At 39.3% G+C, this 72,089-nt stretch overlaps 17 non-coding genes across 17 annotated transcripts; all 17 read right to left on the reverse strand.

Annotated features, from left to right (window-relative positions):
- Positions 1–17,800: 17,800 nt before the first annotated feature.
- Positions 17,801–17,872, reverse strand: trnaq-cug. The gene has a single exon. It is a non-coding gene; the product is annotated as a tRNA-Gln (tRNA).
- Positions 17,873–18,003: 131 nt separating this feature from the next.
- On the reverse strand, positions 18,004–18,076 carry trnav-cac. The gene has a single exon. It is a non-coding gene; the product is annotated as a tRNA-Val (tRNA).
- Positions 18,077–18,302: 226 nt separating this feature from the next.
- trnaq-cug lies at positions 18,303–18,374 on the reverse strand. The gene has a single exon. It is a non-coding gene; the product is annotated as a tRNA-Gln (tRNA).
- A 503-nt stretch (positions 18,375–18,877) lies between these two features.
- Positions 18,878–18,949, reverse strand: trnaq-cug. The gene has a single exon. It is a non-coding gene; the product is annotated as a tRNA-Gln (tRNA).
- A 131-nt stretch (positions 18,950–19,080) lies between these two features.
- On the reverse strand, positions 19,081–19,153 carry trnav-cac. The gene has a single exon. It is a non-coding gene; the product is annotated as a tRNA-Val (tRNA).
- Positions 19,154–19,379: 226 nt separating this feature from the next.
- Positions 19,380–19,451, reverse strand: trnaq-cug. Its single transcript has one exon. It is a non-coding gene; the product is annotated as a tRNA-Gln (tRNA).
- Positions 19,452–19,582: 131 nt separating this feature from the next.
- On the reverse strand, positions 19,583–19,654 carry trnav-cac. Its single transcript has one exon. It is a non-coding gene; the product is annotated as a tRNA-Val (tRNA).
- A 307-nt stretch (positions 19,655–19,961) lies between these two features.
- Positions 19,962–20,033, reverse strand: trnaq-cug. The gene has a single exon. It is a non-coding gene; the product is annotated as a tRNA-Gln (tRNA).
- A 132-nt stretch (positions 20,034–20,165) lies between these two features.
- Positions 20,166–20,238, reverse strand: trnav-cac. The gene has a single exon. It is a non-coding gene; the product is annotated as a tRNA-Val (tRNA).
- A 310-nt stretch (positions 20,239–20,548) lies between these two features.
- Positions 20,549–20,620, reverse strand: trnaq-cug. The gene has a single exon. It is a non-coding gene; the product is annotated as a tRNA-Gln (tRNA).
- Positions 20,621–21,123: 503 nt separating this feature from the next.
- Positions 21,124–21,195, reverse strand: trnaq-cug. The gene has a single exon. It is a non-coding gene; the product is annotated as a tRNA-Gln (tRNA).
- Positions 21,196–21,326: 131 nt separating this feature from the next.
- trnav-cac lies at positions 21,327–21,399 on the reverse strand. The gene has a single exon. It is a non-coding gene; the product is annotated as a tRNA-Val (tRNA).
- Positions 21,400–21,625: 226 nt separating this feature from the next.
- On the reverse strand, positions 21,626–21,697 carry trnaq-cug. The gene has a single exon. It is a non-coding gene; the product is annotated as a tRNA-Gln (tRNA).
- Positions 21,698–22,191: 494 nt separating this feature from the next.
- trnaq-cug lies at positions 22,192–22,263 on the reverse strand. Its single transcript has one exon. It is a non-coding gene; the product is annotated as a tRNA-Gln (tRNA).
- Positions 22,264–22,394: 131 nt separating this feature from the next.
- trnav-cac lies at positions 22,395–22,467 on the reverse strand. The gene has a single exon. It is a non-coding gene; the product is annotated as a tRNA-Val (tRNA).
- Positions 22,468–22,693: 226 nt separating this feature from the next.
- trnaq-cug lies at positions 22,694–22,765 on the reverse strand. The gene has a single exon. It is a non-coding gene; the product is annotated as a tRNA-Gln (tRNA).
- Positions 22,766–22,896: 131 nt separating this feature from the next.
- Positions 22,897–22,969, reverse strand: trnav-cac. The gene has a single exon. It is a non-coding gene; the product is annotated as a tRNA-Val (tRNA).
- Positions 22,970–72,089: the final 49,120 nt, after the last annotated feature.

Raw genomic sequence — 72,089 nt, forward strand, 5'->3', positions numbered from 1 at the left:
ATGTGACACTAATTAGTCAACCAGTTACTGGTTTTTTAATTAAACATCTACTCAGCAGATTTAACAATAGCTTACATTGAAAACAGACAATTCTGTCTAAGTTAGCTTCATTTTAAATGCAGTTCTCCCTGTTTCTGTAAGATATCTGGTTAGGAGATTAAGCTGAATCCAGCTGACTGATACATTTTCTTCAATAAGCATTGACTGAAACAGACTAGTGACATTCTCTGCTGTAAAAAACTGTATTTTATTTGTTCTATTAAATGTGTTTTCTTTAACTGTCCAGCTGACCCACCAAGAGCCTATTGGCTAACGCAAAGTAACAGTTTGATGTATTCAGTCTACAGAATTGTCTGATTTTAATGTTTCATATTTTATATATTTCAGACTACCAGCATTGTTGACAAAGGTCCACCTGAGTGAAGTTGGTCTGTCCACCTTCTTCAAGTCTAATAAATGGTCAACTCTCCTGTTATGTTCATTTCTGAGGTACAGCAATAATGTTCCTGGGTCAATTTGACCTGGGAAGTGTTTAATCATGTAACATTGTCAGAAATCAAAATATTCCTCCAAAACAATTTTGTGTCTGATTATTCACTCCAATAATAATAATTTCAATCAACATTTGTCTAATGATGTTTTTATTATTTCTCATAAGTAAAGGATCAATGCTACTCATTTACACATTTGGACATAAAAAAATGTAATTTATATTTTTGATGTCCACTAAAAAAATCCTAGACACAAAAAAACAATAATTTTGTTGAAATTGATCTTTCGTAAATTTTTTTAGATTAAATTTTGATTTTTTTTTTTTTTTTTTTTTCAATTGCTGATCTTTATGATAGAACTTGTGACATGTATACTGTACTGCTGATTAAAATCAAGACAAATGAGTCATGCAAAGAGTTTTTATGTTTTACTCCACTTCTGCTGAGTGTCACTCAGTGTGGGTGGAGTTTATCCAGAAAAGATTCCCGTCTAAAGAGGTATGAACACCTGCTTTCTCGCAGTTTCCTAGTGAAGTAAAGTAGTGAGAAAGTGGGCTTGTGTGTGTCCGCGTGTACATGTATGTGTGTGATGAAATATGGTTCAAAGCTGCACGGAAACATATTGAATTTGAAATTTTTATAATATTTTATTAACCTTCAACCTGACTGCTGCGTCAAATTGACCCGAAAAGTATCTGTGTAAAAATTAGACACGGGATGTTGCAAATGTGTAAAATAAATAAATTTTCATTTTATATGTAGAGTGCACCCATTAAAACAAATTGAAAAAGTTTCATGCAAAAAAACCCCCAAAAAACTTCCAACTATTTAAATTTTTTTATAACTTTAAAACGGGTCAATTTGACCCACAACATAACAGGAGGGTTAAATGTTTATGCAAAAAATATTGTCGCATTAATATCTTAATGTTATTAAAAGTTTCCAGAGGCTATCAAGGATCAACCAGAGCTTCAAATAAAGAAAAAAGAAAAAAAATAACAAACACAATTGAATGTACTTTACCTCTCTCTATTTTGAAGTCATCAGATTTATGGGGACTCTATGTATCCTTTTTTTTTATAAAAACTGATTTTTACAGCAATTTTAAACTATTTACAGTAGAATAGCAAAAGAAAGAGACATGTACATCTGTCAAAACACTTCATCAGTTTTACGAGTCAAACCTCTGAAAGAATCAGCAAAATAAACGTGTTGCCTTGTTTTCCATTGACACAATGAAGCACAGTGATGCAGTAAGAACTCAGAACCACGTTGCTTACACCACTAAAAATGTAGCATTATGTTTCATATAGGACAGAGAATAACCATTAAAAAAGTGTGTGCATTGGCATTGCTATTGTTAGTTTCAACCTTAGCCACACCGAATGGCTCACATTGAAAGTGAGCGCTATTCTTTCTCTAAATTCATAGGTGCTACAAATAATGACAGTATAATCCTAGACGGTAACAAAATATGGTGTGGTTGCTAAAGCGAGGCACATTTAAGGCATGGTGTAAAGTAATAGTGAAAGACCACTATATACTGTAGCGTGATTCCCCTGACCAAGTGTGTGTGCGTACGCTCGCGCGTGTGTGTGTCAGGCTATGAATTTTATTATGGCTCCAAAATAGACTCTGCCCCCAAAGCCCAAGCCTTTACACATCTTCAATTTCAAAAAGGTGGATAGAAGAGAGCAATGGAGTGGGGGGAGGCAGCGGCGGAGGGTGAATAGGATTCCATGAAGAAAAGAAAAAAGCAGAAGGAGGAAGAAGGCAGAAAAGAATGGCAGCAAGGGGAGGAAAATGAAAGCAAGCTGATTCAATCTTCAAGCACCTTACAAGCGTTTGCGTCAGGTTTCTTGTTTAAAAGAAGAGGCCGGGGAGAGGATGGGGACAGGGAGGCAGGTGGAGACAGAAGCATGGCAAACCAAGGATTGCGTGGGAGAAAAGTCCAAATTTCCTCTTTGTTTTCTGTCTGTTTTTCATATTTATTCCCTCTTTCATGAACGAAACTGCGCTGGAAAAAATTCCATTGTGTCTGGATGTGCAGCAGAGCTGCAACATATGCATGAGCCAGGGTCACAGAGACACAATGTAATTTAGATCTATACTAGATAGACAGATAGACAGATAGATAGATAGATAGATAGATAGATAGATAGATAGATAGATAGATAGATAGATAGATAGATAGATAGATAGATAGATAGATAGATAGATAGATAGATAGATAGATAGATAGATAGATAGATAGATAGATAGATAGATAGATAGATAGATTGATTGATTGATTGATTGATTGATTGATTGATTGATTGATTGATTGATTGATTTTTTTTTTAGGAACTAGTCAAGGGATTAGCACATTTCCTGTGCAATATAAAACTGATAACAGTATATACTTTAATAGTTAATTACATTCCAGCTCCAGCCACTGGTCTGACAAAGGGCCGTCCAAGTGCAGCCTTAACTGAGTAGAAATATTTTGCCAGCATCTGTCTTTGTTGGGCTGTGGGAGCCGTGGGGGAAGGGAGAGATCTGACTTCTGTTTGTGCGCACGAGTTTGTGTGTGTGTGTGCACATGCATTCAGTGACATGTTTGTGCATGCGCGTGTGGCCTCTACACGTTACTACTATGCAGTGGAATTAAAAACCTTAATGAGAGATGAATAAAGTGTGAACGTGTGTGCGTTTTTTTTCTGCGAGTGGGAGGCTGGGATACGGCAAGGAGAAGAATTACTGTTATCTCCCGGGCAGAAGAGGGAAGAGGGGAGATAAGGAACCGCTGTAACTGACAGAGAGAAAGAGGAAGAAGAAGGAATCGGGGATGTGAGAAGTCATGTTTCGATGGGGGTCGGCGTTGTAAATTTGCAGAATATTTAGAGTAAGCCACCACTGTTTGTGTGACTGCATTCATCATTTTAATTTCTATTTTTACCAAAGGTCTGTTCTCCTGATAGCAGCACTGTACACGGCCCACTGTACAGACAGACCATCAGCGCTCAATGCCTATTGGGATATTATCGGACCTCGTAAGGTAACTGCCCGCTTAGAGACTGCACAGAGATAATGGGAGGCCAAAAGAATAGAGATAGAGAGGGGTGGACCTCTTCTCATTAACAGCTATCTGCTGCTCTGCAGACAGTGGGCTGTATTGAGTGTTTCCTCTGCTTGGCATAAATCAAAACTCGATCACACAGGGGAAGAAGATGTGATGTTTGTGACAGCACAGCCACAGGATTGGTTCCATCACCTTAAGATTCATCCCAGACCACCAGAAGTGAAAATTAAAATTTTGTCAAAGCCACTCAAAAATTTGACAGAACAGTATTTGGTTTAAGTAATGTTTTCTAAAATACTTGTTACCAATACATAAAGATAAAAATTGTTACAGTTGTTTGTTAAAGATGTTTGTAACCAAATACCAGACATCTTTACCTCATGGCTCTTTAAAATCAATTTTTCAAATTTAGTGACTATTTTTTTTTTAATCAAATTTTCTTGATAGATATTTTTTGAAAAATAACAAATGTTGGAGGACAAACACTCAACACTTACTGCTCCATGGAGAAAATACAAATGTTGGCTTGGCCGAGTCTTTTTCTGTGGTGCAGCTCAACTCTGGAGTTGATCCACCAGATCAGTTGTCTCCAGATCAGGTCCTAAAATGTCCTGCAACTTTTAGACGTCTCTCTGCAGAACTCTTCCGATCAGGGACTGCAGTTTGAGACCGCTACTAGATCTGTGCTGTGTAACTGAACATGGCCTTTTTAAATCAAAGCACAAGACTTTTGTTTATTCAGACTGTGGTGGTACTTTAGATTTATTATCTCATCAATCTGCACATGTGTTAGCTATTATATGTTGATGTTGTAAAACACCAATGAAACACCAATATTGTGTAGAGAGATGTGGAAATAAATAATTGATTGAATACTTTATAGGATTAATTTCATACGTTTTTAAATCTATTAACTGACCTGACAGTTTTCTAAAAAATATTTTCTAAACTAAAACAGTAGTACGCATGTTGTATGGAAGAAAAGAAATTGTCCAAGGATGGTACGGTTCCTGGGCAGCACGACTTTATGGAAACAGCAGGCTAACACTAGCTACCTGCGTCTCTGAGTTGTTCCTCTGCTTTTCCTTCTTCACATTTTAGAGCAAATTTGTTACTTGCTCCAGAAAAACTTGCCATGATTACTATTGAAATGTCTAACACATTTGTCTTGAAGTATATTTTTATTATGATTCATTTGAATGATTTTTCATGGGCCAGATTTTGGCATGAGTCGTCTTTCAGAGACGATGACCAGGGCTGACCGGGTCACCTTGCCTGTTGTGAAGTGGAGTGACATTTCATTCACCCTCCTCAGTGAATACAAGACTGAGATGGCAACACTCCGCCATCCACACATGCAGGCACAAAAACACACACACATCAGTCCACATGTATAAATATTCAAATGTAACTTTCAAAAGGTGAGTGTTACCTTATTTTATGTTGGTTTAGTTGGAACTAGATCTGATTTATTTTTATCAAATTAGACTTGTTTTCAAATGTTTTTGCTGTTTCAGTTAGAGATGCATTTTAGACAGAGACGAAGAAGAAAATTGAGATAATAGGCCTTAACATTGAGAGCTATAATGTGTCAATTTCCTGTGTGTGACCAGGTGAGTGTTGGATCCACGTGTTCCATTGTTTGGTGATTGTGATGGGTCTGGAAGAAAACTATGTTAAACTGATTGTTTGATAGTTGAGCCTGTGCTGGACCGAGTTGCTGTCCCTCCCCTCTCTGTAGATCTTGGGTCACTCTTCTTATCTCAGGTAGTGTGTCACCAATCTGGAGGTGAATTTTGATTCTGATTTTAAATTTGAAAAAACCACAGTCAAAATTTTAAAAACAGTCAAAGTTGACTGTTTTTATCGACAGTCAAAGTTTTAAAGTTTTTATCAGCAAATAGTGGTGGTGAAATCAATCTTAACAAAACCGGACATGGAGAAACTAAATCACGCTTTTATCACAGTTTGTCTTGGTCACTGTGATGGACTGTATCTAGGCATTAGCCAGACTTCTCTCACCCGTCTGCAGCCTCTGCAGACCTCTGTTGCTTGGCTGCTAACTGTGACCCGTAGCTGCCAGCACATCACTCCCATCCTTTCCATCACTGGCTCCCTGTGGACTACAGAATCCACTGAAAGCTTTCATTTGTTTTCAAATGTTTGAACAACCTTCCTCCACCACATCTATGTGAGCTGCTTCAGTCTTACTGCCCGTCCATTTCCCTAAGATCAGCTGATCGGTTGCTGCTCACAGATCCTAAAATGAGGCTGAAGCTAAGAGGTGACAGAGATTTTGGTGTTTGTTGCTCTCAAGTTATGGAACAAGTTACCCTGGAGTGTCAGACAGGCCTCCTCTCTTCCTCTCTTTAAGTCTCTTTTAAGGAGTTTCTTTTTCTTAAGTTTTTTGAAAGTTTTAAGAAAACAACGTTTATTCCTTGGCTCTTAAGGACGAACACCAAGGCTTTTTTCAAGGGATAAAGCCAGTGTCATACACACAGTGTATATCACTGGTACTGGCCCCACACAAGACACTGGGAACACATTTCTGTTTTAAACTCTTTGGCTACCTTTGTGGTTTTTAAATGTGCTATAAAAATAAAGTTCATATCGTTCCAGGAGAACCGTTTATTAGCCGTCATGCTAAATAACTAACTTGTCTGTTTGGGTTACCTGCCACAGTGCAAAATAATGCATGTTAGACCAACATCTGATTCTATAATGTTTTCAAGACTTATTGAGTATGGATGGTAGTTTGAATCTGTGATGACACTGTGCTCACATGGATAAGGGAGCACAGAGATTAGAGAAATAATCAACCCAGGTTGAACATGCCTAAAAAACAACATTAAACAGAGCAGGTAGTCTGAGCTGTAATCCAGCCTCAGTCCGCCCAGAGGACCACTGACTGCCCTGTCCCTTCTCTGTTGGACATTTGCACCTCTAACTGCCCCAGTAGAGCCATAGCCGTCATCAAGCAGAGCCCCCGCCCTGGCTTCAACGTGTTTGACCTGCTGCCCTCAGGGAGGCGCTACAGGTGCATCAGTACTAAAACAAACAGACTCAAAACCAGCTTCAACCTGAAAACAATAACCACTCTGAGCTCTAATATGTGCTGATTTTATGGTGGTTTATATATATAATCTGTATGTGTATATGTGGTGAGTATCACCATATTTATGTTTATATTGAATTTATATTGCATTTCTGTCTTTCTTACTTTAATCTCACTGTACAAGAGCACAGTAACAACATATTCATTCATTCATTCATTCATTCATTCATTCATTCATTCATTCATTCATTCATTCATTCATTCATTATTCATTCATTCATTCATTCTTAACTTTTCTCAACAGGACATTCCACAACTATTCAAACCTGAAACATAATATTGAAACATTTCACATGCTGCTCTTGTTAGGAAATACCTGAGAAGTGACAAAAACCAACAGAGAAAATCATTTTGTAGAATTGACTGATAACTGATTGTGCTCACAACAAGAGGTAAACCTGGATCCTCGAATCCTTGATCAAAACTGAACAAAGAGGCCTTTGAGATAGAAGATGAAGCATTTTCACACAGAGAATCATGTCCAGCTGTCTTATTTCACAGCACTTAAGATTATAGTTGGAAAGCATTCTGTTACTTTCTGCAGTTAATTTTTGCACAGCATTTTATAGCACAACAATTAAATACTGAGCACCTGTTAGTTAAAGTGATGAAGATTTTACTATTGTGATAAGCTTGGATATAAGGCCAACAATGATGAAGTGAGAAGAAACTTTCTATGAACAGCTGCTCCACTATATTAAATTAATTCAGTCTATGAAGCATTTATTAAATTGAACATCACATAAAGGTGCTAAATTTCTTGCCAGTCATCTCAGAAAGTTAAACAGTCCTTTTATAGAGCTTCATTACTAACAGTAAAATATTTCAAGTTTTTATTATTTTTTTTGTTGCAATTTTAATGATTCTGGTTTAAAGATAAAGAAATTACAAAATCCTGTGAGTAAGAAAAATAGAATATCATGTTAGACCAATCAAAAATTAGTTCTTATATAAAGCCATGTGCATTAAAAAATGTTTGACTCTTCTTGTATGAATGCTGCATTAATGCTCCGTGGCACGGAGGCCGTCAGTCTGTGGCTCTGCCTCGGCCTCCTTCTTAGTAAAGAAGGGGAAGAGCTAAGCAAAGCATTAATATTGTTTGATGTAGCAATTAATATTTTTTGCTAAATTAATTCAGAATTAATTATATTAATAAACTATATTATTAATATAAAAAAATCCATCCATCCATCCATTTTCTGTTCACCCTTCTCCCTACTGGGATCAGGAGGGTTGCTGGTGTCTATCTCCAGCTACATTCCAGACGAGAGGCGGGGTACAACCTGGACAGGTCGCCAGTCTGTCGCAGGGCAACACAGAAACATACAGGACACACACTCACTCACACACACTCACACCAAGGGAGAATTTAGAGAGACCAATTAACCTGACAGTCATGTTTTTGGGCTGTGGGAGGAAGCCGGAGAACCCGGAGAGAACCCACCATGCACAGGGAGAACATGCAAACTCAATGCAGATAGATCCCCGGCCGGGAATCGAACCCAGGACCATCTTGCTGCAAGGCAACAGCTCTACCAACTGCGCCACTGTGCAGCCCCTAATATAAAAGATGTTTAAAGTTTTTTTTTTTCTTGCTCCTTCTTATGGCTCCTCTTGACTTCTGCAGGCCATAGCAGAGCTAGTCCTGCCCATCTGACCCCTATGCCTCCCATCGCAAAAAAGGTCAGGTCAGACTTTTTAGACCAACATGACCTGGGTTAAACTCTGCCAGTCCATCATAGATGTATGAACATGAATACAGATATGATGATGATGATTTGTTAATTCTGTCAACCTTCTGGCATTTGCTTCTTAGAACTAGTCAGAACTGAGAAGAACTGGTTCACGTGCTGGGATAAGTTTACTTATAACTATAGTGTGATTTTCATGGCACTGTACGATTAAAATACATATTAAAGTCCAGTAAGTTTGTAAAGCAGACACAGATCTGATTTGTGCCTGCTTTACCACCATCACCCTACCTCTGTGCCCTAAAGGTAGTGTATGCTGGCGGGGTTAGGGGAGGGAACAGAGATGGCTGAAACGTGCAGCCTCAGGCACGGGGCAGTGGAGTGTGTGATCTGAAGTAGATGTGGGGCAATGGCCATCTGTAAAATGAAAACAAATGGCTTTTCATCTCCTGGGAGGAAATCCATCCCTATCTATTTCAGTCAAGAACTGTTTGACCTGATTTGTCATGTGGACTGTGTCTTTTTTATGTAGCCGGGCAGAGAAAGACGAAGTCCACAATAATCACTTTACATTCCTATTTGTGAAACTTCTGACTATCCAGCGAAGAGAGATTTGATGGATCTTAGTGTTAGTTAAATTAGTTAATTGGTAAAAGTCTAACCACTGGATTCTACTGTACTATCACATGACCAAACAACACCAAAAATAAGAAAATTCTATTTGGATTAGAAAATTTTTGTTGAATATTTTAACCTATTTTCTGCATGTTCCATTATGTATCTTAAGAAAACCAGGAAAAATGTCTCTCTTGTGTTAAACTGTGGTTCTTCCTATTCAACAACATAAAACGCAATTATTTCTGTTTGCAATAGTGATAAGATGGAGTAATTAAAATCTATCTCTCCTAGTATCATTTGAATCTTTTAACAGTTATGTAAGAGAACAGTAATAATGAGTTTTAAAAAATCTCTTTTCACCTGTTTAGCAGGAGACGGTTTGCCCTGTGGACAGGTGTGGTAGCAAGTCAGTAGGGACAACCTGAGGGTTTTCTGCAGCTTACAACCTGTTAGCAGTATAGCTAAATGTAAGATGACAGATAAAGACCTTACAATAATCAAAATATTTGTAACTCTGACAACAACGTAGAAAACATCTCACAGGGATAAATATGAATAAAACTGGGAACGATCTCTATTACTAATTTCTATCTATTTCACAACAACTTTAATGTGTGAGCTAGAGTAGACAAACTAAAATTCAGTGTAACAATTAGAAACAGAGCGTCATTTTACATAATCATTCAATGGAAATAACCAACACCCGAACAGCATAAAGGTTTTATTTCTGCTGACTACAGCATGTTCCATGTTCTTTTTGTACACATTAAAACCTCCATGATGTTTTTGGAGTGCTGGCTATTTCCATTTTCCGTAGTTCTCCTGAACAGTGCATCCCTTTACGGCTCCCCATGTGTTTTACGTTGGAGTTGTCCACAGTACTTTCCTGAATAGAATAATTTATCCTCAGGATTGTTGAGGTTTGGTGGCATGGAGTGTTGGAGACTGGATCCGTCTTAAACAGGTCACCAGTCTATCACAGGAAAAAACAAACTGGACAAACACACATTACTTGGTGAGAGTAATGTGGCTGAGCATGCAAACTCCTCACTTGGGAATGGACCCCAGGAATTTGTTGCTGCAAGGGAATGTTGCTAGTAACTGAACTGCCATGCAGCCGACAGATCTTACCTGTGGGCGTGTGAGTGTGTGTGGACATGTATGCCAGTGTTTTTGTTTGTGTGCCCACCATTGATGAAGATTTCTTAATCATCTTTCCCCCAGTCAGGGTTTGGTTCTCTTGTCATGTGGGTCCTATCACAGTGATGTTTAAAATATTCAATTAATTAACTTGCTGATTTGATGAGTTTTCTCTGCTGCTCAAACTGTACCTGAAGCACACACATACACACACACCCCCCACTACCCCCCTACACCAACGCATACGGTACACCCACACATCCTTTAGGAATCAGACAACCCTGAGATGAAATCTAATTCCAATTGACACGTCCTCGTCCTTAACAGCCATGCTATCATATTCCCATCTGTGTCCAGTGAAACAGACTGTTCCCACAACACCAAGTTGTCATCCCCAAGATGTGCTCTGTAGTCCTGTTTCTGTCCTGACCCCTGGGCTTACAAAGATCTGATCTAAAGCATGGGAGAGGGATAAATATACATCCTTGGTTTTCATTTAGGCAAGTTGAATCCAGACTAATTAGCTCTAATTAGAGGCCTGAATCCAAAATACATGTGATATATTATTTTACTCTGTTACCAGTTTAAAATACTTCCAGACCTCTGACGTTGCACTTGGCTGGCTTACTAATGCATCTTTTGTTTATCGTCCTCCAGCTCCATTTTGTCACTTGTTGCAAGTGAGACAAGTGCAAATCTTCTGGCAAGTGTGATTGATGGGAGTGAAGCAAGGCAGGGCCATGTGCACATAACTACGTAATGTTCAATATGATAAACTACCAATCCTATATTTAAACTATAATAAGCAGAGTAACTCAACTCTATGTAGACAGGAACAGCCTTTCTGGGGCTTTTTCAGTTATTTACAAATTCAAAGTGTTGATTTCCAAACTTTCTTAGGTTTTTTTTCTTAGGTAAAACAGATAGAAATAAAATAAAATTGAAGATGATAGGGCCATTATTATTAGGGCCACTATCAGCAGTCTGGAAACCAAAGTTTCACAAGAATTGTCCCCATACCTGATCAGGTGTTAACTCAACCCCCCAGTACTGACTGTCCACAGATATGACAACATATACGGTGTTCAGACAGCTGAGAGTTTGTCTCTTATTTAATTAGAAATATATATTGTTTTTTGTTCAATTTTACAATGAGGCTGTGAGCTTCTGTCTTGGAGTCATCTTTGAACCCTGAATTTCTGAACTTCAGTGGAATGAAACCATGCCAGAATAGACGCTGGATGGACTGTGTTTCTCGGCTGGACGGGCTGGGATCTTTTCTTCCTATCCCCTGTAGGGTCGGGTGATGTGATAGGATGGAAATTAGCCATACGTTCTTCTCGAACATCCATCTTTTTGGCCAAAACCAACAACAATAGATGGTATGTTAATCAGCTCTGAGATTCCCCTTTAAGTGATTTCTGAGTATCAGGATCGTTTCAAATGTGTATTTTTATCCCCATACAATTAACAGAAAATCTAATTTATAAACTCATACTCAAACATTTTACATACAGATTTTCACCTTCAACCACATTTGGGTATTAACTAATTACATTCACTCAGTTACATTTACTTGAGTGTCTTTATGGAAAAAAAAAAAATCTCTATATTAGTAAATATATTATTTTTTACTATGCTGTTTCTTTTGCCTGATTTTGCTATTTTGTAATTATACTTTTTACATGATCATTTTTCTTTTGGTCTTTAAAATACCAACATTTTCACATCATTGTACTTTGGACCACTTACTTTTTAATAATTAAATTATATTTTGATCAGTTGCTTAGTACTTTAGTCACTGTTGAGTAATTTCTTGGATGCCTACTATTTACTTTTACTTGAGTAAAAATACGTTGAAGTAGTGCTACTCTTGAGTACAATTTTTGGGTACTCTACCAACTCTTACCTTCAACTTCACAAACATGACAGACCTCTCACTTAAATAGGTTCCTTAGCTTATAAATAATCCAGTATATTCATACTGATCACTCAGAATACATTCACTCACAAATCCACTGCCACACACTGATCTCACACTGCCAAGCTTTTCTGGGATTCACACATGCCAGCTGCCTCCCAGTGCAGGTGGAACCCTGGAGAAACCTATGTTCTGAGTTCCCCATTGAAGAACGTCTTTATTTCCAAGGGTCATCTGTGGGTTCTCCAGGACACTGGGCCAGTCTACACAACTCCTCTATAGGATTCTGGTGTCTACGGACCCATCTCCTTTGTGTGTTTCTGCTGCCTTCAGACCAATCTCAATGCCTCCCCTGTTGACTCTTGCGGCCACCAGGCGACCCATCTCCTTTGTGTGTTTCTGCTGCCTTCAGACCAATCTCAATGCCTCCCCTGTTGACTCTTGCGGCCACCAGGCTGGTCTTCAGACATCCTTTGTGTAACAGCCTTACCGCTGGATTCTGGACAAGTCTGTAATTGCCTGTAGTGATTCTTCCTCCAGAGCCTCTCTACCACTGATCTCTGCCCAGTTTCAGGTTGCTGTTTATTTCTTGGACACTATGAGTTCATCCAGACCCAACACTGCCCACAAATACATCATGCTCAAGTATTTGTGTCATGGTTTACATATGTGTTTGTACTGTGATCATTTCTTGATTAATTATTACTGTTTTTATAAATAACATCAGCATATGCTTAGTTTATTTCTCTGTGTTGAGAAATAAACTAAACAAAATCAAACAAAGTAACATACTGAACAAACATTAATGTTCGTTCAGTATGTTACTTTAATGTTTGTTTCATTCACGTCGTTTCATACGGAACAGAATGTGAATCAAACATTCCCATTGTGTCTATCCTGATTCCATGTACTGTTCCACTTGGTTATGCTATTGCTAAATTTTTTCCCATTTGATTTATTGATTGTACTTAGTTCAAGTCAGTCTGAGTTCTTTGTGTTTATTAGTCGTCAGACCTCAGTTTCCCTGCTTTGAAATCTCTTCCAGCTGCTCTGACATATCTGACTACACTCACATGGTTTCCTTGTCACTCGCCGCTCCTCAGTATCTCAGTCCCTAGATTTCCATTGTTTACTGCAGTTTGTTACCCGTTGTGTCTCCGCTGATTCCATGTACTGTTCTGCTTCTGCCTACCTTTAGATTTTTATTATTGTATCCTTCTTAATCACTATGCTGCGCCCCAGTTTCCATCTGCCCAACACACCAGTCAATAATTCTGAGAGCTTTTGTATTATGATTGGGGAAACACAACACGTATAATTCTGTGTGCAAACACTGAAAACAGTCAGCTTTATTTTGGCTGTATATGTTTTAGCTACTCAAGTGACAGTGACTCCTCCCCATACAGTAACTATACTAAATGTGAGAGCCTCACAATCTATGCGCTTTTCTTGAGAACAAATTTCTCAGATTAAATTCCTAAATCAAAACGCGCTGCATACAACATGCACAAATTAATTTGTTCTATTTTCCTTGGTTACATTTTCCATGCAACACATTTGGTAGATTTAGAATGCATTTGCCTGCTGCTCCCCACCATTATATGCTTCAGTTCATACATCTATTTGTGAGCCCATAAAACAGGCATTGACTACCCATGTAAATTGTGTTCCTCACAATAAATTATATGCCTACTTGCAAAAATACATAACTGCTGTCGGTCTCCGCGCTTCATGTCACCGGCATGCTAATAGCATCATGCTGGGGGGCCAATGATGCCACTTCCATTATTTTTCCATTTAGCGACAATTTTGTGTCGGAAACTAGGGATGGCGAAATTGCCTCTGTCTTCCTCCAGTTCTGATTTCTGCCATCTTCGCTGCTTCGTCTCACAGGCAGGTGGACTTTATACCTCTGAGTAGCTGATTCTGACTCTTCTCTCCCTCTCCGCTCAGCCTTGCAGGCACATGAGGATAGTTTTCATCCTGGTGAGCGGATAGAAAGCGCCAATGACCTGTGTACACCTTTGGTTGAGTGGACAATTTTGTCTGGAGCTGCAGAGGCTACAAGCTTAATGGTTAAAGGTCAAGGTACCTCATGACAAAACCGACATCTGCAGAAAACAATGCAGAAAACCTGCTTCGTATGTCAGACCAATTCCATATACAGGATGCTGCAGAATCTGGAATTCTTTGTTGTGACAGACCCTTCACTCCTCAAAGAAAAAGAGTGATTCACTTGGCAATAACTCTAAAAATATCTGGCAAGAAAATATTTAAAAAGGAAGAATGCATTTATACATACAAATTAAGAATAACAAACTGTACAATAAAGACAAAAGTATAACAAAGAATGCTGTGAAATGATCAGAAATAGCATTCTCCAATCCAAGCAATGTGCTAGTGAGTAGAATACCTTTTTTAAAAACGTACACAATGCGATAATATTTAATACACATGCTCACCAAGGAGTTAAACCCTTTAAATCTACTGAGTCATTCTAGATGCCAATGTATTTTTGCTCTTCTAATTTTTTTTAATGTTTAATAAAGGATTTTTTTGACAGTGAAAAAAAAAAAAAAAAAAAAAAAAGGAAGAATGCTTTACATTTTTATTGAAAATAATTAAAATTTTAAAGTGGTAGTCTTGGCTAAGTAATGTTTATGTACAAGAATGGCCGCATATCCTAATTCCCCTGCTAGTGTGACAACAACTTAAAAGCCTGTTACTTAAAATCATGTTCAGAATTTGAGAAGACTTTTGGATGAGAAGCAAAATGACCTTAAGAAACAAAAGAAAAAGTCACAGCCCGGATGACTGAGAATCTACATCAGTGTTCCTCTTACAAGTTGAGATCAAATTTGTTCATATATATATATATATATATATATATATATATATATATATATATATATATATATATATAACAAGACCATTTTGAACAGCTTGTATGGGTTTGGAAAACCAATAAAATTGCAAATTTCTTTTCATATCCTCACATGTCTTAAATAAACAGCAGCCTGGCTTTGCACACTCTCTTTCTCCTCTCTCTCTCTTTCTCTCTCAAACATTAAAGATTAATCTGCACGTGACTGCGATGACATCGACCAGGCAGTACCAACACCTCCTCTTTAAGATTGCAGAGAAGATGGTTTTTTTAGACCAGGTTTGTAGTGTTTGACTAAAACAAAGTTTTATTATTTCCACAGTGTTAGCAGACATAGCGACACTAAGACAGAAACAAAAAAACAGCTGATTTTGGAAGCATTAAGGAGACAAGGAGTTTAGCACTATAAAACTGATTAATAAAAGTTCTTGTTTTGGTTCTCATTTATAGTATTACCTAACAATAAAAAACGCAATTTTTAACGAAATAAATAACTCAAATGTTTTTAACACACATGTCCTACACACAGAAATAAAAAGAACAATGTAGCTTTTCTACTCATATATGAGGCGTATTGCAATCGCTGCCACAAGGGACATCAGAGACACACAAGTTGAGCAATAGCAGTGGTTCCCAAAGATTTTCTGGGCCCCCTTATGGATTACAATAAAATCCCCCCCCCAAAAAGAAAAAAAAAATCAACTAGGCACACAAATCGTTGAACCAGACATAAACCTATACACACACTTTGTTTTCAAACTCCACTGAAGTTTATTTCACACTTCAGGTTGCAACAAAACACACTACAAACCATCTTTACAGTGAAACACTTGTGTAACAATTTCTATTCAGCCATACTGATTCCAGCACCTCCACCTGCAATGGCACTGTGCCCCCACTAGGTGGCGCGCCCCACACTTTGGGAACCACTGAACAATAGATTCTGGATTGACTTTGGTAAGACGACATGTTTACAATTGTTTGCCAAGGAATGGAGTTGTTTTTCATTAATAGTTAAGGTAGAACATTTCTCCCTGCCAGTTGATCAATGCATGACATCCTGATCTGCTTCTTGATCTGAAAGATTCATTGATATCCCTGTAACTGATGCTGGATCCACAGATGGACATAGTAACAATTTTAATTTAATTACTTGAGCATTTTATCTCTGACATTACAGTAACAGATGAACCGCGACTTCTTGAAGTCATGCTGTCCTGAATCGAGTATCCCCTCTATATGTAAAGATGCATTAAGTTGTGACTGATTTAGCTGTAATCTAGTTATTCTTTTCACCACTCTGTTCCTTCCAGCACCTCTAATTCCTCCTACCTTCCTTTAACTTTTAAAGAACCATCTTCCTTTTTCATCTTTCCTTTGTTTCTACTATTTATCTTTTAACAATGTGATTGACCTCTGATTTATTATCCTTATCTCTTACGCAGAGGTTACACTAAACCAGGGATCCTCAAATCCAGGCCTAGAAGGTTTTAGATGTGGCTCTGTTTCTCCACGGCTGAGCAAAATAATCAGGTCATTAGCAGCATTCTTCAGCTGTCTGATTAAGGCATGTTGAATCAGGAACACCGGCTCTGGAAGCCTGGATTTGAGGATATTTGAAAAAAATATTTTCAAATTCGAGTGGAATGGTATAGGTTTTCAGTTGTGTTTAATTTTCAGTTGATTTGATTAATATGTAATCAAGATCCCATCACACAGATAAAGCAGATGAACATGTCTTTGTTTCCGCAGTGGCAGAAACCATTGACTGTTGCCCCAATGAATATGTTTGAACAATGACATTAAACAACTTCTCTTAATCTATGAGCGCTTTGCCTGCTGTGGTCTGAACACACAGCCTCACAACTTCCTTCTGGTCTGCATCTCGAGGTAAAATCTGCTCTATAGAGTTTGGATTGGGCATAAAATATCCAACCAGACCGAGCTCAGGCACTGAGACATTTTGTCTGAGCCCAATACAACTCGACTGATTAACTAGTATGTTAATCTTTAATTATCGTAATTTAGTCTTTCATCATCCATTTAGTCTTTCATCATCCATTGTTGTATGCTCACTTCAGTCAATTTTTTTCAGATTTTTTTGTTCAAATCATTACTATTTGACGCCCACAATTGTGTGGATTGTGTTATTGAAGAAACCAAACTAATGATTAGAATTTCATATAGGTGGGTGTGTGTAACCCTCTCTAGGGTGGGGACTTCAATTAAGCCCCACCCATCCTGACATCCAGGTTCCTCCTCTTTGCCGTAGCATTCATGTTGTACCTTGTCAATCTCAAGTTGTCCAGAACCATTCCTTCCACAGTTTGCATATAGCCTCTCCAACTAGGAGATTAGGAGATATAGCCTCCTATATATCCTAACTGGAGAGGGTATATGCAAGTAGTAGTAGAATGGTATGAAGTAGGCAAATAGCTCAAAGGATCTTGCCTAAGGACCCAGGCTGGATAGCACAATTTGGTTTCGACCTGGATTTGAACCAGACCCTCCCGGGTGAAAGACTGTTGACTTATCCATTGAGCTATACAGTCAGCTACATACATAGCATTCTATAGTGTAGTGGTTATCATGTTGCTTAATAGGCAAAAGGTCTCTGGTTCGAAACCAGACAGAAACGGATATAGTTTGTGATTTTTTTCAGAATGTGGACTGGGAAAAAAAATAGAATCTTCCACATTGGACACTGATCGTATCGGCATGGTACAATGTCTAAAAGCTAAACCACAGATTCTCTCAAGGAACCCAGTGAGTTGGTGAATAAAGGGAAAGACTTACACTTGTGACTAATTTAACATTATAGTCCATAAACTCACCCTGAAATCCAAAAATATATTGAAGTGTTCAGGAGAAAAGACAAGAGGTTCTACTGAGACTTGAACTCAGATTCCTGGATTCAGAGTCCAGAGTGCTAACCATTACACCATAGAACCTACTGAAATATGGGATGGTGCCTTGCTTTCAAAAATGCCTTCATTTAAGTTGATAGTCAAATGAACAATGACTAAGGGGGAAGATTCTTGTTTTCTCACTCCACGTTCTGAAAAGTATATAAGACAATATATGTTTCTGTCTGGTTTCGAACCAGAGACGCTTTGCATGTGAAGCAAACGTGATAACCACTACACTACAGAAACTCCTACGCTGATAACAAAGACTGGTAGAGGTTTCAAATTCCGTTAAGGACTGCTGTCGTATCGGCATGGTACAATGTCTAAAAGTTAAACCACAGATTCTCTCAAGGAACCCAGTGAGTTGGTGAATAAAGGGAAAGACTTACACTTGTGACTTATATAACATTATAGTCCATAAACTCACCCTGATATCCAAGAATATATTGAAGAGTTCAGCAGAAAAGACAAGAGGTTCTACTGAGACTTGAACTCATATTCCTGGATTCAGAGTCCAGAGTGCTAACCATTACACCATAGAACCTACTGAAATATGGGAAGGTGCCTTGCTTTCAAAAATGCCTTCATTTAAGTTGATAGTCAAACGAACATTGACTAAGATTCTTGTTTTCTCACTCCACGTTCTGAAAAGTATATAAGACAATATATGTTTCTGTCTGGTTTCAAACCAGAGACCTTTTGCGTGTGAAGCAAACGTGATAACCACTACACACAGAAACTCCTACGCTGATAGAAAAGACTGGTAGAGGTTTCAAATTCCATTAAGGACTAATGTATCGGCATGGTACAATGTCTAAAAGTTAAACCACAGATTCTCTCAAGGAACCCAGTGAGTTGGTGAATAAAGGGAAAGACTTTATTCCCTTTATAAAGTCTTTTATAAAGGGAATAAAAAACTTTATAGTCCATTATAGTCCATGGACATTATAGTCCATGGACTATAATGTTTATGGACTACAACATTATAGTCCATAAACTCACCCTGAAATCCAAAAATATATTGAAGAGTTCAGGAGAAAAGACAAGAGGTTCTACTGAGACTTGAACTCAGATTCCTGGATTCAGAGTCCAGAGTGCTAACCATTACACCATAGAACCTACTGAAATATGAGAAGTTGCCTTGCTTTCAAAAATGCCTTCATTTATGTTGATAGGCAACTGAACAATGAATAAAGCGGAAGATTCTTGTTTTCTCACTCCACGTTCTGAAAAGTATATAAGACAATATATGTTTCTGTCTGGTTTCGAACCAGAGACCTTTTGCGTGTGAAGCAAATGTGATAACCACTACACTACAGAAACTCCTGCGCTGATAGCAAAGACTGGTAGAGGTTTCAAATTCCGTTAAGGACTGCTGTCGTATCGGCATGGTACAATGTCTAAAAGTTAAACCACAGATTCTCTCAAGGAACCCAGTGAGTTGGTGAATAAAGGGAAAGACTTACACTTGTGACTTATTTAACATTATAGTCCATAAACTCACCCTGAAATCCAAAAATATATTGAAGAGTTCAGCAGAAAAGACAAGAGGTTCTACTGAGACTTGAACTCAGATTCCTGGATTCAGAGTCCAGAGTGCTAACCATTACACCATAGAACCTACTGAAATATGAGAAGTTTCCTTGCTTTCAAAAATGCCTTCATTTATGTTGATAGGCAACTGAACAATGAATAAAGCGGAAGATTCTTGTTTTCTCACTCCACGTTCTGAAAAGTATATAAGACAATATATGTTTCTGTCTGGTTTCGAACCAGAGACCTTTTGCGTGTGAAGCAAACGTGATAACCACTACACACAGAAACTCCTACGCTGATAGAAAAGACTGGCAGAGGTTTCAAATTCCGTTAAGGACTAATGTATCGGCATGGTACAATGTCTAAAAGTTAAACCACAGATTCTCTCAAGGAACCCAGTGAGTTGGTGAATAAAGGGAAAGACTTTATTCCCTTTATAAAGTCTTTTATAAAGGGAATAAAAAACTTTATAGTCCATTATAGTCCATGGACATTATAGTCCATGGACTATAATGTTTATGGACTACAACATTATAGTCCATAAACTCACCCTGAAATCCAAAAATATATTGAAGAGTTCAGGAGAAAAGACAAGAGGTTCTACTGAGACTTGAACTCAGATTCCTGGATTCAGAGTCCAGAGTGCTAACCATTACACCATAGAACCTACTGAAATATGGGAAGGTGCCTTGCTTTCAAAAATGCCTTCATTTAAGTTGATAGTCAAACGAACAATGACTAAGGGAGAAGATTCTTGTTTTCTCACTCCACGTTCTGAAAAAGTATATAAGACAATATATGTTTCTGTCTGGTTTCGAACCAGAGACCTTTTGTGTGTGAAGCAAACGTGATAACCACTACACTACAGAAACTCCTACGCTGGTAGAAAAGACTGGTAGAGGTTTCAAATTCCGTTAAGGACTGATGTCGTATCGGCATGGTACAATGTCTAAAAGTTAAACCACAGATTCTCTCAAGGAACCCAGTGAGTTGGTGAATAAAGGGAAAGACTTTATTCCCTTTATAAAGTCTTTTATAAAGGGAATAAAAAACTTGATAGTCCTTTATAGTCCATGGACATTATAGTCCATGGACTATAATGTTTATGGACTACAACATTATAGTCTATAAACTCACCCTGAAATCCAAAAATATATTGAAGAGTTCAGGAGAAAAGACAAGAGGTTCTACTGAGACTTGAACTCAGATTCCTGGATTCAGAGTCCAGAGTGCTAACCATTACACCATAGAACCTACTGAAATATGGGATGGTGCCTTGCTTTCAAAAATGCCTTCATTTAAGTTGATAGTCAAACAAACAATGACTAAGATTCTTGTTTTCTCACTCCACGTTCTGAAAAGTATATAAGACAATATATGTTTCTGTCTGGTTTCGAACCAGAGACCTTTTGCGTGTGAAGCAAACGTGATAACCACTACACACAGAAACTCCTACGCTGATAGAAAAGACTGGCAGAGGTTTCAAATTCCGTTAAGGACTAATGTATCGGCATGGTACAATGTCTAAAAGTTAAACCACAGATTCTCTCAAGGAACCCAGTGAGTTGGTGAATAAAGGGAAAGACTTTATTCCCTTTATAAAGTCTTTTATAAAGGGAATAAAAAACTTGATAGTCCATTATAGTCCATGGACATTATAGTCCATGGACTATAATGTTTATGGACTACAACATTATAGTCCATAAACTCACCCTGAAATCCAAAAATATATTGAAGAGTTCAGGAGAAAAGACAAGAGGTTCTACTGAGACTTGAACTCAGATTCCTGGATTCAGAGTCCAGAGTGCTAACCATTACACCATAGAACCTACTGAAACATGGGAAGGTGCCTTGCTTTCAAAAATGCCTTCATTTAAGTTGATAGTCAAACAAACAATGACTAAGGGAGAAGATTCTTGTTTTCTCACTCCACGTTCTGAAAAGTATATAAGACAATATATGTTTCTGTCTGGTTTCGAACCAGAGACCTTTTGCGTGTGAAGCAAATGTGATAACCACTACACTACAGAAACTCCTGCGCTGATAGCAAAGACTGGTAAAGGTTTCAAATTCCGTTAAGGACTGCTGTCGTATCGGCATGGTAGAATGTCTAAAAGTTAAACCACAGATTCTCTCAAGGAACCCAGTGAGTTGGTGAATAAAGGGAAAGACTTACACTTGTGACTTATTTAACATTATAGTCCATAAACTCACCCTGATATCCAAGAATATATTGAAGAGTTCAGCAGAAAAGACAAGAGGTTCTACTGAGACTTGAACTCATATTCCTGGATTCAGAGTCCAGAGTGCTAACCATTACACCATAGAACCTACTGAAATATGGGATGGTGCCTTGCTTTCACAAATGCCTTCATTTAAGTTGATAGTCAAACGAACAATGACTAAGGCAGAAGATTCTTGTTTTCTCACTCCACGTTCTGAAAAGTATATAAGACAATATATGTTTCTGTCTGGTTTAGAACCAGAGACCTTTTGCGTGTGAAGCAAACGTGATAACCACTACACACAGAAACTCCTACGCTGATAGAAAAGACTGGCAGAGGTTTCAAATTCCGTTAAGGACTAATGTATCGGCATGGTACAATGTCTAAAAGTTAAACCACAGATTCTCTCAAGGAACCCAGTGAGTTGGTGAATAAAGGGAAAGACTTTATTCCCTTTATAAAGTCTTTTATAAAGGGAATAAAAAACTTTATAGTCCATTATAGTCCATGGACTATAATGTTTATGGACTATAACATTATAGTCCATAAACTCACCCTGAAATCCAAAAATATATTGAAGAGTTCAGGAGAAAAGACAAGAGGTTCTACTGAGACTTGAACTCAGATTCCTGGATTCAGAGTCCAGAGTGCTAACCATTACACCATAGAACCTACTGAAATATGAGAAGTTTCCTTGCTTTCAAAAATGCCTTCATTTATGTTGATAGGCAACTGAAAAATGAATAAAGCGGAAGATTCTTGTTTTCTCACTCCACGTTCTGAAAAGTATATAAGACAATATATGTTTCTGTTTGGTTTCGAACCAGAGACCTTTTGCATGTGAAGCAAACGTGATAACCACTACACTACAGAAACTCCTACGCTGGTAGAAAAGACTGGTAGAGGTTTCAAATTCCGTTAAGGACTGATGTCGTATCGGCATGGTACAATGTCTAAAAGTTAAACCACAGATTCTCTCAAGGAACCCAGTGAGTTGGTGAGTAAAGGGAAAGACTTACACTTATGACTAATTTAACATTATAGTCCATAAACTCACCCTGAAATCCAAAAATATATTGAAGTGTTCAGGAGAATAGACAAGAGGTTCTACTGAGATTTGAACTCAGATTCCTGGATTCAGAGTCCAGAGTGCTAACCATTACACCATAGAACCTACTGAAATATGGGAAGGTGCCTTGCTTTCAAAAATGCCTTCATTTAAGTTGATAGTCAAATGAACATTGACTAAGGCGGGAGATTCTTGTTTTCTCACTCCACGTTCTGAAAAGTATATAAGAAACTATATGTTTCTGTCTGGTTTCGAACCAGAGACCTCTTGCGTGTGAAGCAAACGTGATAACCACTACACTACAGAAACTCCTGCTCTGATAGAAAAGACTGGTAGAGGTTTCAAATTCCGTTAAGTACTGATGTCGTATCGGCATGGTACAATGTCCAAAAGTTAAACCACAGATTCTCTCAACATTGTAGAGTTGGTGAATAAAGGAAAGAACTTACTTATTGTAACATTATAGTCCATAAACTCAGGAGAAAAGACAAGAGGTTCTACAGAGACTTGAACTCAGATTCTTGGATTCAAAGTCAAGAGTGCTAACCATTACACCATAGAACCTACTGAAATATGGGACGGTGCCTTGCTTCCAAAAATGCCTTCATTTATGTCAATTGGCTTGTAATCAGTGTCCAATGCGGAAGATTCTATTTTTTTTCCCAGTCCACATTCTGAAAAAAAATCACAAACGATATCTGTTTCTGTCTGGTTTTGAACCAGAGACCTTTTGCCTATTAAGCAACATGATAACCACTACACTACAGAATGCTATGTATGTAGCTGACTGTATAGCTCAATGGATAAGTCAACAGTCTTTCACCCGAGAGGGTCTGGTTCAAATCCAGGTCGAAACCAAATTGTGCTATCCAGTCTGGGTCCTTAGGCAAGATCCTTTGAGCTATTTGCCTACTTCATACCATTCTACTACTACTTGCATATACCCTCTCCAGTTAGGAGATATAGGAGGCTATTTCTCCTAATCTCCTAGTTGGAGAGGCTATATGCAAACTGTGGAAGGAATGGTTCTGGAAACGGCAACTGCTGTCACGACCTGAGATTGACAAGGTACAACAAAAATGCTACGGCAAAGAGGAGGAACCTGGATGTCAGGATGGGTGGGGCTTAATTGCAAGTCCCCGCCCCAGGGAGTCTGAGGAGGAGAAGACCAGGAGAAGACCAGGGAGTCTGAGGAGGAGAAGACCAGGAGAAGACCAGGGAGTCTGAGGAGGAGAAGACCAGGAGAAGACCAGGGAGTCTGAGGAGGAGAAGACCAGGAGAAGACCAGGGAGTCTGAGGAGGAGAAGACCAGGAGAAGACCAGGAGAGTCTGAGGAGGAGAAGACCAGGAGAAGACCAGGAGAGTCTGAGGAGGAGAAGACCAGGAGAAGACCAGGAGAGTCTGAGGAGGAGAAGACCAGGAGAAGACCAGGAGAGTCTGAGGAGGAGAAGACCAGGAGAAGACCAGGAGTCTGAGGAGGAGAAGACCAGGAGAAGACCAGGAGAGTCTGAGGAGGAGAAGACCAGGAGAAGACCAGGAGAGTCTGAGGAGGAGAAGACCAGGAGAAGACCAGGAGAGTCTGAGGAGGAGAAGACCAGGAGAAGACCAGGAGAGTCTGAGGAGGAGAAGACCAGGAGAAGACCAGGAGAGTCTGAGGAGGAGAAGACCAGGAGAAGACCAGGAGCTTCTGAGGAGGAGAAGACCAGGAGAAGACCAGGAGAGTCTGAGGAGGAGAAGACCAGGAGAAGACCAGGAGAGTCTGAGGAGGAGAAGACCAGGAGAAGACCAGGAGAGTCTGAGGAGGAGAAGACCAGGAGAAGACCAGGAGTCTGAGGAGGAGAAGACCAGGAGAAGACCAGGAGAGTCTGAGGAGGAGAAGACCAGGAGAAGACCAGGGAGTCTGAGGAGGAGAAGACCAGGAGAAGACCAGGAGAGTCTGAGGAGGAGAAGACCAGGAGAAGACCAGGAGTCTGAGGAGGAGAAGACCAGGAGAAGACCAGGGAGTCTGAGGAGGAGAAGACCAGGAGAAGACCAGGGAGTCTGAGGAGGAGAAGACCAGGAGAAGACCAGGGAGTCTGAGGAGGAGAAGACCAGGAGAAGACCAGGGAGTCTGAGGAGGAGAAGACCAGGAGAAGACCAGGGAGTCTGAGGAGGAGAAGACCAGGAGAAGACCAGGGAGTCTGAGGAGGAGAAGACCAGGAGAAGACCAGGAGAGTCTGAGGAGGAGAAGACCAGGAGAAGACCAGGGAGTCTGAGGAGGAGAAGACCAGGAGAAGACCAGGAGAGTCTGAGGAGGAGAAGACCAGGAGAAGACCAGGAGAGTCTGAGGAGGAGAAGACCAGGAGAAGACCAGGGAGTCTGAGGAGGAGAAGACCAGGAGAAGACCAGGGAGTCTGAGGAGGAGAAGACCAGGAGAAGACCAGGAGAGTCTGAGGAGGAGAAGACCAGGAGAAGACCAGGAGAGTCTGAGGAGGAGAAGACCAGGAGAAGACCAGGAGTCTGAGGAGGAGAAGACCAGGAGAAGACCAGGAGAGTCTGAGGAGGAGAAGACCAGGAGAAGACCAGGGAGTCTGAGGAGGAGAAGACCAGGAGAAGACCAGGGAGTCTGAGGAGGAGAAGACCAGGAGAAGACCAGGGAGTCTGAGGAGGAGAAGACCAGGAGAAGACCAGGGAGTCTGAGGAGGAGAAGACCAGGAGAAGACCAGGAGTCTGAGGAGGAGAAGACCAGGAGAAGACCAGGAGAGTCTGAGGAGGAGAAGACCAGGAGAAGACCAGGAGAGTCTGAGGAGGAGAAGACCAGGAGAAGACCAGGAGAGTCTGAGGAGGAGAAGACCAGGAGAAGACCAGGAGAGTCTGAGGAGGAGAAGACCAGGAGAAGACCAGGAGAGTCTGAGGAGGAGAAGACCAGGAGAAGACCAGGAGAGTCTGAGGAGGAGAAGACCAGGAGAAGACCAGGAGAGTCTGAGGAGGAGAAGACCAGGAGAAGACCAGGAGAGTCTGAGGAGGAGAAGACCAGGAGAAGACCAGGGAGTCTGAGGAGGAGAAGACCAGGAGAAGACCAGGGAGTCTGAGGAGGAGAAGACCAGAAACTGTTAAGTTTTCCTTTTTAGTTATTTTATGCATCTCTTTGAAGATAACACACACATACATAATTTAGTCAGAGAACCCCTCCCTATGATAGACTGGTATTGGCCCCTACTGTCACAGTGTGTGATTGTGACCTCTGTTTGACCTGCTGGGGATATATAGCATTCCCAAGTTATCTGCATAATGCAGAGGGAGAGAGGTGGAGGAAGCCATGTGAAGAAAAGAGAACAGGATGAGGAGCCGTAGAGGAGGGGCAGGCATGGAGAGATAGAGAAGAAAATAAGGCTGGATCAAAGACATTACTGGGAACACACTGTGCTAAATTAAACAGGTAGCAATGGTTTCTAAATGAGTGGTGCAGGCAAATTATTTGTGTGGAGAATGCCACACATACAGGGACCTGATGTGTGTGAAACTGTGTGTAAATAAATGAATAAGTGAATAGGCTGAAAGTGAAGAGAGAACTAGTTTAAAAGCAGATATTTCAATTGAATAGTTTACTTAATAGTTGACTAGAGATATCTTAATCAAGTGAGTTGATTAATGTTAAATGATGTACATAAAGGGAACCTAAGTCCAGTCTTTAAGAGCTATGTGCTGCATTTTTAGATGCATTCTTTCTCTTGCACTCATAAATCAAATAGCTGAATTCCCTCATTAGTACATCAGTCAGCTATGTGCAGCCCTGGTAATGAGCCATACATTTGACTCAGGTGTGCCGGAGAAGGGATGCATGTAAAAATTACAGGACAGGAGCTGTTGAGGACTGGAGTCATGATCAGAGACACAAGAAACAAGCAGTTCAAACAAAGCTTGTTCCTATTCACTGCTCCAGTTTCCCTCTGGAAGCCAGCAACGTTCTCATTCCTTTGGAAGTAAAATAATGCTATAGGCCCAGCACACACATGGATTAGCATAGATTATGATGAGCTAACTCAGATGTCAAACTCACTTTTATTTCAGGCCACATGAACACCATACATGTCCTCATAGGCCAGGTTCTGGCATAATGTATTTATAAAACTACTTATTAAAGGTGACCTATTATGCTTCCTTGAACAAGTCAGGATACATTTATGATAAACAAAACATGTTCATTACAGTTTTTGCACAAAATCATTCTTCGAGATTTCAGTCTGGCCACTTCTCCCTTATTTTGAGCTCCATTCAGAATGAGGTGCTGCTTCTGGCCACGCCCCCAACTCATCCATTACGTTCACAGATGGAAATGGCGGCAAATAAATGCACAATTACACAACTGTACATCTTTGAAAAGTAGAATTGGAGCCTCCTGCACAAACAGGAATACAGCAACCGGTTTCTGAATAGTTACTCAACTAGACTTGTCTTTTCCAGCAGCCATTGTACTCTGCATACAGCTAAAACCAGCTGACCCAACTGAACATTACCCTCTGCTGCACTAGTGAAGAAAAGAACACAATTGGTAACTAAATAACAAAATACTTCTAATACTCTGAGGCATTTACTGAGGTGGATTTGAGTGTGTTTATAATACCACAGTATGGTGGTGGTGTCTAACTCCAGTTCTTCGGGGGGGTTGCCATACATGTTGTAGACCTGGCCATACACCAACACACTTTATTTAAATTGCTTGTTGTCTCAATAGTAACTCCTGATTTCTGCAGAGGTTTGGTGATAAACCTTCATTTGATCACGGTGTCTTGATCGAAAGAAACATAAAAAATAACTATTACATTCATCCACAAGGAATAGAATTAGACTAAAAGAACTAAACTCACTAAAAGCTCACTAAAAGCCTCAAGTCACTGATCATTTTCAAACATTGTACAGTGATACACAATCCCTGCTCACAGTACCCACTGCATGACTATCTTGACAACAGAGAGCCCCATGCTAATAAAATAGATGTAAAAAATACTAACAGAGCTTTTTAGAAGTGGGGTGTATATGACACATCCCCCTCTCTTTTTAACTTTTTGTTACAGCAAACGATCACTTATCCAGATGGCAGCTGATGCGGTGGGAGGGCAGAAGGTCTCAAACACACACACAGATATTTATTTGGGGGAAATACTCTCAGATACATCAAATCAAAAGCATGAATATAAAAACTCCATGATGCTTGAATGCAAACTGGCTCTCACAAAGCGTGACAAACACACACACACACAAACACGCAGTCATAAACATCTGTTAGGTTGTAAGTGCAGGTATCCCGCTATGCTGTGTACAGCAGCAGCAAAGCACAGATGATGTCTGCAGATGCTTGATGGTTCCCAGTATGAAAAAAGCACTGCTGGGATAATTTGGGATTCTTCCAATTGACACTTTGTGGAGGGAAACAGATTGGTTTGTTTGCTGTCATTTATCATGTGTTTATCCCTATCAGATCAGAATGGTGGGTTGCAACAAAAGTGTAAAGTCTTGATGAAACATTTTACAGTTGTGCCTCTTTCTTCCATAAGTTGCAACCAAAGCATTTAGAAACCAATAACTTGTTTTAGGGAAGCTCTGAAGAACAACCCATGTGTGTTTCTTATTTTTGACACAATGACATTACAGTGTTAGTATTCACTTTTTCTTTTCATCAAGTTTGAAACATCTTGAAATGTGTGTATGTGTGCCTCAAATAGCTTTCTACGTATACATTAGCGTGTTCAGGTTGGATTTGTCAACCTCCTTACCTCCTGGAGTTTCCATTATGACTGTGACCATTTTACAAAATGGAGGTCATATCAGATGCCATTTCCCTCTAACCTGTCTCATCCAAAATGCATCATTTTTCCACACATTATGCTTTAGTGATGGAAAGAGCTAGGAGAAATGGAGTTATATTTTTTCTGGTTATTTTAAACAGTGCTGAACAGGAGAAACCAAAGCTGTTGACACATATTCACTTGCAGGTTTTAAAGGGGCACATGGGGCTGAAGAAGAAATTTGACTTTGCAATATAATGCCTTGAAATTGGGGCTCTGTCTCTTTATGAAGCTCCTCCTGACACTCCACCTTCAGCAGTGGGGTGGGATTGCTAGGGGAGCCAGTGCTGAGGGTTGTGGCCCCTGAGGGTTTTTGGTGGCTTAGGGCAGTGGTCCCCAACCACATGGCAAGGACTGCACTGTCCGTGGACCAATTGGTACCGGGTCAAGAAATAATTAAATATGTCCGTTCTATGTATTGAGTATGGAGGAGCTTTTATTTTGAAAATCGTACACCGGATGCCGAGCCCCGCGTTCGATCTTCACAACGCACGCACGAACACCCCCCCCAAAAAGGTTGGAGACCACTGGCTTAGGGTGTTGACTTTCTGGTAGTTGCAAGCAATACTTTTAGGATATAGGTGTCCAGGTCCAGTCCTCAAGGGAGAGGACTTTTTGATTGAAATGTTCCCATTTGATTCAGGTTTGCTGAGTGAGCTAAAACAAGCAGGATACTGGCTCTGGATTGCTGGCATTGGACACCAGGATACCGGCCCGGTAACTGCGCTGCTCCAGGGTGAGTCTGGGGTGAGTTCTGGGGCTGTGTCACCCCTAGGCTGGGGTCCCATGTAATTTGGGTGGTGGGTGTATCGCAAAGTTTTCTGCAAGTGCATGCACTGGTGCCAGGCCCTGCTGCCTTTGGTGCATTGGTGGACCCTTGGGTCTCTTAATCTGAGGGGAGGTTTTTGTCATTCCCAGTGCAGATGAGAGCAGAGGCAGACATGGCAACTCTGCCAGTCTGTCTCATGTCTTGTATCTGGAAGGGCATTTTTCTGGTCTTCCCTCCCCATTCCCTGATACCTCCTGGTCCATCACATGCAGGGCATTAGGGTGCATGTTTCCTCACACAAACTGTTTCACAGACAAACAGCATTCTTGTAATTTACCCCGACATGCATGAATATGTAGATATTTCAATTCAATCTTTGATGTTCACCTTTACTTTTGCAATTATTTTAAATAAACTGTATAAGTAAATTAATAAGCAAACATTTACTAGATTTATGCAATAGCATGTATCAAGAGTGAGGCAGTTTTATTTGTGCAGCACATTTTCAGCCAAAAGGAATTTCAAAGTGCTTTACAAGATTAGAAGGAAAATAAAACAAGAAACATTACATTCCAGATGCAAAGTAAGGAAGAACAGTGACAGACTGTAAGACAGACTACAGCTTATGACGTTCCAGCTCTAAACACATGGGTTTTTAGCCTTGACTTAAAGAAACTCAGTGTTTCAGCACTGGTGGGAACTGGAACACATGTGGGGAGGAATGAATCCCCTACCACCCCCACCTCCCTAAAGTGTTGCAGCACCAACATCATGATGGCCACTTTTGGTCTACTGACTGCCCTAACTGCCACTCAAGCAGCACTACACCCCACCTCATTCGCCCGGTTCAGGGATTCAGACACTGGGCTTTATTGACTGGTTTGGAATTGTCCTTCTCAGGATAGCCTACTTATCCTTGCAGCGCTGCCTCTATCGCAAGAAGATAATCTTCTGTGATTACCTTCTCTTTTTCATGTGCTTGCTCTATCTCTTTTCCTCTCCCTCTCTGTTTTGTCGATTTCCACTCCACTCTGTTACATGACCAACATAGCCCCCAGTCGCCAGACTCATCGCTTTGCTATTTTCTGTCATTTTCTCTTGTCAGAGTTTTTGTTTAGTGTGTAGGTAGAGGTGGTATAGCTCCTCCAGGCCGTCTCACTGTGTGTTTCTTTGTGAAGGCGCCCCTCAGCCAGCTGCCTATTCACACAGTGCAGCCAATTAGGACCCCATTCAGAGAGCATATTAGAGAACATGAGATGCACTTTTGTGCAACCCCTTTTGCTATAGATATTGCCTAAAAGTTGTCTGACTTACCTTTTTTTTTTCCATTCCTTTCTTTAACAATATTTTCTTGAATGAACTTTAGTTTCAGGAATTATCACAAATGGTGCATGATTTTGTTTGCTGAATGTTTCTCATTTGTGAGTTAAAACATTTTTATTCCAGCTATGTAGTACAATCTATGTGCGGTTTAAAGAATGGACATACTGTGAAGTAACTTTGCTTTGGGGGACAATAAAATAACCACTAACCTGTATTCCAGATCAGGGGTTTCAGACTCAATTTCATTTTGGGTCATATTGAGATCATTAATGTCCTCAAAGAGCCGGTTGTGAAGAATGTATTGATAAAACTCTTTAACAAGCTGTTGAAATATGGGTAAATAACTACCTAATAGTTATTTTAAAATTAAATACTACTGATCATCTATTCATATTGATGCAATTTGGCAGCCTGGAGGTTAAAACTGCGTTCATCCCACCATTTTCTTTTCCCTAGTGGGATCTGGAGGAGTGCTGGTTCCTGTCTCCGGGGAGATAATTCAGGGGAGAGGCGGGGTCAACCTGGACAGGTCGCCAGTCTGTCGCAGGGCAACACAGAGACAGACAGGACACACACACACTCACACCTAAGGAGAATTTAGAGACCAATAAACCGAACAGTCATGTTTTTGGACTGTGCATGTGTGAATATTTGTGAATACTGAGACTGTTTTAGCCCAGTGGTAGGACAACCTAATAACTTCAGTGCAACATCACATTATGATCCAACACCGTTACATCTGGATGATCTGGGTCTAAAGTCCAGAAAAGGTGCCACAGACTTGGGAGGTTGATTTGACAAGAGAAGCACATACAAGCACCTCTAGTCCATTTGCAGTTTACTCATACACATCCCATCAACAATGACCATTTTGCTCTTTCATGTTTTGCTCTGACAGACGACAGTTTGGTTGTGAAGGGTAACTCAGCCATCCTTACATAACAAAAGGCCTTACTTAACACAGACAACAACTTGTTGTAATGTTTGACATCTTTTACAGTTACCTTTACTGAAATAGTTCTCTCATCTCTCTCTACAAAGTAATCATTAATTGGTTGATCCCACCATGGCTGACGAATAAAAAGAGAGGTATGTGAAGAGGGAAGCAGAGGAGGGCCTTGTAATGGATACTGTGTCCAGTAATTAGGCTCCAGGTCCTGTGTTAAAGTGTCATGACTTTGGGAGAGCCATTTAGCCTGCTAATGAGTCTCTAACAGTTTATTGATGCCACTTCTCCCATCACTTTTCTGACGCTCACTTCTCATCAACCCATTTTTCCCTCTGCCCTATGGGACTCCCCGAGCAACCATTGTCACTAATTAATTGAAATTAGGACAGATCAAATGCATTCCAACTTTTCTCATATGAGCAGAAGTACCTGGGGGAATGAAATTCCAATTTAGAAACTTGGGGATTTCTGGTCCGCCCCTTGAACGGTGCTAAATGAGGACTCTTAATACAGGCACAAGGCACTAATGCATCTGAGTAATAGACACTAATCTAGGAGCCATTGTGCTACTATTGTCCAACTTGATTTGTTGTAATTCAAGGCAGTTGTATCAATGTAGTGAAATAGTTCTGTTTTTAAGGCTTTGCCTGAAGACACCCTTTTCCCACCGTCCACACTCTATAGCAAATGAACAAATGAAGAGTGAAGGTAGATGAACTTTTGTTTCTTCTACTCTTTACCCTGCTGTTTTACCTTTTGTACTTAATATGTTTTTCTTTAATGACAACCCCGTCCAGTATTGAAAGTCAACATGTATTAAAAGTTAATTTACCAGATGGTTTCAGTTATAAAATATAGCTCTATATAAATGAAGGTTGTTCCATGCATACAGTTATTTAGATAGTAAGAGATCTGAAGCAGCCCTTTAATAACCCTGCTCTCCTCTATAGTGTTTACTCCTTCTGGAGATTATTATGATAGTTTGATATTTGAAGTTCTGCGCTACAGATAACACAATAATTCACTTTTTTAGTTGACAACTGAATGCTGTTGTAAACTGCATACATTTTTGTGTCGGTTCTTTACAGAATATGATGAATAATTAAATACTCATACCAGAATTCAATTAACATTTTGGTAAACAGGTTTTTATTTAGGTTTATTTTTCTATTGCTATGTATTATTGAATAACTAAAATATTTTCTTTTTCTTGAGGTCACACAGCCGGGACATGACACTGTGCCTTAGAGCAAACAGCTCCACTGGAGATGAAGGAAAACCGAACTGCATGTCTTTAAAAGTCAATCTCTTTCTCTTGTGTCCTGATTAAGAGACATTATTGGCATATGCATCTGTATTAACATGGCCATTGGTGACCCTGCATGTGTGTGTGTGTGTGTCTGACCAGCGCGAAAACCCCTGCCAGATTGATTCACAAATGGCAGAGTCTCAGGGGGGGCAACAGATAAAACAGGCTGGGAAGCTGTGTGTCCCCCCCCACCCAAAGCAGAGCAGTGGCACCCAGCAGGAGATAAAGGCCTCACACACTTCTCCAGCTGACTCTCACTTTCTTCTGTCCCACAGAAAACATGCAAACACACCACAGGGACTGGGATTAACCCCTGATTCGGCCACAATAGGCACACATGCGCATGCCCCCAACCCCTCCCCCCAACTCATTCACGTCTTCTGCTAGTCACCACCCTAACAGGGATTAGGCTTAATGAACTGGAAGGAGTTAACAATGAATGAATGAGGACTGAAAGCAGCCTTCTAATTCCGTTTTGTGTTCAACTACTTTTCTTTTCTCCATTTTCTGTTTGAACACAAGGTGTAATCCACTTGACTATCAAAAGGTGTGGGACAAGTATGAATTGAAACTAGCTCTGACTCATGGGCAACACACACACGCAAACACACACACACACGCGCGCACGCTTGCCTTGTTCTGATCCAACTTAAAGATACCATCTGCTCCCATCAATATTGACCATAGGGAGCACCCAGACTTTGGGAAAAAAGAAAAGTATTTTCATGTTTCATTCTAATTGAATTATGTTGCCTATTTAATAAATAAGGCACTGATGAATGGAGAAGCTAATTAAAAGCATTACTTTGCTGTGTACAGTTAGTATAGTAAGTAGTTTTAATGTAGCCTGCAGAAGGAAGTTGTTGGTGAGTGCAATTATGAATTTGGGCACATGCTTAAACTACTTTATGCTCTCCCAAAAATAATATTGCTTTCCTTTCCTTTGTGTGGAAGTATTTGTGCATCATAGTTGGAAGCAGATTTTATTTTATTTGTTGTTTTGATGATTTATAACTTAGTCAGGCTGGCCAGATGATACAGAGAACAAACAGACAAACAAGCTCAGTGGGCTTTTTCTCATCTTGTCTGGGAGGTTTCTGTCGGTGGGTGACTTTAACTGGCTTTGTGGACTGATTTGTTTGTGTGTTTTCATTTCTGTGTGAACGACTTGTGCTACAATGAAGGGAGCCTACATCAGTGTGTCATCCTGTGTTTGTATTGACTCTGGTCTCAGAGGGAAAACTGCACATTCCTCTTCCCAGCCCATGTTTTTTAATTGGAGTGGTACACACATGCAGACGTGACTGGGTTCAAGTGTGTGTGTACATAGAGATTTTTTACCTATCCTTCCCTAAATCTTTTTTTTTTACGACAGCTGTTTAAATCAGTTATTTCTGGCAGAAAATGTGCAGTTTTTAGCTTCCATATATAAAGTTGATATGTAAAAGGTATGTTATATCACTCCAACAACAAAAAGAGACATGCCAATAGTTTTTTAAATTTTTTATGTTTGCCTTCTTAAACACATGCAGACATAATTACAAAGACAAGACATCAGAAATCGAATATCAGAAGCTGTACAGCGAGAAATCAGGATCACTGAGTGCAAAGAAAACTAAGAAAGCAAAAATACATACATGCATACCTTAAGCCTGGAACTTTAATGTGTTAATTTTGATTAATTGATTGTAACACCTTAAAAATTTCAACACTGATAACAGCTTGTTTTACTTATTAACATGGAAATTTAAGTGATGCTCGGAGTGATGTCATACTAAAGAGTGCCTATTAGGCGCCACAGCTAGTGATGTGCAACTGTAGTTGCCATTACTGTGCAATGAGTCATGTCCACAAAACCAGTTCTGTTGAAGGATGAATACAAATCTGTCAAAAATGATGGTTGTAGTGCCCATATGTACGATTTCAATTCAATACAGTTTAAGGTAAAGTTGAGGAAATTGCCCATGTTGTTATATGTAACATATGTATTCTCTTAAGCAGTTTTGGTTTTGTTAGTTCTGTTAAGACTTAAGGGAGGACTAAATAAATAATTCTTTTATATTATAACTATATTAAATTTTAGAATAAACACTTGTCCTCATTGAGCCGAGTGACCAGCACATGACAGTTTGACTTTGTACACGGAGATGTGCAGAAGTGGACTGACGACGCAACACAAAAAAGTTGAAAATGTTCAACTCTTGTTGCTGTCTGCTGTTGGAAAACTAGCTTTTACTGTTTGTCTCTCCTGGTGTGTCAAGCCCATAATGCACTGCTGTGAACGAGGATGAGAGTCTTTCAGGTAAAAATAGTGGTTCTATTAATTTTTATGTAATGTTAATGAGTCAAAATTTTCAGATTAGTAGCGTAGTGCATTAATGTTGACAGCCCTAATAAATACATACATATGTACGTACATATGTGTATGTATTTCATACTGCAATGGACTGGCAACCTATCCAAGGTACTATCCAAGGTACTTATATATATATATATATATATATATATATATATATATATATATATATATATATATATATATATATAATTTTTTTTCTTTCCAGTTTAACAATGGCAAATTGTTAAACTTCTGTCAAAACAAATTCAAACTTAAAGAGCTGAATTTAACTTTAAAAGAATTCTTGCCCCGTTCTTCAGAAAAAAAAAAAGATGAGAAAACAATTGTGATGGCTTTGTCAGAATAATGTGTCTTTCTTCACAATCCAAATCCAGTCCTAAATCAGAGTGTGTGTGTGTTGTGTGTGTGTAGACTGACAGCATGGTCATTCACAGAATCTGATGGGGCTTGTCATTTCCCTCTGGGGGCTGATGAGGACTCATCTGCTCAGACATGTCATTAGAATATGAAAGAAAAAAAATACAGGTTTCATAACTTTTGTGGACCGCTTTAACAAAGTTTTGATGATTGGAACATTTTGTGGCTGTCATTCTGTGTTGGCGATTTGAAACACCTTGTGATTCAGGCGATCGTGGCACCCATTCCGAAGGCTTCTCCTCGAATGGGAAGAAGCCAAATAAATCCTGAGCTGTCAGAGGAGATGCAGTGCAGATGTGTGAAGGTGGTGGGATAGGGGAGGGTTTGAATTTACATTTATATATGAATGTAGGTGCCTGAAGGGCTGGTCTTGTTGACATGTTAAGACATTGACATGCTAATCACAAGGCTAGGGGATGCCACCTGTCTACCTAGGTGACAGAAAGTGGCGGCCAGTGGAGATGCACGCACATTTACACCATGTGTGACAAGTACGTCTTGCTACCACTGACAACTACATGCACGAGCTGCTGACAATACGCAATATTATGCAAAAAAATATCTGTGTGACAGTGGTGCATGTTGTGGCCTTGTTGACTACAAATCAGCTCTTCTTCCCTGTGGAGATTTTTCTGCTGCCGTCAACCCATTGTCCTAAACATTTTGGTGCCGTCCTCCTCAATATATAACAAATTTGACCCCACTACTCTATTTTAATGCTTGAATATATGCATGAATTTAGTTTGCCAGCTCAAGATGTTACTTTGCAGTGTGTTCTCTTTCAAATTCATTCAGGTTTTGATCTTTCCTGTAGTGATTGCTCTCATTTTGACACTAGAAATTAAGAACCACCGTTGTTTGTTCAGCAGTCTGACCTATGAGCATGCTGTGCTGCCAGTCCTCATCATGCCTTTGCTAATCCACATCTGTGAAAGAAACCAAACCCTTAACTGAGACAGATAAGAATTGACCTCAGGCTGCCTCTTAGCTCTTAGATAATGTAGATAAGGCTTTGGCTGTTGGTTTGCAACAGCCACAAGTTTTTTTTCTTTATTAAAACAGAACCAGGCCTTCTAATGAGTGGTGAGGTAGAATATGTAGACAGGGAAAATGTTAAATTCTTTTCAGAAATCAGAATCAGAAATGTCTGCAGTTCTGCATCTTTGTGAAATGGATGGTGATTTGCATGTTTTCTTTTCACGATTATGAGATGCATTTTCACTGGAAAAAACAAGAAATCACAGGAAGTAGTTATTTGTTTGGGGCAAACAATTTGTATTCATATTTTTAAATAACTATCATACATGAAATATATAAAGTTACTGCACTGTATTGCTGGTTTATATTTTGGTTTCATATCCATTTCGCTCTTGGTTTTCATCAAATTTGGTGCACTGCGCCGCAATGAGTGAGATTGGCATCAACCTTGGTGTAGAAGTTACCATAGCAACACATTTTAACAGCCACGGTTTAGTTCGTGAGCAACACATTCAGCTTTTTTCGATAATAGGATCCCAAAAAGGAAATATCTGCTTAAGTAGCCATACTTTACTTTATTGGTCAAAACAAACAACAATAGATGCGTGAACACACATTCAAAGCCGACACTGATCAGATGTGTATTTTCCCTCCCTGAAACAGCAATGCTCTGCCAACGTAGTTATCCCAGACAGACTGTAATTCCCTCATTGTCATTCCCTTAATGTGAAACTAGTGATGATTTGTATTTGTGAAATTTCAGTTTTGTTAATAAAAAAGTAGAAGAATATCATGTATCAGAGTGTATGATAGTGTCTTTTAAAAAAATATTATTAATAAAAACACAAAAATGTGCGCTTCATAAGAGGACGGTCACATATGCGTGGACTCGATTCATATAACTACCGACATTCAGTAAGCTGATGGCTGTGTTTGTTTTTATATGTCCTATAAAGGTTTTCTGTTGTCATTAGACAAATGACAGCGGTAGAGTTCGTCCCATGATTACTTCTGTCAGACTGGCCTGTGGGGGCTCTGGCTACTGCCCAGTAAATTGGTGTTTGTGTGAATGGGTGAATGTAGTGTGAAGCACTTTGGGGTCCTTGTATTGTGCTTTATTGGGAATTGATAAAGCATTATACATTTGCCATTTATTGTACTAAAATTTATAAAGTTTAAAATGCAGAATGTGATGTTATATGACTATGTCATAAACCCAATTCTGTCACTGCTAAACAAATGCTGAATGTATAATTTGCAATTCCATATATATTACAACTACGTGTGTGTCAAAGAATAATTACATAGGCCTATATAACCTTATAGTGTTTAGGGCTAAGGGACAAATGCAGTCACTTGGATGGTGGCAAAACATTCAGCCACTAATAATATGTACATAAAAATAATTAGCAGTATGAAGTATCCATACAATGATGTATGGAGCCAATATTTCTTAAGACTAATTAATTTTGCATTTCTTTGTTTTTATGGTTTCCCAGCCATTTGAACTGGTTCAGATGGATCTTATTGAGAAAATGTCATAGAAAAAAATAGAAATCAACATATGTGCTTATTTATGAACTATTTCACTAAATGGCTGTAGGGTCACCCATTGAAGTCCAAATCTGCCAGAGAAGTGACAAGCTGTTGATTAAGATGGTGTACCAGTTTGAGTCTCTGAAATGTATTAAAAAATGTTTAATAATCTCCCAGTATTAAACAGCAATAACGAAACTTATTCCACTACACATGCATACAAGTAGTATCAAACTTGTTAAGCCAAATGATGTATAAGAAATATTTTATTTTGTAGCTCTTCTGTGCCCCATCCCTTTCTGATGCCACCCTGGCAACTGTCCATATAGCCTATATAAATACATTTTACTATGTGCACATTAAAAAAAGGGTCTTTGTCTCAAACCAAGCCTATTTGAAGAGTCTTTGTTTTTCAGATTTTTATTTTCAAGAATTTGAAATGTCCTCCATTCATTTCCTTCGTAATGTGCGATTTTTCCTATCGGATGAGGCGACAGTCGTTGGTCTTCATCCAGAAGGGTGTAATTCGTATAAGTGAAATTTCGAGCTTGTGCATCTCAATGTGCACATACAGGCTAGCAATGCAACACAAGATAGTTGAAAGTTCAACTTTTGTTGCTGTCATAGAAAACATTCACTTTTTGATATACTTCGTCACTCCCCGTGTGTTGAGCAAATGGCGCACTGCTGTGAACTACGTAAACCTCTATGGTAGAAAGACGTTTAGTAGTTTGATTAATCGGCATTAGGTACCTGTGTTAAAAATGTGAAATTAATCGCAATGTTGACAGCTCAAGTCAATGTACAGCACAAATATATAATTAAGAACAGTATAATTATATTTATCTCGCCCGGAACGTTAGCTGGAGATAGGCACCAGCACCCCTCACAACCCCACTAGGGACAAGGGTGTTAGAAAATGGATGGATGGATTATTATATTTATTATGAGAATATGGTTAACAGCACTTCTCAGTGATGAATTCAGAATGTTGAATCAAGCAGTCAGAAGGGTTGTTGGTGATGCTGCAGGCTCTCTAGAGGCAGCAGGTCCTGTAGATCTGGGTGGTGTTTATGACACTCTGGAACGGCTTCCTCTCTGCCACAGTGCAGAGAAAACTTCAGCTAGACGCCATGACTCAACACCGACTAAACAGAGCAGCGATAGAAGGACATCAAGAGCTCAGTACTCAGGTTGCTCTTCCTGAGAATCCTCAGGAAGTACAGTCTCTGCTGTGTCTTCTTCTGGATTAAAGTGGAGTTAGTGTTCCTGGTCTTCCCTGATGTATTGTAGATGCCTAAGAACCTGAAATCTGACACCATGTCCATCCTGTGCCCATACATACTGATGGGTCAAATGTCTGGAATCGACAGACATTCGACAAGAACTTCCTAAACTTCAAAAGTTTGTTTTTGTGCTCTCTGTCCAGTCTTGAATGGAAGCAATGATTATCACCTGTTTACAAATTTATTGTAATTATTACAAATTTTTAAAAAGCACAATGTGAAAGCAAACCACACTAATCAAAAAAAAAAAAAAAAAAAAACGGCAATTTTTGTTTTGAACCCAACAAGCAGACGAAAAGACTTTTCTCTTGTGAATACACCCTTAGAAAATATAGAATCTGTAACTTTTGGACGAGAGTCTTAAAAAACCTGATTTGTTGAGCCACCTAAAGTTTCAGTATGTATAACTTTTATAAAAAATGTTTGTCCTGACACTGTTAATATGAGACAGATAATCTGTGATAAGATTGTTGTCCTCCACCTCCGTCATGTGGCGCTGTTATTGTCTGAAGAAATGCAGACAATAACAGACAATATCAGTCAATATCAGTCAAAAACAACCAATCAGAGTCAGGAGGAGGGTCTTAGCTCTGTTAATCAACCTCATGTACATGCTGCTCAGTGCACTAATGGTGGAGAAACAGCCTAGTGTTCCAAAAAAACTGTTTATCCCCCCGTCATCTGTGGCTATGCTAACTAGCTTACAGTCTTTACTATCAGGAAGTAGTTGTAAAAGAAAGTGAACTTTCTTTTACTTCCACACATCACAGCCCCATGTGAGACAGATCCTGTCCCAGAGTGATGCAAATTGCAACTTGTTGGCCTCTTACAAAACGTTTTTCACATGATATTTGATAATCATTGTTATTATAGCATTTTCAATAAGATATGTAAAAAACGAATCAGCACAAAGTTTTTATTTGGTATTTTTAGTTCTGGTGTTTATCCACCTTACCTTCATATTCTCCAGCTGTCTGGCCTACAGTTGAACTTCCCACTCTGGAAACAAGGCTGCAACGATTACATCAGTCCCTGGAGCAGAGCCAGAAAAATGGCCCCTTTTCTCATTTCCATTATCAAATTTGACCTTCCTCATCCTCCCTGGCCCGACAAAAACAGCGTTTAAGGCACACTTATTAAACACAATCTAGTGAAGTTATTAAAACAAGCCAGCTTACTGAGAGACCTGCCACAATTCAATTACCTGTGTAGCTGGAGGGAGAAGCAGCTCAGTGCAGGTGATGATTCTTCTACCTTTATAGAGCGAAAAAAACGGCGTAGTTAGCTTGGCTTCAATTAACACAATGGTGCTGTGTTAGTAATGAGCTGGCCAGTGATTGGCTGGGAGGAGGGTTGGAGGTTAGCAGCTCGCTGCTGTCAGCGCTGAGGGCAGTGTCTGGACCAACGTGAGCTCATAGTTTCTTGTCACTCAATTTCTTGCCAGTTCCTGGATTGTATCTTTTCCATTAGCACCTGAATCATAGATATGACACTGTCATTACGGTGAAATAGCCGGGCTAGAGACAAGTTTTGCATTTTCTCTTTGAAAGTTTCTTGTTATAAATTACTGTCATTCAATTATGTGACAGCATTTACTGCTTGATCACTTCAGTCTGTTTCGGTTTCATTTGCTGATCTTGTTTTTGTATGCCTTTTAGGCTTTCATTATCCAGATCAGCAAATGTGATTTTTTTGGTTTCAGTTCCTGCTAATGTATTTTGAGATGTTTACAGGACATCCTTTTGAATGTTCACTCAGGAGCAGCAGACTAGAAAAGAATAAAACTTTATTTTTCCCCTTCCACTGGGAATTCAGAATTAACTGGTGGCAATAACTCATATAGGCAAGGTCCTATAAAATGTCCTTTTTAAAAAAGTATAATTTTTGTGAAAATGGTAACATTGATATGTTCTTGACAGAAGTTCTGGATACAACTTGTGAGTAAATGTTAGTTTGCAGAGCGACATCCAGTGAGACCCTCACAGCGTTTGTTAACAGACATGTTTTCTGTGGAAAGGTTTTATTTGCTGGGAGAAAAAACATTTTTAAACACAGGTTTTTTTTAAACGTATATGTTACCTAAACCTAAATTAGATCGCAAAGAACTCGGTATTGCTTCCTCCCAGATATCTGTCTCAGATGTCATAAATTTGACACGCGGTAACAATTCCAAACATTTCTAAGGGAGTGAATGTCTGTGGATTATTCTTAGTCGTACCAGGGAATACCTGAGGCAATGTAAGAAATTGAGGCATTGGAAACACCCAGCTGTTATCTGTTTCCCATGTTTGTTAATAGACCATGATTTAATTTGGCCTTTGTGTAATCCATCAGATTAAGCAGATTAAGTATTGAATGAGCATCAGTCATACTGGAAAGTGTTTCATAAAACCTTTGAAATAATGGGTAGCAATTCTGACTCCAGTTGAGAACTCTTTCAACTGGAGTGTCTGGTAGTGTTATTATAAATCAAAACTAAAATACATATCAGTGTGAAGAGTTCTGCTGAAACTTGTTGAAATGTAACCTAAAGTAATTTGCATGAAAATGTTTTCCCTTCCAGCAAGACAATTAACATGTTAATTAACATGTTGACAACATGTTAATCAGAACATTATAAAATGACCAATATGTACAAATGGGTTTCAAAAGGCTGCACTTCTGTGCAGTAAGCTAAAGAATGAGAAAAAGTATTACTGGGGAAGTGTGTGTGTGTGTGTGTGTGTGTGTGTCTGTCACTGCAGCAGACCCACATCAACACAACCACATCCCCAACTCGTCAAACTCATAGCATACCAAACCAGCACAACGCACCTCACCGTCACTTCCTGGCTCACATCAATATCCTACTAAAGCGCAAAACACAGCACTTTTGACCCACACAAGGCCCAACAGACATATACATATATGCTATGTATCTTATCTGTTACAGATGACTTGAAATAATAAAAAAAGGAAAACTAAACAGACCATTTTGAAGCGCCCAGACTCCAGCCCTGTCTGTCAGGAGGTGAAGTGACATTTGATTCATTTTATACTCTTTTTGGGAAACATTTTGATGAGGTTTATCTGCTTAAAAGGCAGTTTACTCATGTTTAGTTAGCTTCCCTGCACAGTTACATTTAGTTTATGGAAAAGCACCAGCTGGCAGATGAAAAAAAGTTAACTAATCAGCTACCATTTTTGTTTTGGATGTACAATCATCCACAGGCACATAAAGGATGTTCTTACACAAAAAGCACTCTCAATTAAATTTTTTTAATAGTAAAGGGGAGGGTGCTGCCTATGTTTGCTATTTTTTTCTTTTCAGAGTAAGTGAGTGCGTCTTACATTCAGGTGTGCTCAACAGTCCAGACATTACTATGGAACCAGTTTGTTCCAGAGAAGGTAGCTCCAGTGGTGGGAACAGAACTGGTGCAGTACAACCAGTTTAGCTCTGAAACCAGCATAGTAAAAAACAAAGAAACTATTCCCCCATCCAGAGAAACACACAAGGAGTCCCATCCCCTGAGGTAACATCTTGTGCAAACATACTGCTGATTAAAAACAGGCCTGCAAGCATGGCTGCTGCCAGGAGGAACAGGGCAAACAGAGCCGGTGCATCAGGAGGCCGGATCTTGAACACAGTGGAAGAGCAGAGCCAAACAAAGCTTCATGACATGTTTGTGCCTCGGTTCAGAGCACCTCAGAGCTGCATGGACTCCAACAATGGTACTTCTGATGTGCAGTCTTAGATTCCTGATAATTCGTCATGTTTTGAAATATCTGTTTTTCTGCTGCCTTCACCTCAGAACAAAGAAGGTGAAAGGAATTTTGTTTGTGGAGTCCAAAGCATAAAACACCATTCAGTGTTGGCTGAGCAAATTCCAATAACAACATTCTTCAAAAAATTGTTTGAAAATATTTTAGCAACAAATAAAAAATAAATAAATAAATAAATAATAAAAAAAAGAGTTGTTTTGTTCTCAAGGCTGTGAGCACAGCAAGCTTCCCTCCACTTATATTTCATTAAGGTGGAAGCAGAATGTAGTCTGAGCTCAAACTCTGCAGCACCGTGCGTCCAGCCTGATCCACCCAGAGGTGGACAGTCTTGGGTTTCTGTTCACATGAGCCATGAAAATCTATCATTGCATCCTTGATAAACATATTCAAGTCAAGTCAAAGTTTATGTATGTAACACATTTACAACAACCTCAACTGGTTTTCCATTTCATCTGGATTGTTTGACACAGTGCATTGTAAAAGCAAACAAATGTTGCAACTTTGGTTCCCAATCAAACCGAGTCTACCGGATTATCAGGTGTGAGAACACCTTTAATGTCTTTCTTTCTATAGATGATATAATTGACCTATATGTTTTGTGTTTAACCCTGTCTCTCTCTCTCTCAAACAAAGCCCTGGGCTGAGCTTTTCTGGTCTCCCAAGATGCCAAATCTGTGTGAAATCACTGCCTAAATGACAAGAGACATTTAGAGATACACTTGAGCCAACACTGGAAAGGAATGGCTCCTTTTAAACAGGAATAAAATCTACAGCACGGATCTGGTTCAGCCAGCTAATCATCCAAATATATACGAGTTGTATTTGCTCAATTCAAATTAACTTTAAAGTTAAATTTTGCAGGAAAGCAAACAACAAATCATTTATTTTTGTATAATTCAAAATTAATTCAGGCAGCCCTGGGTTAATAGTAATTAGTGAACCAACAAACAAAATCTGTCATTATTTGTAGCTCAAAGTAGCTCAAATACTGCTACATTGCAGCAGTATTTTCTAAAGATAAAACACTATTGAAAATATATTTGCAGTGAAATTGAAATGTGTGAAAACAATGCTGAAGCTAAATTTTTTGCTGCAGGTGAAACTGTTAAATAAACAGCAGGGCAGGATATTTTTATCCATAATATTTCTAAACTCTTTAAAGAAAACTGTTATCTGTCTGTCTACCTTTAATGTCCACTTGTTCCATGCCTCCCTTCCCTCAGCTTAGTTGTTTTCCATATTTGTTCTGTCTGTCTATCCGTCTGTCTGTCAGATTATCAGCAGTCCTCATTTAGCACATCCACTGAGCCAGACTATGTTTGCTTTCACGCCCTTCTGTCAGGCCATGGCTCAAGAAAATCACCTTTGCCCAATACCCTTCCAACGCCCCCTTTTGTCAGCAGTACAAAGTTGATTTTATTTCCCCAACATCCCACTGATCTCTTTCAAAAACAACCCTGGATAGAAGAGGGAGGGGACACAGAGGTGTCAGCCGGCCAGTCGAACAACCAGGCAGCCAGTTCACCAGCCAAACAAGGTTCTTTTTCTTTGGTTGTCTGTAATGCCCATCTGCTGGAAGCAGCATTATATGCAATATCCAATTCAATCCCTTCCCTCAACCTTCCCGAAAGCTTTCAGCCACATTTTAGCACACAAAAGCTGCTGCTCCGTCCTTTGTAGCCTGAGCTCCTTTTAAGAAGGTGAAGGTGTGGAGGTGAATCAATAGTGTCCTGGCTCTCAATCTCTCTGGCCTGCTACAGAAGGATTTCTAGGTTGGGAGGGAGAAGGAGGAAAGTGGAAGGAGGTGGGATGTTTTTGTCATTCATAAGCTTTGCTGACAAATCCTTGACATCATTTGGCGGATTGTATCGATAAGTTGTTCCCTGGGCTGCGGAAGACGAATCAAAATGATTTGCCGAGCATTTTGTGGTGGTGTGGAGGAGGTGACTGTAGTGGGGGTAGGAGGGTGGGTCACTAGGTTTGCTCTGGGTGAAAGATTGAGGACAGTGTCCAGAACAAAGATGATGCTGCCAGCCACAGCTGTGACATTGGCAGCTAAAGGTGTCTGCGCTGCAAACTAGTTCAAAGTTCATCTAAAGATGAGGAGTGTGTGTTAGTGGTGACTCATCAGAGTCCAAGCTGCAGCTGTTCCTGACATTCAACCCTTCCGTAAAAACCTGCCAAACACACTCAGGTTATCTTCACAAACCAGAGACAAATCAGAAAACTTGAACAGTCTTCTAGCATCAAGGGACACTTAGTGGCCTTAAACACATCCAAATGTATGCAGACTTTCACATGCGACTCAAAGTACATTCATCTCTTATAAATATGCTTCCTCACACAGATCTGTGTTTATGTATTCTTGGTTGGAGCCGCTCCGGAGGGAAGAAAAGACCTGGATTTCCTGCCTGCTGTTTAGACAGTTGTTGGCTTAAGCATTGAATGGCAAATCTCTTAATCTGCCCCTCTTAATAAGAAAAACATGAGACTGTCTGATAATTTCACACACAATTCCATCTGTTTTAAGACATAGAAAATCATTCAACGCCCCTGGTGTATGGGATTGGGTAATTAAACATTGAAAAAAAACATATGCTCTTGTTAGTTTCTGGCATAAGGAGTGGACGTTCTTCTGTTGTGCTGTCACAATGTGTCAGTGTTTCACAGAAGAGTTGTTTGGTTGAGGGAAGGTGGCTTGACACATGACTACTTAGCTTGATCCATGTTTGGGAGCTGTGAAAGGTAAAACATGTAGTAGGTGTCAGACATCTGTTCAGACAGCTAGATAATTCTGATAATGTCATTATTGCTTAATATTAAAGTCACTATGCTGACAGTGGTTTGAGCCCCCTTCTGTCTCTGTCATTGTGTCCTTTGGCAAAACACTTGATCCTCCTTACCCGCTGGTGGTGGTCAGAGAGCCCAGCAGGTGGCACCGCTGCATGGCACCTTGGCCTCTCTCAAACTGGCAGCTATAGCTATTATCCAGTAGCTCAGCACCATCTGTGAGTGAATGTGTGTGTTTGTAAGTCTGGTGTCATTTGCATTTCTTATTGAATATAACTAATAACTCTCAAAATTAACGTAAATCAATTTTCTTCAGTCATTGAGCCATGTCTTACTAAGATGACGTAGAACCGAATTCACCCAATGCAGATGGAGGACAGGAAGTAAAGGCAGCCCATTTATTTCTGTTGATCCAGCATCAAAATGTCTAAAGTCTGTGTCCTGTATGGTTGTTCCAACCGTTCTAATAGAGAGAAAGATAAAGGTTATTTTTGTGTTTTGAAAGTCGTTGGTAACAAGGGAGTTGGAAACCTGAATCCAGTGTCCTACAATGACTCAACATTAACATACAACTCCAGCATGAATTTTGTTTACAGAAGCTAAATAAATTATTTACTGTTAGATCTAAGCTCATAGAAATTGTTATTATAGACTAATTACTTAAAATAGCATAACTCACTACTCCCCCGGCAGAAACAATATGACAGCCATTTAATGCTTCTTTTGATTCTAAATGTTTGACCCAACCTGAAACTAAATGATTGTATTCTCCAGGTTTTTAAAGCCTTCTTTTGGCTTGTCATGTAATATGAGGTCTGCAGCACCAGATAGATAGTTATGTCGATTTCCTCTATGCTGGGTAAATTCTCATGATTATATGAGAAGTCTTTTTTACCGAGATAATACAGATCATATCTTAAATATACAATTTTTTTTTCACAAACCTCGTCTGTTTTAGCCTATTTAGCGTATTAACATATTCGTTGTGATTAATTTTGCTTTGCGTGTTTTGTTTTGTCATTTTGCGTGTCATCCGGGTCATGTGTCTGAAACCCAGCAATTAAGCTTAAAGAAGCAATAATGAGAGCTATTTCTTTATGAAAATGTTTTTTTTAATGATCACAATATTTATGTTTCATCAGAATCTGAATTTTTATTAAATCCAGTACTTAATAAGATCAGGAGCTAACATGTTAATGATAACATGCGTCATAAACATTCATAACGTATGAATCAACTACAACTACATCAACTACATCAAGACAATGGTTTAAAAAGAAACTGAAGATTGAAAATACCATTTCTTAAGCAGATTAACTTCTAAGAGTCTCTGAAGTTTCCACTGTTTTAAAGGAAACAGTTTTATGTATTTAGATTTATTTTTCCTTTTACCTCACATAAATATGAGGATTTGAAACAGAAAATAATCGGGAGAGATTTAAAGGAGGACCTTCAGACGATCAGGTTCCAACCCCTGGACACAGCCTCATCAAAACGTTCTTAAAGTCGTACTTTGGCGCTGGCCGTATTGTGTCAGTAAACCTGACCTGGGGTCCCGCCATCATTTCCCCAAACTGATGGGTAATGTTTGCACAACAGCTGTTTGAACCAGCTCTAAGGTCTTTCTGTGAAAGGAAGGCAGTGGCCCACTTGTATTGCCCAGAATGTTGAATGATTTTCCATTGTTGATTGTGCCGTCAAAAAGGATAAGAAGTAAAAGCATGGCTAAAGACAGTTATTAGGTGAAGATGCTTACTTCAGAGGGGTGAAGAAATCAAGACAAAACTTTGCTGGTACTGTATGGTGAACAAAAACAATTATATGCCAGAATCTCAAAGTGTGTGTTCAGAGGTTTGAGTTAAAGGATCTTGATATCCTCCCACATGCTTCTTATAGCAAAGGTTCTGCAAAGTTTCCATCTGTAATAGTACTTTGGGCTGCTGTACAAAGATGTCATATCACCACGACCGTGATGGAAACTAAATAAATCTACATGAGGTAAAGCTACAAAATAACTGACGTGGTGAAACAGCAGAAGCTCGGCTGGAGACTGCAGCTGTGAGGAGGAGCTTTGTGCAAATGGGTGGAGCTTTGTGAGAGCAAGCGTTTCGGCACCATGAATGGCAGTGAGGAAAGAATCAAAGCAACACTCCAGGTATGTCTTTGATGAGGGAACAACATAACTTGATATAAAGCTCAAAAAATGTTAATTTGACATAATATTTACCAACACCCCTTTGAAAGTTGGAATAAAATGTTAAGCAATGACTTTGGATTTTCTGAATAAAACAAGGGCTATTATGAAAATACCTAATTAAATATTGCTTACCAACACATTATCCATTCATAATAATAAAGTGGGTTATAAAAGAGGACTCAGAACTGGTCTAAGTGAGGAGCCATTTGGAAGCTGTTAGAGCCAATAGAGGCGAGCTGGACTCTGATCTCTGCTGGCTACCTCAGCAGAAATATCCTCCCTGCCTTTCTCATTCCACCTCATTGTATTTCATTGTACTTGAATTACCCTGAGAAAACAAAATCACACAAAGGCAGTCTCAATATGCTTGATTTAAGTGATAACTACAAATTCCTAGGGATGCAGAAGTTCCAGGGTGAGAATAGAAGTGAAATTTTTCCAAATCATTTAAATTTATGATCCAAACAGAATTGTTATCATGTTCTCCTGTGTAAGATCCAGTGTGTTTATTTTGTACATCTCAGAACTAATAGAATTTTCTTGTTGAACAAAAAAATCCAAGATGATGTTTCCCCTTCAAAAATAATGACATTACAGTGTGAGCGGCAGAAAGCTTCTGGCCAAGGTCAGAGATACTGGAGGAGTGGATAAGGAGATCATCAAAGGGGGAGTGTGTGTGTGTGCGTGTGCATGTATGTGTTGGGGGGTAGACTGCTCTGCCTCCTCACCCTCACCCCATTGTTGTGCCCTCTATCCTCTTGTGCATTCAACTGCAATTCCACTTCAATTTTTATCAACCTTCTGCTTACCTCAAGGAGATAGGATTCAAACCCTGACACGAATTAGCCCCAAAGATTGACTTGATACAGCCACACCCAAGGGGCTCACTACAAAAAAGAAGGCACACTTTTTTTCCTCCCTCCTGTTTCCCCTGACTTTCATCACAGCTTTTTTCCGCCTGCTGCCATTTTTGCCCTCTGTAATATGCATATTTCTGCCTCTGCTCCTTTGCAGGTTCCGACACGTCCATCTTCTGCCTCATCTTGACTTTGTTTTGCTTTGTTTCTCCATCAGAGTTCCTTCAGTCTGTCTGTCAGCTGTCGGAGTGACGCTGCACCTTCTGCCTCAGTGTGATGAACAGCAGCGCAACTTCATTTGCTTAGGAAAACAGATTGGCATCAAAAAGTAAGAGACTTATGTGTTGCCAAGTGATTGCATGACAAAGAGGTTGGAAAGCAGAGTGAAAAATCTTTCATTTTCACTCATTACAGAGTTCCAATGCCGACAGATCTCTTCTGGTTAAGAGGTCATCAGCAAAGTCACAACTAGTCAGAGGATACAAAAAATACTCACATGTAAAATAAAAATTATTTATTATGTCTCTTAATAATTTTATTTAATTCTTTTACTTATTTAACCACATTAGTTTTGTTCAACCTGTTAGAGTATGAGGCTAGAGAGTCTCTGCAGCACCAGTTAGATAGGGTTCTATATATTGTGAGGGCTTGCAGCTCCAAATCAGAACTCAGTGCAGCTCGCTGCGATGTTTGTTCTCCGTCTGCAGACGAAATAAAGCTTTGCTCTTTGCCACTTGCCAGAGTCTCAGCCTGATCTGTTATCATACGGATTTTTCTCCACACACACACCTGAGCCTTCTCATGTTGAGTGGTTTAATTGCCAGACATTACCTCCCTTTGTGAGCAGGGATTCAACAACAAGCTCTCTCTTTTAAAACTGAGCCAGTCTCTTAAAAAACAGATTTTTACAGATTTACCTATTAAGCTACAGAGACGCCGCTTTAAATGATGTACATTTTGATTTTTTTTAACACTATTCCAGCTTGTTATATTAGCATGAGTGCTAGAAACTTTAAAAATATGATATTTGTCCCCAAATGTAAATATGGATATATACATGAAATAAAACTAAACTCCAAACATCTACTTTTCAATAGAGTGTATTAAATTGGTTAAAGTAACTTTCACATATAACTTTGTCCTTGTTTTTACATTATGTACAATTGAAACCAGATATTTACATACAAAGCATTGAAAACATTTTTTATTTCAATTTTTTTTTATTATTTTTGTCTCTTCACAGATGAATGTGACATTTTTTCACATCTGGAAATTGTGTCAAAAGGATCAGTGAGATATTGAGAGATTCACAGATTCTTCTTGATAAATTGCATGATTTATTTTGATTTTTTCAAGAAATCTTACAAGTAAACTATTTGAGACATTTTGAATTATCCTATGAGATGTTTACAAAGTCATTACAACATTTGGGTTCCTCAGACAATTTGAAGGCACCATAATATTATTTAATATGTATGTATACTTCTGTAATCTTAGATTAAATGTCACATAGTGAGAAAAAAGTTTTTTTTTTTCTTTCTAAGCAATGTACAACAAATATCCGTTTTTATTTGGAAACAATTTATTAGTTGTTACTCTTTCAATTTAACAATGTTAGGCAAATGAAAATAAGTCATTATCTGGACAGAGTGCAAAGTTGCATAAGTATATTGTCATTGTGATGTCAGTATGTGATTCTGGTTTAGATATAGCTGAAGTACAATTGTAATAAATATTAGGATTTAAAAATATTTGGTCTTCAAATTAGTTACTGTATTTGAAATGTTTTCTTATGGGGGTGGATCATCCTATAGCAATTTCAATAAACTGTTTTTCTTCATTGTTAATTTCATTTGATGAAATTCAGTCCACTTATGACTGAATTTGTATTTAAGACATCATATTGTCTCCAACCCTGCCGTGAACTGGAAACAGCTGGATCACCAAAACCAACACCTGCTTATGATTAGCAAAGACCTTCAGTTCATTTGACCAACTGTCATCCATGTTTTTTCACAAAAGCTTTAGCATTTTTGAACACGTGAAACTTGTGCACACTGAACCCCAGGCCTGTGTAGTGCTGACAACACAATACATGACAAGTCCTATTAATGAGTAAAGCCACCAACTCCAGCAAACATTCATAACAAACACACACACACACTCACGCACGCACACACACACACTGAAAAGAACAGCTTGCATGTGGATGTCCAGCCAGCTAGTGATTCCTCACAGATAGTATTGATCTGAAATGCTAGCCTCATTCATTACAGGCTGACTAGTAGCAGATGAGCTGAGGCTTATTGCTGAGCAGGCCTTCCTGGACTGCATAGAAAACCACAGGGGGGAATTGTAGTGACCAAGCACAAGTGCTAAGGTGGCTCACGTCTCTTAGTCAGCATTATTATATATGACTTTTTTTTTTTTTGTTAAAGGAATGTATATTTCATTACTAATACTGATTAACCAGTCATTACATTAAAATCATTTGCTATAATTCTGTGTCAGCCATGTGAGGCATTTTATGATGAGATTTTGGCACCGGAACTTAATTATTAATGTGAATTTGGTTTGTTTTTATTCCATCTACCAGCTTCACTACCTAATTTTCCAAAACTCAAACAAACAAAAGACAACCCTTAGCCAATGTTTATGATGACTAAGTGTTTATCTGATAAAAAAAGAGCCAATAAAAACCCACTCTTTTGTGGGGTAGATATTATTAATGTCATGTTTGCCCCAGGCTTACTGTGGAGTTAGGGGCTTATATATGGTCAGGTTCCAGATAATCTTTTGGGACAAATTGCACTGGCGCACCAAAAGCTTTTAAACCTCTTTTTTGTATGTGGTGCACTTCTGCGAAATGCCCTTGCATCCACCCCTTTTAACCTTTTAGCATCATATTTAATTTATTTTTACTGACAGATTTTGTTGGGTGATTGACAAGTTTTGTTTATCAAAAAACACAAATTTGCTGACTTAACATCTGACTTTTGATGAAAGTTGAGAAGCATCACCAAGAGTTGTGGACACAGCAGGACATCATACTTCTGGTGGTTAAGCCCTCCTGTACACTGACCCCACTGCCTCTCCAGGGTTCAGCTGGGGTGAACAGCTTTGCATCTTTGGCCCTTTTCTGGCCATAATGGCAGCTAGGTTTATTGCTAGTAAATCCTGGAACCCCACACCAGGGTTAGAGCATGATTCTGAAGGATTACTGGACACTTCAGAAACACTTCACTCCAAAGAAGAAGAGGACAGTTTTCTGCAGCTCTTTCCCCTTGACCAAGTTGCTAAGACCAGGCCATCACAAGACAGCCGGGTGAGGAGGAAAGATGCAACGCTCCCACTAGCTCTCAGTATGCATCTGCAGGACTGCATCAAAGGAGCTGTTGATCATTCGTGCATCCTCTGTCCCTCCGTACAGGTTCAGGCACCAGCTTTCCAGTAAGTGGGAAAACGATGCCCAAGGCAAGGAGAACCATCTGGCAGCTCATCCCATTCTTCCCAGAGTGTTTGGAGGGAATACATTGCTGGAAGAATCCTATTTCACCTGTGAATCTGGTCCAAGGAGGCTGTGCATTAGATTGTGAGGACATAAAAGCAAAAGGTAACAAGTTCCTGCTGCCTGTAGAGCCCCTGGTTTCATTCCACCTGCATCTCACCCTTACCACGGTTGACTCGAGACCATTTCTTTTCTTGCAAAATAGTCTTACAACAGTCTGGGCCCTGAATGCCACCTGACTTCTGTTGACATACCAGGTGGAGCTGGAGCATCAGGAGGCCCAGCCACTGACAGTGAGACAGGCTGTGCCATGTATCATCAATTGCCAATTATTGATGATTTATCATGATTTAATATATGGACAAGTGTGAATAACCATGAGGATATAACTGCTGACATTAGTTAAGAACAGAAGTGGTTGTGTAAACTGTGATTTTGCATACTAAGTTCCTCAGCTGTATAGTCTCATGTTCCCATGTGATTCAGTTGTGGGTAAAGATAATGGTAATTCTTCTGCATTACAACATTAGACTATACATGAAGTGAGCGTAAGTGACTATTCCACTAAAAGAGTTCCTTCTGCAGTAAGAGTACAGGTGACCTGTCTGGTGGTTTCATAAAGTCTATATTGGCTTCATGCTTCAGAAGAGCATATTCAAAAAGCCCAGTCGTTGTTTGATAAAAAATACTCACAAGATGTTCACATCCACCACTCCAGCTTAGGTATTTTGATACACATCAGCCCTCATAGAACAATAACTGAATAAAGAAAGTCTGTAAATGAACATTTTTGGTCTAATTTTTCATGAGTCAGACATGGTCTTGAAAATCAATCAATTTGGAGCCAGTTTCAAATTATAGTTAATTTTTTTGTGCATCCCATCCACATGACTTTTGAGATACATTGCTTGTTACAATATTGAGGAACTAAATTGCCAAAATAATTAAATACTAAAAAAAATACAAAAAGATGCAATTAGTCAGCCTGCTTGCCTTAGCTGCACCTCTTGTATTCAAACAATGGAGTCATGGAGGGTATACTCACATCACAGTGATTAAGTGATTAATCTCAACATCTCATGTGTGCTGTCGGTAACAGCAGATCGTCAGAATCCTTGGTGAAGCTCCAATAGACAATAGCAGACGGTGCCTCCAGCTTCTAGCTGCATTTCCCCACAATGCCGGACCGAGGGTCACAGAGAACTGCTCCAGTTGGCAGGACCCAACCTAAAAGAGCTGCAACTTGGCATTTTGCTTCTGAATCCTTTTCTGTCCAGATTCTAGTGGGGTGGTGGTGGTGGGTGTTAATTATGAAATAAAAAAAAATGTCAGTTTGAGACATAAAAGAAGAGATTGGATAGATGGAAGGGATGAGAAGGGGGAGCCGAGGAGGCGAGTCTAACCAAGCCAGCAAATGTGCCCTCATGCCAGGGAGTCAATTTGAGGAAAGCCGTACAATGTGACATCATTTACTCAGAAAAGCCTAATTTGTCAGCATTAATATTTCACTCCCAGCATTGCCTGTCACAGTGTGCCAAAGATGACTGATCAATGTATGAAATGGCTTCAGCTAATTTATTGAATATTTATGTGCAATGTCATGTGCAGGTCTGAGGCGAAATTGTTTCCACCACAGTCCAGGAACTTTCCAGAGAAAATCTAATTTTGGCTTCGATTACTATTACTACAGTGAGAAATATACTTTTTGTCATCTAATTAAAAGCAGAAATTTACTTTTGACTGCAGATTTCGTTAGACACACAAGCCTCTTCATTAGGTACACCTGTTTACTTGGCGTCACATGCACCATTTTAGATTTCCCAGAGGACAGCGACACAGGCTGGCATCTAGGCAGTAATATGTGCTGAAGATGATGAGGAGGTTAAAACTGAGGATTAAAATGAAAAAGGAAAGGAGAGAGATTGTCTGAGTAGTTCGGAAAATAGTGATTTCCAGAAATTTTCGAACAATCATCTCATACTATTAACACTACCACCACTCTCTCTCTCTCTCCAGTCAGCCCCGGTCTATTGTTCCAGCTCTCACTCTCACTGTATTCAAGCTCCTCTCCTCCTCTCACTCCTTGCAGGATCCTCATGTTGTGCTCCATTTTCCTCCACATAACTGGGTCCTGGTTTTGTTCCTGCTCCTTGTGGCCTCCTTATTGTTATTGCTTGATTTTCACTCAATTATCCACCATGAACTCACTGCCTTTGCCTCTCTGCATTTGAGTCCATCATCACCACACCTCACCTTGATAGGTTTCAGTCAGGAGACAACAAATATTTATATACCATAGCACAGTAAAATAAGCAATCATTATTTGGAAAAAAATGGTAGACAACAATACCTTTAGGAGAACCATGGCAACAGTAAAAGCGCTGTATGAGTTCCCAGCCAGAGCTAGTTGTGGTCTACAGCAGTGACCTAAAAGCTATTTTATCAGAGCATTTTTAGATGTCCCACAAACAGAGAGATTTATTAAACTTGTAGAAGGAAGAGCAAACAAATACTGTCAGATAAAGATGTTATACTGAGACTTACCAAAAAGACTGAATGGGGAAAAGGAGTCACACGATGATGGGAAAAAGTATTAATTCCTTCACATTTATTTCTTTGTTTGTTATTCCTGTGACATTTTAACGTTAATTTTCTCCGCAGGTTTTGACTTTTTACAGTATAGTACTTGTACATCACAAAAATCTGCCGTTATTAAGAGCTGTGGTATGTTGTTGCATGAAGATGTTTGCAGATATAGTGGAAACTGTGAAATGAGAGGACAAAAAAATGATTATTAATCCAATTTTTCCTTCAGCTTTAAGAAGAGTTTTGCATTAGAAAAAATATTAAGTTTTGAGGGAAAGCCCGTAGAATAAATAATTTAACCTGGAAGCCTAAATGTTGAATCATATATGTATTATTTTGTGGATTTGTGGAATTTCTATTCAACCAGGACAGCGGTTCGTCTCAACATGTCTCCTGACCAGGGGTCCACGATTAAGTCCTTTCCCAGCATGCAGTTGGTGAGCCAGCAGGTCGCCAGGTGACCAATTCTACCACCATACAATCTGAAGTGCAAATCTCTTTCTTGCACCTCAGTTAGCATGAGCCCCTCCAGTCCTTTCATTATAGCAGCACTAATTACAAATTCTTAAACCAGTGCCAGACATTATAACATGACAGTGCTGTGAGCATATGGCATAATATCCTATTAATGAACACTCTAAATTCAAACTCAGGTCAGCGCTACCACCCCTGTGAATGTGTCACTGATCCAATAGACGCAGAGGTGGGGTGGAGGTAGGCTGTGGGTTGGGTGGAGGAGAAAGTGACCTTCTTCTAAAATGCACAGACTCATTTAGAGAGAGAAGGTTGCCCCCAGGGCCTTCTCATTGTTTTACTTGTTTAATTTTTTGTCAGCAATTATTGATATAATATTTTGATGGAGGCAGAAAAGGGGAGTCACTGGAAAGAGCCCAGAAAAAGGAGGACGGAGTTTTTCTATCACAAATTTTTGTTTTCTTCCTCCAACCGCTCCTGCTCTTGTAGTTATTTCACTTTGTATTTATTGCTTATATTTTTCGTTTCATGTTTCCTGCATGCAAGTCAGTGTCTAACAGTGAGGACCGGCTAATGGTGTGAATTAATTGTGTCGTTCATGAACGATTCGTTCAAATGAATGAATCATTTAAGTGAAGTAATTGAAGTAAATTTCTTCATTAACTGATTTGTTCATTTCTTAGTTCAGATGAGGTCATCATGAGCATGGTGGTCGGCAGGAACTTCAACATTTTGTGTCTCAGAATTTATGATACATATTCACCCTGTGAGATACACAGCGCCACCGCAGGACAGTAGCTGTAGTGCAAATCTGGGCCTAATCTGTTTATGCTGTGACACAGCGCTATTATTGAACGTATGTGATGTACACGCATCAAAATGTAATTCTGATGATTCCAGCATGGAATAGAGGACAAATCTATTTGCTAAATAGCAAAGTGCTATTTAAAGTGCTATAGCTCAGGATCAATGAGAAGAGAGGCGACTCAGAGGGACAGGAAGTGACATTGCCCAGAAGGGCAAACTTATGCTTTTTGCCCCATACCAGGCGAGACAGACATCATGTAGTTTACTTGTTGACTTGCTATTAACACATAGTTTACCCATCTATGACAGGTGACATTTTGATATTTGAGACATGTTTTTGACATGTAAACATCACATACATTATATGTTATTTCCATGTTGAACGTGTGTCAAAGTTTCGTCCGACTAACATGAAACATTCACAGGTAAATAGCCTGGAGGGGTTGCCAGTACTTGAGTGAATCACTTGATTCAACCTAATCTCTGAGACAAAACACAACATTAGCTATTAGCTTGGAGGAACAGAATGGGGAACACACTGTGCTGGAGAGGCGCCATGTCACATCGTCAGTCATGCTGTACGTGGTTTGTACTGGGAGAGAAGCTGTTTTGATCTACTCTAATTCATTTGGTGAACGGATCATTTTAATTTTCTGATTCAAATGAACTGCCATCCCCGTCACTAAAGTGAAGTCGGTTATGCTATTTCCATTGCAGATAAACAAGCTTTAAGCATCTTTCTGGCTCAGTAAAGCAAACATTTTAACATACAGCAAGAAGGAATGTCCCATCCATCTCTGTTCAAATGTAAGACAATGTGTTTGCAAAAGGATCCTCACCCTGAAACAGAGCTCAGAAGGAATTTGAAGTAACCCTTTAAAAGCTCTATGTGCTCTTCAACAAAACATTTTAACTGCAGTTGAAATCCTGTGTTTCACTTGTATTTGAAGCAAAAGCGAAGTTAGAATATTTCTGTTACTGCTGTCCTGTTGAGGAGCTTCAGGGGCTCATTGGATTACACTGGGGCTATTCTGTCTGCTTCTCCCTCTGGGACGGTTCAGTCCCTGCAGGCCCTGAAGCTGGACCCCAGCGGCTGGCCCCTGCCAAGCACAGCAGAGCTGCATGTTTGTTTAAAAACCAGACTTAATCCTCCGCAGCAGCTGTCTCAGATCAGGTTGCAGATCAGCGCTGAGGGCGACGTGCTGGGGGCCGGGGGAAGGCACGGAGGGCTGCAGCAGGTGCAGACGTAATGACGAGTGAAATTATGAAGAAGCTTATATTGTATAAGTCAGGTGCTGAGGAGCCATTCTGGTTGAGATGACAGCAAGAAGAACTGAGATGAAGAGATGCACATCATTATTACATCAGTTCTTTTGCAACTGTAACAAAATATTAGTGAGAGCATTCAACTTAGAAATCAATGATTGCGTGTTTTATGCTGTTTTCTCAAAGTCCCAGTCCAGCCAGGTTCTGATTCTGTTTCCTCCTCTTAAAGAGAACATTTTCTTTCTACTGTCGCTACTGGTCCAAGAGGAGTTAATGCTGTGAGTGAGCAACTCAGTGATATCAGCTGGGTTTCCTTATATACATTTTTAATAACTTGACTGTATTGTTTAAAAGCTAGAACCAGATTGGAATTAAAAATGGAGTTGATTGAAATGATAATCTTTGTCAAGTTCCTGAAGACTCATTTTTGTGACTTGGTTGCAATATATAAACAAACTGAAGTGAAATGTAATTTACTCCTGATCAAATTTTTGAAACAAGGGAAAAGTTATAAGTATTCACTTTTCACACTGCTGGATTGTAACAGTATTTTATGTTGAACTTCATGCAGAAAGAACAATCAAGATCTATAACTGGAAGTCTGAAAAATGTGCTAATATAGAATCTGTGGTTAAAAAACAAGATTATTTAAAATGTGTGTGAGGTTTCTGGTAAAAATAAAACTTGTCATTGTTTGCCAAGATACACACAAAGAGGGATCAACATTGTGGAAAATATGGGAAGTCTGAGAGACTGAGGGGATAGACAGGAGGATGCTGTCATAGAGACAAATACTGTAAAACAAAGAGAGAAACCTGCAAATGAAGAGTGCAGCAATGCTGGCGGACACTGACATCTTTTAGCTGGCACACCAACATGCCAAGTTGTAGGATTTACCCTGAAGCCCTTGGGTTTACTGCTGAAAAGACTTTTGGCTTGAGGGGCCCCATGGCTGGCTGCAGACACGGTCCCATTGTCTTAGTTCCTGGAGAGGGGAAATGCAGGAAGAACTCAGAGAAAACAAGAAGAAGACAAATAGGAGAAGGAAGCGGAGGAGGCCAGAGGGAGAACAGCAAGTGATTCCAGGGAGTTGGGCCAACAAAGAGGAGGAGAGCCACATGCTGTCGTATAACATTAAAGGAATTTGCACGCATATATTTTTCAGCCACCTTTAATAATATCACCAGTTATTATTATGTGCAAATATTTCTATTACATTAGTTATGAACCATGTAATAAATGTTGAAAACCCTGGTAAATTGATAGCAATCTGAGCATTGCATGGAACTTATAATCTGCTTCAGTTTAACTTCATATTGTGTTTGTGCTACAGTACACATTCAAGGAGTAATGAAAATCCATTTTCATTATAATACTGTATATTTTACAGTATTAGAATTTTGGTCTAAACAAACTAAAACTGCAAGCAAAACAAGAGTTTTTGGGGCCATTAAGATAATTTCGAGCTACTTTTGGTATCGGTAGCTCTTAGCCTGGCCAACCTGTCAGTATTTCAGAAAAAAACAGAATATAAAGTATAATTCAGAGGGTTTATATTTAAGATCAATGAGGTAAAATTTTAAATAAGTTTAACCCAGAAGTGAATATGATAGTGTTGAATATAATGATTGTTTTACTCACATTTAAAATGCTGAACATGTATTTCAGGTTGTGAGTTTGTTTGTGGGTTTTGGATTAATTCAATTTGATTTTAACTCTTATCTAAAAATGTTATCTCTATCTTAACAGAAACAAATTTGTCTGAACTAGACAGACATTAGACATTGTAGGATTTATGATAATAAACACGAAGGATTTATGAGACGTTTGTTCTGAGGAAGATATTTCATTCAGAAATTAATATGCAAATTGTTCTGTTTATTTCCATCACTGTGTTGATTATTTAATGTGCTTAGTCTTCATTAGTGGACAGTTTGCATTATGCCTCTGCTCATGGTGCATTTGCTCTACCCTCTGATCCACCTAATGCCCCTATAATGTTTTGTATTTATGAATAAAGGAGAAAAAAAAATTAGTTGACTCACAGGTGTTTATTGGTTGGAATTGGATTGATAAACAGTTCTCACTAAATGACTGCAGCCAGATCTGCGTCAGGATATCCACACATTTCCTTTAACCTCTAGAACCCGACGGACCCACCGGTGGGTCCAGCTGCCATGTGACCTTGGCTCGCTTAGGGTGTAAGAGGTTAAGGTTGGGTCAGATTCTGGTCTTTACCCCATCTCACAGTAACAGATTATTTCGTCCTGACTTGCACTTTTAACATGGTGCTACTAGTGCAGACTGATGTTGACTTGGTTGTGAAATGAGGGTAAAATCTAGAAAAAAAAAATCATACAGCTCCAGCTTTAGCTGTGTGACATCCCTCTCTCTTAAACAGAGTTTAGGAAGTCTTCAAGGGTTGTGCTCAGTTCTTTATAAGAAATAATCTTGTGGGAATAATAAAACATCTTATGCAGCAGAGGGGGAACAGTTTGTGAGATGCTGTGGAGGCAGCGTCATATCTCAGGAGTTCAAAATCATTAAAAACAGAATCAAGGACATTGAAAAGTAGCTTTTAATCTCCGGACAATTGCACTAAAGTTTCCACCAGAAAAACAAGAGTTTGTATCCAAAATTCTGGTATTCCCAATACGTAGGAAAAAAATGGGTAAGAATAATAACTGCCAATTCCTTGCAAAAACAAGCATAAAACCAGGAAATGTAAAACAAAACGAAGACATTTGTTGCATAGGAGAAAACATTTTTAGTAAGCTGTATAATTAATTCAGAGTGGATATAACTTATCTTTATACTTTCTTCTTTCCTCCTCTTTTTGGTTTACAACGGCACAATATTTCCAATTTCTGCAGCCTTGTGCAATATTCTTCCAAACACTCTGTTGTCAACAGCTACAGCAGCAGTGCAGAGCTCATAGGTGTGTACCGACCAGAAGCTGACCATGAATGAGAGCTCATCTGCTGGGGCTGAGGAAAGCACATGGTCAAGTGGTCAACAAATGAAAATAGAAAATTGCTACCACTTGTTGAACCGCTTCAAGTAGATGCAGGGGATGGAGGTGGTCAGGTCATGATGGATGCCCCGTGTCCCCATTGTTGTTGATATGATCAAAAAATTCCAGGGGCAACCCCCCCCCCCTCGTTCTCTATTCTCCACCATAATAGACAAACAGATGTGCGCGGGTCGCCTGCTAGCGTGGAAAATTGCCTCTGCAAAATTGCCTTCGGAATGAGAAATTCTGTTTTTTTGTTGGATGAGTCCACCAAATTTTTTATTTATTTTTTTTAGTCAATTGTTAATATTTTCCTTCAAAATAACAGGAGTTTTAACTTGTTTTTCAGTAAACCAATCAGGGAGTGTGGTCGTTGTGAGCCAACATTACCGAAATGTAACAGGATAGAAAGGATACAAATCACTCAAAATCCATTTTACTCATGTCAGTGTTGGTAAGAAAAATAAGATGATTATTGTTATTGTTATTAACAACAATACATTTAATTTTATAGAGCTTTTTCCGAAAGCTAAAGGGGCTTTCCAGGAGTACAATACAAAAGGAAACAATGATACATGACAGAAAAACACAAAAAAGAGCAGATTACACATTAAAGGTAGTTTTAAAGAGGCAGTTTTCAAGTTGTTTAGTGGAGCAGATAAAGAATAGTTGGGGCAGAGAGTTCCAGAGGGTGGAGGCGGAGATGGAAAATGCTCCGCCTCCAAGGTTAGAGTTCGATCCTGCAGGGACTTTATAAACCACAGCCATATCTAAAAGTGTTTTGCACAATGTCCCTCATCAAGTTCTGATCTCAACACGCCCACTTTCAACGCAAAGCACCTAGTGAATGTCAGTGTTTGTTTAAATGAGGCAGTTGGTCACTTTGGTTTCAAAATCAAGAGGGAAAAGGAAAAACAATGAGTGGAGATTTGAAAGAAAATTTTTTTTGTTGCCACAGTGACGTGAAATACAGTTTATAAACCACCAACGGCAGTTTAAGAGCTAAGATAGAGTATTCACTGGTGTGAGCAATATAACAGTGTGCCTCCTCTGTGATCTGGGAGTTTTGAAACAGGGTTAGCAGGCAGCGCCTGAGTGCCTCTGTCCCCCACAGTACAGAGGCCCCAGTAGTTAAAATTCCACATATGAATTTTAAGGGCTCATGATGTCACACAGAGTAGAGAAATACATATATATATCCATCCATCCATTTTCTAATCACCCTTTGTCACCAACGGGGTCGGGAGGGTTGCTGGTGCCTATCCCCAGCTAACGTTCCGGGCGAGAGGCGGGGTCACCCTGGACAGGTCGCCAGTCTGTCGCAGGGCAACACAGAAAACAGACAGAACAAACAACCATTCACACACACACTCACACCTAGGGAGAATTTAGAGAGACCAATTAACCTGACAGTCATGTTTTTGGACTGTGGGAGGAAGCCGGGCAACCCGGAGAGAACCCACCATGCACAGGGAGAACATGCAAACTCCATGCAGAAAGACCCCGGGCCGGGAATCGAACCCAGGACCTTCTTGCTGCAAGGCAACAGCTCTACCAACTGTGCCACTGTGCAGGCACACCCGCTAGAAGGAAGCAAACGCACCCAGTACAACACTTTCATTCTAGTAGCTGAGAGGTTGCCTGGCGACTGTGCCAAAAGGCGTTTCCAAATGCAAGCAGAGACTGTTTTGCAAGCGAGCAATGTCTGAGCAGAGACTAAGTCTGAGCACAAGGAGAAGTTTTGAGAACAAACTTTACAAGTGTTGAGAAGAAAGACATGAAGTCCTGCTTTCAAAATCTAAATGTAAGCAGAAGAGAACAGAAGACATGAAATCCTGCTTTCAGACTGAAAATGGGTACTCTTGGATCATGGCAGAAAAATTCCTCCAGAGAAGCCATAATCATCAAAATGACAAGAATTAAAGGTTTGATATACTTCAGTCTATGCAATGACTGTAAAGTATAACTTTCCAAAATCTATGACAAAAACAAACTGTTTTGTGGTATTCAATTTTTTTTAATTGCACCTGTATAGAAAAAAAGTGCTCACCCTATCATCCAGGGCAGTAACTAAAAAAAATATTATTCCATTAGTTCTGAGAAATGCTGACATAAAAAGAAATATGAGTCCTCCTTGCCCTCTAATAAATGTAAGCTTGATCATTGTGGAGTGGGACATACAGCAGGTCACGGCAACCCAATGCGTCTCAGTGCATCGGCCTCCTTAGGATAGATATTAATGATAGTTGGAAGAACACTTTACCAAATGAGCCTCTGCAATGAGCTGGAAAATGAACAATATTTTTAGTGTAAGCCCAGAGTGGTAGGGCAGGATTCAGCACACAGTGGGCCAGAAGACATCTGCATGTGGATGTGTAAGTAAGGAAGCTGCATATGCATGAATTCCTGGCAATAAAGTCTGAACAGTTTGATCATCTTTTGATGTGCAAGTCTTTATCAGCTGAACCTGGTTGAGTAACCAATCATTTGTTAGGGTTTGCTAAAGGCTTACGAAGCCAAAGCAATTGGCATGTTTCATTTCTCATTTATTCTGATACAGAATATTCTTCATCTGAAAACTCCAATCTTTTATGTTTTTATAGAACAGTAAAACCTCTCACCTGAATTATTAAGAATATTTTGTTTTATACAGGCAGGTTCGATAAACAGATAAACTCAAATGGATTGTTGCTTTGGACAGAAGTAGTCTTGGTGTTGGATCCTGAAGAACAAACTAAAAATTGGAAAACTCTGGACAGGGCATTTAGTTTAATGTTCCTGTTACCATATGGATTAGCCAGGGTGAAGTCTAGTCCTAGAGCAGTGGTCCCCAACCAAGCGCAAGAAATTATAAAATATGTCTGTTCTATGTATTGAGTCTGGAGGAACTGTTATTTTGAAAATCCTACACCTAAACCGATGTTGTCGGTTACGTCTTGCGCGCCAACATACAGACATATTTAATTATTTCTTGCTCGGCATGGTTGGGAACCACTGCTCTAAAGAATACCGCCCATCAAGCTTGGCATTGATTTAGTCTCTTGGTTTACTTAAGGTACTCCAAGTTTGTTCCGTTAAAGAATGCAGACATTACCACAAACAGAAAAGCTGTTTGTGGCCCAGTCCAGCGAGTTTAGACTGGAGATAATGGCTGATGGAGAATGAAACACCAGACACAATGTCCTGTGTTAGAAAAGAAAACATTACACAAAAAGTAAGCAATGATGCTTTTAATTTAAAAAAGTATTTTAAGGAATCACAGATAAGAATCAAATGACAATGTCATGTACAATTCATTCCCGCAGTTTACGAGGCTTCAAGCCTGGTTGAAAAGATATACTTTCAAAAGCATATCTTCTGTTAAAAACAGAGAAGCCTGTCTAATTTCAGAGGGCAGATCATTACACAGTTTGGGAGCTGCTACAGGAACAGCTGAAGTCAAAATGTAACAGCAGCCAAAAACCAAAGAATAACGTTTCACTATTCCTCAACAAAACTTTCAAAGATTACAGGAATATCTTGTAACTTTTAAACTGCAAGATGTTGAGACAAACTTTTAAACCTACATTTTTAACCTTCAGCTTTGTGCATCTTTTCCCACTCAACATCCTTGTGCACTACTCCTTTCTTCTGTTCCTTTTGGAGTTTATTTTTGCTGGTGTTCGATAAGTTTTGCCAAACCTTTTTATTTCTCTAGGTTCATTATTTTTTTCAAACGTGATGCATATTAATTATTTCCTGTGTGGTTAGTTTCTTAGCTGATCCTTGTGTTCTGTTTCTTGTGCTTTTGAATTGATTTCTCTCAGATTGTTGCCAGGTTTCTTTCCTTTTTGGCTATCTGCATTTTGGCCCCAATTCATCCAAATAAAGCATTAAAACCTTACAGATGCCATGCATAGCTGGAAGCCCATGAAACCCTGCTGACTCCAGATAAATGTCAGCAGAGTTGACAATTCTTTGTTTATTTATTCATTTTTTATGTTTCCATTCAATTTTGAGCAGCACTTTTTACAACATTAACTATAAACAATATGCAGTTGTTATCCATATAACCAACTTCTCATGCATTTATGTTTAGTTTATTACATCCTTCATATGACAAGTCAGCATTGTGCATTCAAGTGACTTTATTTGTGCCTTTTCCTTGGTGTATTATTCTAACTTTTCACTACTAGCACCAGCTACTCAGGATAAATAATGTAGTGGAAAGAAAAGGTGAGAATAAATGAAGCTGCTTTGATGATGAACTTGGAACATTTTTCTCCAACCCTCCTCAAGTGTACATTTTCCTAAAAAAAAAATTTTTTTTCTTCTTTTTAACCTTTCAAATATTTACTTCTACATGACCTTTAGTTTGGGAACATCATGTAAAAGTTCTGCCTGTCACATCAATTTATGCAGAGCCAATATCTCCCACTTTCTTTAACCCAGAGAAGTTGTGATCCGCATCATGAACACTATTGTTTTCACTCTGCTTGCCACAGCCATGTCCTCCTCAGTGAAGAGAGGAGAAACATTCCCTGTAAGAGCTGCCCTCCTCCTGCTTTTTTCCTCTTTCCATCTTCCGCTTTCTCGCACACTCGCCTCCAATCCACCATTATTAGTGTCTCCAATACTCCAGAGGGCAAACAAACTTTTAAAAAATTCCCCATAACCCGCCAAGCATAGCCCATTTTCCTCTCCATGCAATTAACTGCACCAACATTTACAATAATATGATTACAGACACTTTGAAAAAGTCATGGGGGGAACGTAGGGCATATTAGGTATCAGCAAGGGGTTGATCATAATGGTTGCGTTTCCTGGAGACTCACATTTTCTTTTCCACACTGTAGTGAGAACCACTAAATTCTACCCAGGCAGTAAAAACCAATGCACTGGAACCATGATAACAAACACAGGCAACCACTTTCTTTCTCATCACTATCTTTTTTTTTTCTTCCATCATTTTGTGGCCTATTTTTTTTTTCTTCCTCTGTACCCAGCCGTGCATTCTGTCCCTGATACAACCCTTTAATTAATTAAGTCTTTCATGGCCATGTAATTAGGAACATTAGCAAGTCATAAACTTGCCACAAGTCTTAAAATAATGTGCTGGCCCTCAGCAATTTGTTTGTAATTCCCTTTTCATGATACAACAGCCCCATAGGGCCCCATAGATCCTCCAAGAGTCCCCACAGTGCCCTGCTTGCAGCCATGGCAGGCTGGATAAGACGGGGGCTTGTTGAGGGCCACTGTAATCCAGCCTGAGAGGGGGATCAAATGTTACCCAGGCTGGCTGAAATTCCTGCTGCTGCTATTACAAGAGTACTTAGGTGTTTTACCACCTTGCAGGTTCAGAGTTGGGGCTTGGTTTGTATGGTTTCTGTTTCAGCCACCAGGTGTACTATCTGTAGAACAGAGAAATAAGTGCTAGATCAACAGTCTTTGCAAGAGATCAATTAAATGCTTTTATTCAAGGGAGGAGGCGGGGCTACAATGAAAGACAACCAATTTAAACCCTGTCAGTGGTATGTTCAAATCTCACAACTATTTTATGATTTAAAACAGTCCGTAAACAGACAAAAGAAGATTATCTGGGGAGAAAAACTGCTTCCCTGCACCAACAAGCCCTACAGAAATTGTGAATAAACCAAAGGAAATGTCAAAGATTTACGAAAGAAGAGATATTTTATGTAGCATAATAACAAAACAACAAATTACACTGTGTAACAAAACAATATTTTTGGAAGTTGTCTATGTTTTTTCAACTGAATCAGGGCTATTTTGCACCGTTGAAACCAAAGACGACATCCACTTTTCTCAATCAGCTCAGGTTTCAAATTTGATTTAGAAAAATCCGATCTTCTGACTAAATTGATAACATTTCTTCGAGGCATTATCAATTCATTTCCATTAATATTTCTCATCCAAAAAATGTTTTAGGAGGAAAAAAAAATGTTTTCTACCAGAGTGTATTAATTAAATGTTACAAACTTTGATTTCTGTAAGTTGAATAATAAACACTGATAATGTGAATTGAACATCACGTCTCCGTCTCTTTCCTGTCCTGATGGAATCTCTCCTCCTGCTCATCACTCATTGATCTCAGCTTCTCAGGAAACCGATCCAGATATGAGAACAAGTCATGCATTTTGATACTCATGTTGCTCCATAGTTCAGAAAGTTGACCTGATGGAGCAAAACCAATGTAATTTTAGGATTCAGCACATCAAAATGACCCTAAAACAGTTGAAAACCCCAGACTATTTTTTGGCTGTTGACCAGTGTAATGTAATATCTGTAGTAATAATGTTTAGTCAAAGAACAAAACCTGATAAAGAGTATAATTGCTTCATTGTAAATCTTATCTTTAATTTTATTGAATGATGAACAAACTTCTTCAAAATTATTATTTCATTCACATTCTAAAAATAATTAAATGTTTCTGGTTTTAGACCAAGGACTGAAAACTAATCAAATAAATTGTTGATGGCAATTTTCCAATCTCAAAAATTGAGAAAGGCTGACTGTGGCTCTGTGGGTAGAGTCATCTTAGAATCTGAAGCTTGCTGGTTCGGTTCCAGCGTTCTCCTGTGTCAGCGTGCCCCTGGGCAAGGCACTATTTGTTTGCAATTGTGATTGGGACGACTAAAAACAGTACTATAAAAATTCAGTCCTTTTATCATTTATAAAAATTAAATGTGTGAAAATTGAAAAAAAAACAAAAAAAAACAATGTCTTCAAAATGAGAAAGTAGAGCTTCATGAGACAGATTGGTCTCACCACAGGCTTTGAGAGAGGTTTTAAATCTTGAACTTTGAGAAGCTTCAGGAGATGCAGGCAGGAGGTGCATCTGAACAACCTCAATCCCATTGTGGACAAGATGAAACTTAACAGAAGAAGATTAGAAAGTTAAACGTGGATTGTAATGCATTTCAGAGAATAACATTCATGAGCTGTATCCTCTTATTCTTGCAGAGTTGTGGGGTCATGGGAGTTGGTTTGATGCCTAGCTCCACCGGTCAGTGGGCGAGAGGTGGGGTGAACCCTGGACAGGTCACCAGACCAGTCATTACAAGACCAGAGATGAACAAAGTCTACAGAAAAATATAGATATAAAAAGAGAAATCACAAGATTTGGGAACAGGACTAGTGAAGACACTGAGCTGGTGAGGTGATAATTTGAATTTTCCTACAAGTTCAGATGTTTTAGTGACAGTGGGGAGTTGAATAATGGTTAATAAAGAACAGAGGAGACAGGTGGAAATGGAGAACCATTATCTGTGTAAGGTAGGAGAGGGGCAGATGGTGATGATTTAAGAGTTCGACTTTGAAAAATGACATATCACACAGAGAAACATTAGAGTTAGGAATATTATTAGGTGGTCGTGACATCATGGTGACAGTTGCAAATAAGGCACAAATCATAAGTAGTATAGAACAGAGCACATGAGGACAACTGTTTGTCTTTGAAAGCTCAAATAAATTAATAATCTTATTCAGTGATATTGTTAATCTACTACGACCCCTTTTATCTGCAATAAGTAATCTAATGTGTTACTATTTGGAATCCAGCAATAAAATTAAAGTCATTTACCCAAGCCACTGTGCATCACTTTTCTTGCTATTTTCATGCATACAAGGTCCAAAGGGCACAATGTGACACACTCTCATACACACCAGCTTATATGCCTACATAGTCTACTCTTCAATAAATTACACTAAATAATAAAGACAGGAAAGCGACCTGTGTGATCCATGGGAGGAGGACGGAGATTCCCAGGCCCAGGTGGTTTATCTGAGACATCCAGAGGAGGAAAACATGAACAAACAATGTTTGCTTCATTTCTACTCTTTTTGGCAAACATTTTGACTAGATTTAACTGTGTCACGCTTCCTTAGCGCAATGCACAGGAAGAGCGCAGCAGATGTCACGGTGTCAACTGTGAAGTGATGAGGGTGTCCAATCAGCCCTGCAGTTCCTGAAGCCACAAAAAAACTTGTATAAACCATGCGGACCAGGCAAAGGATAAAAAGCTCAGGCAATGTCTGCTCAACCCCTTAGGACTGCAGGAAGGTTAAAAGTCTCCCTTTTCATATTTATCTGGCTTCACATAGTCACAGTCAGCTTACAAAAAGAGCATCAAACCACCAAATAAGCAAAAGTAAACCATCCAACTTATAGCAGCTGCATAGATTCTTTTAATACCACCCAGAGGTAAAATAAAAGTCTTCCAACCAATCACATTATCTCCCTTAAAGATGAACTTCATCAAACCTGACAAAACATTTGGAGTTGCAGCAGAGCACAGTCAAAGTGACAGAGCAAACCCAAAAGGTGGTCCGAAGCAGAAGGCTGTTAATAAAATGCTAAAAGTGAGGTGATGGTGGAACGGTGGTAGAAGTTTGTCCTGTAATCAGTGTGTTGTTGGTTCAAGCCCCCCCAAAACTGTTTGTCTCTGTTGTGTCCATAGACCCTTCATACCTTACCTGAAGGTGGTCAGAAACGCCCCTGGTCCAACTGTGTAGCTGCTTTTCTACAATTCAATGTGTGAAAGACAATTTCATTGTAGTGTCCAGAAAAGCACCATAAAAGTCTGATATAATTTAAAGAACCCACAGGAGAAGAGGAGCTTTGGATGAACTCTCTTTAATGTTGTTTTACTACCTTCTGTAGATTTAAAAGTAAATTTACCTGCAGTTCAATTTTGTTTGACGCCGCAAGGTTTGTTTTTATTTTAAATATTCCAAGCAAAAACTTTATACGAATAAACAAATTAATTTGGGAGTGAATTATGGAAACCAGAGTTTAGAGGGATTTAAGCTACACCCAATCAAGTTATTTTTTCCCCTCATGCAGGTTTCATGTGCGTGTTCTGTGTTCATAAATGAGAAAGGGAGAGTCCTTTCAGTTCTTTTGTCCATGCTAGTCCACACAGAGGTTAACAGCATTGATGCCTGGGTGATTCCAGCTCAAGCACTCTCATCAGCAGCCTTATTCTCTCTGCCGGCTGCACCCTGACCTCCCAATAACCATACAGCATTGTTTCTATTTACTACTTGCCGGAGGTGGGGTGTGTATGGGTGTGTGTGTGTGTGTGTGGGGAGCAGGGGGTGGGGGGGCAGAAAGAGTGTGGTACAAAAAAAGATAGTTGTGGCTGCTATTGATTGGCTTCCACATGTATTGAAACCAGATATTGATTTTCTTTTTTTTTTCCAAATGGGAAAAAGTGCATTGTCCAAGTGAAGGAGATTTCTGTGGGGATTTGGGGAAAGAGGAGTTGAAATGAGCATCCGGTGCTTCGTTGTCTCCTGTGGATTGTGTATAGGGCTGTGGTAATTGAATTGAGCGAACAGGACCCTTCTTCGACTTGTGCTCTTCCAAGAGTTTCAAGCTTTTCAATGGATATCTGTAATATTTCAGTTGAGGTGACTTTAAGAAGCTCAGAAGTTTTGGGAGAAGCATTTAGAGTCCGAGTTGTCGTCATGAATGGGATTCTGATATTCGTGCAAAGTTCTGACTAAATTGGCTAGATGCCCTTTTATAGTGCTTATGTTTGTGATATTTTGCACATTTGAGATGGGCTGATCAACAGCCTTGGATTGGAAATGGGAAAACATTTGAAGTCAGAGTAATTTGGGGCAGAATACAAAAGCAGAGATAAAATAAAGATTCTGTATAATTTAGTTCCTCTCTGCTTTTGAAATTTTTTCATTAACAAATGAAGTACACAAAATAAATGCTGAAATTTATTTCCCTAAACTTTGACAATATGGGAAAATGCCATATTTTCACAAAGCCAAGTTTCAATAATCTTTGATTCTGGGAGAATTTTGGCAGCTGGGCTCTGTTTGTCCAACTTTGTTTTAAAGGGATTTAAGCTACATCCAACATTTTGACAGGTTCAAATCTCTTCATCTGTTTTTAGTCATTCCTTTAGCTATAGAATATGTTAAACCTTAGCGTTTGTTTTCTTCTTAGCATTATAGATGCTCAGAAATCAATTTGATGCATAATCTAAATGTAGACGTGTACATGTACAAACCTTCCACTCTCACCAAAACTCTTTTGCAGGAGGCAGTGCTGCTAAAATTCATCACATTCATCACCTATCACAGTACAACTGTAGTACATATTTTAGCAGGAATTTCACTAGAAAATCAAAGTATTTCTTATACCTGTAACATATATTTATAACTTTTAATTGCACATTTCTTACAACTTGAGTGTGCTGTTTTTAGCTGTGCATTATTAATGTTTCCTCCCCAACAGAAGTGGGCCTATCCTATTGGTTTTTGTATGTTTTTTTTTTTTGCTCTATGACAACATTTTTCTTGTTTGCTAAAATTTGGAAACTTAACCCTGAGACGTTTAATGACTTTTATTATGTCTCTGGGTTGAATATCCATTCAAATCTCATTGACAAAAGTTGCCAGTTTATATGGAGCCCCCCGTGGGACAAGGGGGGATAGTTTTTCTTTTGCATCTCCTCGCAAAAATATTGTGTTGCGTTTTGCACATGCTTTTGTATCCTACAGAAAAATATATGAATCCTCAAATATCTCTCTAACAAGATATTAATAAACGGACAGACCTTACAAAGGCCTCATATTGTAGCACAAAGATTTTTGGTCTTCAAGGTGCTGTATGAATCCACAAGTACATCTTTACAAGAAAATACAAAACCTATCGCGAAGGAAAGTGAAAAGTATTGCATGGGAATGCAATGGTTTTGTGAGGAAACTATATATTTTTTAGAAAATTGCATTGATCTTCTTTTTCTTCAAGTCAATCCAACAGATTGTTGCTGCAATACTCGTCAGGCATGTCACTGTCCTCTTCAGAAGCAGCACCCATAACAGCAGCAGTTGTAATTTATTGTATGTGTAAAATTCTTATCATCCTTGTTAAAAGTACAGAGTAAAATGTGCTAATGTTAGCGGTCACCACAAATCTGAGGCACACAAGTAAATTGTCCTACATGTTTCCAAAATGTCCTGTGTGAGACACTTCCACCTGTCAGTTTGGCCGATTGACACAGAGCAGAACCAATTGATCCACTACTTCTTCTGACCACCTGGTCAAACACACAACCTTTCAATCTCATAGAAAGAACTGTCCAGTTCTTCCATGTAAGTCTGTATCATGTCTCCTCTGGCCTTGATATAAACCATTTCATTGTACTTCTGTTTTTATTTTTGGTTGTAATACTCCAAGTTGAACCTTCACAATCCTCTTGAATGGTTTCTTACTTGATTATGTCATGATTTGCTTCCTTTAGCTTCTACTTGATTATGTCATGATTTGCTTCCTTTAGCTTCTATCAGCTGCATAAAATGTTCCAGGTGGAGAAAATCCTCCACCCAACTTTAAGATAGACTGATGTGTTTCAACATTGGCATTTTGTGATTGAGCCTGCTCTGCTGGTGGGGAGC

The sequence above is a fragment of the Gambusia affinis genome, linkage group LG06, assembly GCF_019740435.1.
Source record: "Gambusia affinis linkage group LG06, SWU_Gaff_1.0, whole genome shotgun sequence".
Lineage (NCBI taxonomy): Eukaryota > Metazoa > Chordata > Actinopteri > Cyprinodontiformes > Poeciliidae > Gambusia > Gambusia affinis.